We start from the raw sequence: 69,862 nt of genomic DNA, 5'->3' as shown, positions 1-69,862 counted from the left end.
AGGCAGCCTCAGCAATTTACCAAGGCCCTCAGCAACACAGGGAGACCAAATCTTAAAAAACTGGAAATGTGGCTCAGTGGTTAAGTGCCCCTGGGGTTCAATCCCTGGTAACAAAACAAAACAAAACAAAAAAGTTGTCAAGGATATTGAGAAACAGGCCCTCATATATATTGTTGGTGGATGTGTACATTAATACAACTTCTTTTTATTTGGTACTAGGGATTGAACCCAGGGGTGCCTAACCACTGAGCCACATTTCCAGTGCTTTTTTAAAAAAATATTTTATTTAGAGATAGGCCCTAAGCAACTTAGCAAGACCCTAAGTTGCTGGAGCTGGCTTTGAACTCATGACCCTTCTGCCTCAGCCTCCTAAGCTTCTGGGATTACAGGTGTATACCACTATGCCTTCTCTAGAGGGTAATCTGGGGGCTGAGGTTGTGGCACAGTGGTGGAATGCTTGCCTTGCAAGCACTGGGTTTGATTCTCAGCACTACATGCAGATAAATGAATAAAATAAAGGTCCATAACAACTAAAAAAAAATTAAAAGATGGTAATTTGGTAATGTTAAAAATAGCTGGGCATGGTGGTGCATACCTGTAATTCTAGAAACTTAGGAGGCTGAAGCAGTGGGATCACAAGTTTGAAGCCAGTCTTAGCAACTTAGTGAAGTCCTAAGCAATTCAGCAAGACCTTGTGTCAAAAAATAAAAATAAAGGGCAGGGGATGTGGTTCATTGGTAAAGTGTTCCTGGGTTAAATCCCTGGTACCAACAAATTAAGAAAAAGTTGCAGCTGTTTTGTTGACATTCTGAATGCTTCTAAGTAAATACAATTTTTAAAATTTTTTTAAGAATTTTAATATTTATTTATTTTTTGTTTTTCGGCAGACACAACATCTTTGTTTGTATGTGGTGCTGAGGATCGAACCCGGGCCGCACGCACACCAGTTGAGCGCGCTACCACTTGAGCCACATCCCCAGCCCACAATTTTTTTTATTAAAAAAAAAAGAAAAATAATGATGAGGTCTGGTAATGAAGTTCAGTGGTAGGGCACCTAACTAGCATGCTGGAGACCCTGAGTTCTATCCCAAGCACTACCAAAAATACAGACAAATAAGAGCAGTTAGCTAAAATGGTGTCAATATAGCAATAAGACATAAATAATTGTTTTTCCCCAGCACAGAAAAAAATGTCAAAAATGATAGTGCTGGGCTGGGGATGTGGCTCAAGCGGTAGTACTCTCGCCTGGCATGCGCGGGGTGCTGGGTTCAATCCTCAGCACCACATACAAATAAAGATGTTGTGTCCACCGAAAACTAAAAAATTAAATATTAAAAATTCTCTCTCTCTCTCTCTTTAAAAAAATGATAGTGCTGGGGATATAGCTCAGTGTCAGAACTAGTATGTGTGCAACCCTGGGTTTAATCCTCAACACGAAAAATAAGAAAAACAATGTACATAACCTTTGCCTTAGCACTTACACAACTAGGACTTTACCCTAATGGCATTTACACATATTGGCAAAGATGTAACAACAAACACATGTACTAAAGTAGTGTTTCTGCTAAGAAGTCTGGAAAAAACCTTATTAATCAAGAATTGGGGGCTCAGGCTGTAGCTCAGTGGTAGAATGCTTGCCTAGCATATGTGATGCACTGGGTTCGATACTTAGCACCACATAAAAATGAATAAAATAAAGGCATTCTATCCATCTACAATTAACAAAAAAATAGTTTTAAAAGAATCAATTAAATAGCAGGTTTGGAGGCTGAGGCAAGAGGATCACAAATTTGAGGTCAGCCTCAGCAACCTGGAAGGGCTCTGAGCACTTAGTAAAACCCTGTCTCAAAATAAAAAATAAAGGGCTTGGGGATGTGGCTCGGTGGTTAAGTGCCCTTGGGTTCAATCCCTGGTACCAAAAAACACAACAAAACCACTTACCTAAATCATAGTGTGTACACACACACACACACACACACACACTGAAGTTAATTTAGAATACATACTACGTATAAATTTATATAAAATTCAAATATAGGCAACAAACCTGACAGAGGTATGAGAATGCAGTTAATTGTGGGAACAGATTATACCTGAGAAGGGAATACAAGGAGCCAACTTTTTGTGATGCTATAAATGTTAGGTATTTTGATTTGGGGGAGAGATTTATATAGGTGTATACATGCATAAAAATGTAAAAAATGAGCTGGGCACACTGGAACACCCCTGTAATCCCAGCAGCTCAGGAGGCTGAGGCAGAAAGATCTCAAGTTCAAAGCCAGCCTCAGCAAAAGCAAGGCACTAAGCAACTCAGTGAGACCCTGTCTCTAAATGAAATACAAAACAGGACTGGGAATGTGACTCAGTGGTCAAGTGCCCCTAAGTTCAATCCCCAGTACCAACAACAACAAAAACATAAAAATGTATGTTTAAAACTTGTGTATTTTTACCAGCAGCTCGGGAGGCTGTGACAGGAGGATCAAGAATTCAAAGCCAGCCTCAGCAACAGCCAGGCACTAAGCAACTCAGTGAGACCCTGTTTCTAAATAAAATACAAATAGGGCTGGGGATGTGGCTCAGTGGTTGAGTGCCCCTAAGTCCCATCCTCAGTACCAAAAAAATAAATACATAGATAGATAAATAAACAAACTTGTGGGCTGGGGATGTGGCTCAAGCGGTAGAGCGCTTGCCTGGCATGCGTGTGGCCCGGGTTCGATCCTCAGCACCACATACAAACAAAGATGTTGTGTCTACCGATAACTGAAAAATAAATATTAAAAAAAAATTCTCTCTTAAAAAAAATAAAATAAACAAATTTGTGTTCTTTACCATGTTACATTATACCTCAATAAATAAAAAAAAAGAGGGCTTATTATGGTAACACGCCTGTAATCTCAATGACTTGTGGGAGGCTGAGGCAGGAGGATCACACAAATTCACGGCCAGCCTGACCCCGTTTCAAAATAAAACATCTCTGGGTTCAATCCTCAGTAAAAAAAAAAAAAAAAAAGAAAAGAAAAAAAAGATTGAAGTAGACTATATAGTAATATGGAATGAATTTCATTGATATATATATATGTGTGTGTGTACATAATATATAAATATATAAATTTGGGCATACTGGGGGTTGAGCCCAGGGGTACTAAACCACTAAGCCACATCCCCAGCCCTTTTTGATTTTCTAACAGGGTCTGCTTAATTGCTGAGAGGTTGATAAACTGTTTAGGTTGGCCTTCAATCTGGGTCCTCCTACCTAAGGCCCAGAGACACTGGGATTATGGCAAGCACCACCACACCCAGCTCAAGATATATTTTTTCTAATTTTTTTTGGTAGTTTTAGATGGATAGAATGCCTTGATTTATTTTTATATGGTGCTTAGAATCGAACCCAGTGTCTCATGCATGTTAGGCAAGCGCTCTTCCTGAGCTACAACCCCAGACCTCAAGATATAGTTTTACAGTGTGTATATAATATCTCCAGACATAGAAAAACATACCTATACGGAGCACTGGCAATAAAGTATAGGAAAGAGGAAATAACAAAAAAAACACTACTCCACTAGAGTAAATGCTGTAGCAGACCTTTGCTTTGAGGTTATCTGGTTCCTGGTGACCTACAACCTGTCTTAAAACCCCATGCTCACAGGTGATGTCCAATTAAAGTTCAGATGACCAGGAATCCCAAGAGGGGGGAAAGAATACAAAGAAATCCTAACCCAGACATTATAGTAAAACTTTAAAATGTCAGAGAAGATTCTAAAAGGAATGAGACTTTGTATTTACTTATAGAAATACACTACATTACATATGAAATATTCTTGGCAAGAAGAAGAAAGCACAATTTGAATCAACATTTAATCAAGCATCTATATTTTATCAATATTTAACACCTCCACAGGTGTTGAATATTGATAAAATATATACAACCCCTAAAATCTATCCCATAGGAAGCTCCCTTGGAAAGTAACCCAGTTTCTTCAACAAGTAAATTCCACAGTAAAAAACAAAGGAGGTGAGGAGAGACAGAAGGGATACCTATAGATTATAGATTGAGATTTAAGAAACATCAAATAATTAATTGCAGCATACAGTATTCTGTGGATCCTGATTCAAACAAATCTAAAAAACACATTTGAGACAAGAGGAAAAACCTGTTCATTCATCATACTTTTGATATTATTATTCATTTTCTGCTGGACATGGTGGCCCATGTCAATCCTAGCTACTCAGGAGGCTTGAGGCAAGAAAATCTCAAATTCGAGGCCACTGTGGACTAGTGAGACCTATCTCAAATTTTAAAAAAGAGGAGAGGGCTGGGAATTTGATTCAATGATAGAATGCCCCTGGGTTCAATACCCAATACTGTACACATATACATGCAAAGAAATTATCTTTTTAGAAGGCTAGGTGTATTTACTATAATGTTTGAGAAGTATCTAATTTGGGAATGGTGGCACACACATACTGTCCCAATTACTTGTAAAGGTGTGCCAGGAGATCACTTGAGTTCAGGAGTCTGGAGTTAGCCTAGGCAACATAGCAAGGCCTTGTCTATTTAATAAAAGAGAGAACTAGCTGGGTGCAGCGGTGCATGCCTGTAATCCCAGTAGCTTGGGAGGCTGAGGCTGAGACAGGAGAATCATGAGTTCAAAGCTAGCCTCAGCAAAAAAAAAAAAAAAAAAAAAAAAAAAAAAGGTTTGGTACTAAGCAACTCAGAGACCCTGTCACTAAATAAAATACAAAATAGGGATGTGGCTCAGTGGTAAAGTATCCCTGAGTTCACTTCCCAGTACCACAAAAATAAATAAATAAATAAGAACAAACTACCTCATTACTTAAATATTTATGGATGAAATGAGTTGATATCTGATATCTGTATGGGTGGGGGAGTGGGTATTAGGGAAATATAGATGAAACAATAGTGGCCTTGAGGGGCTGGGGATGTGGCTCAAGCGGTAGCACGCTCGCCTGGAATGCGTGCGGCCTGGGTTTGATCCTCAGCACCACATACCAACAAAGATGTTGTGTCCGCCGAGAACTAAAAAATAAAATATTAAAATTCTCTCTCTCTCTCTCTAAAAAGAAAGATCTCTCTCTCTCTCTCTCTCTCTCTCATAAAAATTCTCTCTTTAAAAAAAAAAAAACAATAGTGGCCTTGAGGCTAGATGTGGTGGCACATGTCTGCAATCCCAAAAAACATGGGAGGTTGAGGCAGGAGGATTGTAAATCCAAGGCTAGGCTTAACAACTTAATGAGAACCTGTCTCAAAATAAAAAGAGGACTGGGAATTAGCAGAGTGGTAAAAGCATTCCTGGGTTCAATCCTAAGTACAAAAAAAGAAAAGAAAAAAAAAAGAAAGAAAGAAAGATTGGCAGTGAGTTAAGAACCACTGAAGCTGGTGGGTGATAGATAGGTCCATGAAAACTCAGTATAGTATTCTCTTAATTTTGACTTTTGTTTTCAAAACTTTCCATAATAAAAATATCAGTGTAAAAAGCCAAAGGGGACAGACAGATCACCTACAAAGAAATGACTGACAGCCTGACTTATTGATAAGAGCATCAAATTGGAAAATATGAAGAAAATATTCCATTTACAATACAGGGTAATAAACCTAATAACACATGTATAAAATATTGATGAGGAAACCTAGAAATTTTTATTCTAAGTATGAAAAGCTGATAAACGGACAGAAGTAATGATATTACTGAATGAGATATTGCATAATTTAAAACTATCAAATAACTATAAATTCAATAATGACCCCATTGGAATTTTGGGTGGTAGGTTGGGAGTATTAAACAAACTGGTTCTGAAGAATATATAAAAATGAACTTTTTTTTCTTTTTAATTATTGACGGACCTTTATTTTATTCATTTATTTGTATGTGGTGCTGAGAATCTAACCCAGTGCCTCATGCATGTGAGGCAACCACTCTACTACTGAGCCACAACCCAAGCCCTGAACTTTTTTTTTTAATGGTGCGGGGGAATCAAACCCAGGGTCTTGTGCATGTGAGGCAAGCACTCAACCATATCCCCAGCCCCAAAAATGAACTTTTAAAAGAGAAAAATAAGGGAAAACTTGCTTACTAAATATTAAATTATTACATAAAGTTGTGATATACTTCAAGAATAAACAAATAGCCAGACGTGGTGGTGCACACCTGTAATCACAGTGACTCAGGAGGTTTGGACAGGAGGATTGCAAGTCTGAGTCCAGCCTCAGCAGCTTAACAAGGCCCTTAGCAACTTAGAGAGATCCTATCTCAAAATAAAAAATGAGGCTAGGCATGGTGGCCCAAGCCTGTAACCCAAGTGGCTTGGTGGGGTGAAGGCAAGAGGGAGGATTGAGAGCATGCTACAGGGATGCTGCCACATCGATGTTCATAGCAGCACAATTCACAATAGCTAGACTGTGGAACCAACCCAGATGCCCTTCAATAGATGAATGGATAAAAAAAATGTGGCATCTATACACAATGGAGTACTATGCAGCAGTAAAAAATGACAAAAATCATAGAATTTGCAGGGAAATGGATGGCACTAGAGCAGATTATGCTTAGTGAAGCTAGTCAATCCCTAAAAAACAAATACCAAATGTCGTCTTTGATATAATGAGAGCAACTATGAACAGAGAGGGAGGAAGAGCAGGAAGAAAAGATTAACATTAAACAGAGACATGAGATGGGAGGGAAAGGGAGAGAAAAGGGAAATTGCATGGAAATGAAGGGAGACCCTCATTGCTATACAAAATTACATATAAGAGGTTGTGAGGGGAATGAGAAAATAAACAAGGAGAGAAATGAATTACAGTAGATGGGGTAGAGAGACTGATGAGAGGGGAGGGGAGGGGGGATAGTAGGGGATAGGAAAGGTAGCAGAATACAACAATTACTAATTGGGCATTATGTAAAATTGTGGATGTGTAACCGACGTGATTCTGCAATCTGCATTTGGGGTAAAATTGGGAGTTCATAACCCACTTCAATCTAATGTATGAAATATGATATGTCAAGAGCTTTGTAATGTTGTTCACAACCAATAAAATTAAAAAAAGAAAAAAAAATCTAACCTAAAAAAAAAAAAAAAAAAAGAGGGAGGATTGATAGTTCAAAGCCAGCCTCAGCAAATTAGCAAGACCCTGTCTCTAAATAAAATTCAAAACTGGGCTGGGAATATGAGGATATGGCTCAGTGGCCACATGCCCCTGAGTTCAATTCTTAATACCAAAAAAAAAAAAAAAAAAAAAAAAGAAAAGAAAAGGAAAAAAAAAAAGAAATTAAGGAAGAAAAGGTCTGGGAATACAGCTCAGTGGTTTAGTGCCTATGGGTTCAATTCCTGATACCAACATTAATTAATTGACCAACAGAATTTAGTAGTGAAACAGTTACATGTAGGGATTTAGTATGACAAAGCACATTTCACATCCTTTGTGAGATACAACTAAAAGCATACTGAAATAATATATAAGAATGTACAACTATCGAAGGACAAAAGTTGGCATGATTTTCTAGTGATAAGAAATCAATTTGAGAAATATTAGCAGAAATAGTAATTGGGACAAATTTTGCACAAGTAGAGAAAAGGATACAAATGAGACAGGCCATTTTATCAGTGAAAATAAGAAAACACTCCAGAATTCAATGAGGTTGAACAACCAATAAAAAAAAAAAAAAGAATTCAATGAGGTATTGCAGGGTATAGCATGACATTTGGGGCTGAAAAAACAATTTAACTAAAAATATGTACATGAATAATTCATTTAAAAATATCTATACTGAGGAGCTGAGGCTGTGGCTCAGTGGTAGCACACTTGCCTGGCATGTGTGAGGCACTGGGTTCGATTCTTAGCACCACATATGAATAAACAGGGCTGGAGATGTGGCTCAGCGGTAGCGCGCTCGCCTGGCTTGCGTGCGGCCCGGGTTCGATCCCCAGCACCACATACCAACAAAGATGTTGTGTCCGCCGAGAACTAAAAAATAAATATTAAAAAAAAATTCTCTCTCTCTCTCCTCTCTCACTCTCTCTAAAAAAAAAAAAAATGAATAAATAAAGGTCTACCAACAACTAAAAAGGTATTTAAAAAAAATATCTAGGGGCTGGGAATATAGCTCAGTTGGTAGAGTGCTTGCTTTGCATGCACAAGGCCCTGGGTTCAATTCCCAGCACCACAAAAAAATATATACATACCTATACTGGGGATGGGGATGTGGCTCAGCGGTAGAACACTTGCCTAGCACATGTGCGGCTCTGCATTCGATCCTCAGCAGCACATAAAAATAAATAAAATAAAGGCATTGTGTCCAATTACAATTAAAAATAAAATATTTTTTAAAAATATCTATACTGGCTAGGGAAATAGCCCCAATGGCAGAGCACATACTTAGAATGAGCCAGGCCCCGGATTTGATCCCCAGCACATGGGGAAAAAAATCCCACATTTCTGCCATTAGAGGGAATGCAAAATATATGAGATGCCATCATTTCCTCATCTGGTTGACAAATTTTAATTGATATTCACAAGTACTGATGAGAGTATTGGGAAACTGGTATCTCACACACCATCAGGTAACCCTGTACATTGAATAGTCTTTCTGGTAAGAAATTAAGGAGTAATTATTAACATTTTAAATGGGGAAGGATCTGTATGCCTTCTTTCCTGGCAACTGCATTTCTAGCATTCTATACTCAACAAGTATTAGCACAACTCCCAGCACTAGGGAGGCTGGGGCTGGAACCCCCGAGTCCAGATCATCCCGGGCAACATAGCAAGACCCTGTCTGAAAAGAAAAAAAAAATTAGCACAGCCAGGTTGGGTGGCCTATACCTATAATCCCAGCTATGTGGGAGGCTGAGGCAGGAGTATTGCAGCCTGGGAACTTATAGTTTGTTCTCTTAACAATTACGTTCTGTTGTTTCTCATGTAAGGAAACTTTAATTGGTAAGAGTTCTGCAGAAAATCAAACAGGTAATGTAGCCAGTCAAGAATGTTGGTTTCTATAAAATGTATTGTGCCCAGTGCTTTTAAAGTTTTTCTTCATCAGAAAAAAAACAGGTAATGTAATTTTGACAGGGCCACTAGGTGGTAATTTATGGAGGATTGTCAATAAAGGCCTCTATAACAATTGATCTTTTTAAATTAAAACATCCATAGGAAACCATAGATATCAAATGGCTTGCTGAATAAGGTAAATACTACTTAGGTCAAGAAGAATTTCTTTCTACCCATGCCTGCAGCCCTTCCATGTGTTTTATTTTAATCACAACTCTCCCCCTAATAAATTGTCTCTTCTTTTATACTAATCACTTACTTGCAGGTCTTTCTTTCGTGTTTGTTACTGTGGATAGAATCCAGGGCCTCATGCATGCTAGGCAAGTAATATACCATTGAGTTACAATACATCCCCAGATGATTTAGAAAATTTGAGACAGTGTCTCACTAAATTGCCCAGAGTAACCTCAAACTTCCAACTCTCCTGTCTTAGCCTCTGAAATTGCTGGGATTACAGGTGTGTGTCAGTACACCCAAACTAAAAAGTTTTGATCTACACATATACCTTATATCCTTTTCTTTTTCTTACAGTGTTATCTGTGGAAGAGCTTGAACTTTGTGACCTATGGTGTTTCTCAGTCTGGATTTACTAATTGCACACATATCGTGTGGCCCCATTCCTCTGTATTTCCTCCAAACTGGCAGATGGATCCAAAGATTGAATAAAACTCAACTTCCATCCCTTTGATATGACTACAGGATGAATATAATGTCTGATGTCTCCTTGTGCTGCTGGAAGTTGTTGATCTATTTATTTGCTGAGGAGTGAAAATGGCAATATTCTTTTTTCTTTGAGATGGAGGCTCACTGTGTTCTTCAGGGTGGAATCAAAGTCACCATTCTCCTTGCTGGAGCCTCTTAACCAGCTGCGACTTCAAGATGTATCTGACTTTAAAATGCTAACCCTGGCAAAGTGGTGGGGCATCCCTATAGTCCCAGCTTCCCTGAAAGCTGCAGCAGGAGGATCACAAGTTCAAGGCCAGCCTGAGCAACGTAGCAAGACTCAAAATAAAATTAAAAAAATTATAGCCCATCAGGGCTGCAGTGGTGGCTCAGTGGTAGAGTGCTTACCTAGGATGTGTGAGGCACTGGGTTCGATTCACAGCACCACATATAAATAAAAATAAATAAATAAAGGTCCCTTGACAACTAAAAAATATTTTTTAAAAATTGTAGCCCATCAATTGCCTAGCATGTACAAGGCCTGGGGTGTAATACCCAGTACCACAAAAAAGGAAGGAAAAAAAGGTAATTTTATAACTCTAGCACTTATGGAGACAGCTATTCAAAGATCTGGAGGAGGGCTGGGGATATGGCTCAAGCGGTAGCACGCTCGCCTGGCATGCGTGCGGCCTGGGTTCGATCCTCAGCACCACATACAAACAAAGATGTTGTGGCCGCCGAAAACTAAAAAATAAATATTAAAATTATCTCTCTCCCTCCCCCCCTCTCTCTCTTAAAAAAAAAAAAAAGAAAGAAAGATCTGGAGGAAAGACGATTATAGGAAGGAGTATCAAGAGAGTACAAAAGCACTGAGAAAGGAGTGAGCTGCCTATGTTCAAGATACAGAAAAGCAACATGTCCACATTACTGACTCCCACTTATGGAACTCTCTTAAATTCATTGCCCTCCTTTTCATGCTTATGATCATACCCACTTAGTGTGGGGTGTCATCTTTTTTCCTTGAACCATTGCAATTACCTTCAACTGGTTTCACGGCCTCCTTTTTCTACCCTACTTAATTAATCCCTTAAGCAGGGCACATTTGTTTTGTCTGTAATTCCTGCTATTTTGGAGGCTGAGGCAGGCAAATAACTTAAAGCACAGGAGTTCAATTCTGGAAAACGTAGTGAGAATATCTCCTTAAAAAAAAAAGTAATTAACTCCAAGCTGGGTATGGTGATGCATGCCTGTAATCCCAGCAGCTGGGAGGCTGAAACAGGAGGATCATGAGTTCAAAGCCAGCCCCAGCAACTTACCAAGGCCCTAAGCGACTTAGTGAGACCTTATCTCAAAATAAAAAGTAAAATGGGCTGGGGATGTGACTTAGTAGTTAAGCGCCCCTGGGATTAATCCCTGGTACCACACCCAAAAAAGAAATCAGTTAACCCCTTTCAACCCTACAATTTTTTTTGAGAATGCATTGATAATTTTATGACAGATGTCACTGGAAAAATAAGATTCATTTAATGGAGGGGAGTGTTTAGTGAAAAAGTATTACTGAACACCAAGAATAGAGGATTCATAGTCAAACCTGGATTTGAGCTAGGCATAGTAGTGCATACCTGTAATCCCATTGACTCAGGAGGCTAAGGCAAGAGGATCACAAGAGGATCATCAACTTAGTGAGGCCTTAAACAACTTAGCAAAACCCTGCCTCAAATAAATATATACATAGGGCTGGGGATGTAACTCAGTAGTAAAGCACTCCAGGGTTAAAACCCCAGTACCCAAAACAAACACATGAAAAGCAATTTTAAGTTTCAATTCTTGACACGTTTCCTCAGGGAAATTATATAACCTCCCCAAACTTCAGTTTCCTCATCTATTAAAAATTATAGTGATAATGATTTTGGTTTTGTCTTTTTTCCAGGGCTCACAATCAAACTTAGAGTACTGTCCTATCACTGTGTTATACCCATCCCTAGTAATAATTCTTTTGAAATAGATTTTTGTAAAAATTAAATGAGAAACATACGAACATATACATACACAGCATATACAGAATGTATTATGCATATGTTTTTATTATAGTGCCTGGATCATAGCAAAGTCTCAATAAATAGTAGTTTCTTTAATTTTTTTAAACTACTTCCACTATGGCTCTAAACACACTCTCAGTTTCAGTACAAACTCCATCTCCCTAAAACCTCTGTCATTCCTAAGAGCTCTCCTAGAATAATTTCAGAACATCCAAAACATAAGGCTCAACAGGGATATTAGGAGAGTAGTTAACATCACACTCCTCTAGCCTAGCAGGGTTCCTCTGACAAACTTAATTGGGAAACAGGGAAGCCCATGGCTGATCATTGATATATTAATGTAAGGCTTTTCCAAACCACATTTACATCTCTGATCACTTGATATCTAGCCTCAGAGTGGGAACCCTAGCCACTCTATCTCATTTCTTTCAGATCAAGACATTGTTTCCCAGTTGTTCTAGATTTGTGTCCCCACCTCACACTCCTGGTAGCTACTTCAGTGATACTATCCCTGAGAGTCTTGCCCACACTCTCCTCTTTCTCTCTTTCTCCCTATCTGCTCCCAAAGGCCCAGAACACTGCTATGAGGAGAACCACACAGATAAATATAAATTCATGCTGTCCAGTTTCAACTTGGCCCTTGCAGCTGCTCAGCAATCCTTTTATTTGTCTCATACATTCCCTGGCACTCTCCCACAGAGGCTGTTCCAGACCTTGCTCCTTCTCCTCAAACTACAAATTCCAGTCTTCCTCCTACTTCAAAAACTTTATGTGATACTTTAATCAGATTAACTGTCCCTCCTGCAATAAATAAAAACATCTTTGTCCTTTCTAGCCTTGTATTTCAGCCATATACTTTCCTTCCTGGGAAAGCCATCAATGTTGTTTGTCCTTTCAGAGATACTTTCTCTAAGCAAAATATGGAAATGAGGGAACTTGCATTAGGTATTAAAGATAAGTAGGATCTGGATAGGTAGAGAGAAAGGAGATATTCCAACCAGAGAAAACATCCCAGGCAAAGGAACAGAGATAGGAATGAAGAAGATATATTTAGAAAACAGGGTATAGTGAGTAGAGTAATCCCCTGAGAAATCATCCCAGCTGCTGCTCCCTCAACTGCTACTTCTCCTTTTCCAGTTCTGACTTCAGCCCTCATTGCTTCTGTCCTGCCTAATACCAGCTGAGTGGAAATCTGATACTACATGGCCCCTCACCCATCCTATCTTGCCTGGACCTTCGTTACTATTTATTGAGCTTTGACCCCAACCATCTGTTTCAGTCCTACTAAAGAGTCTCTGCTCCTTCCTGAGTCACTCTCCAAACTGGACATCTTCCATTTCCTTGGCCACACGAGCCATTTCTCCACATCACTTAAAACAGAATACTTAATACAAAAGATGCATTGTAAAGATGTATTTTTATCAAGATAAAACACATAGAGGCCAAAGGAACATGTTAAACTATTCAATAGATGCAATTAGCAAAACCCAGACTATGAAACTACTGAAAAACAATCCAATCTCTTCAACAACAATAAAAAAGTGGCAAGGGAAAACAAAAGATGAACAGAATCCTTTAATTTAAAAATGCCGTAACTGGGAACGGTGGCACATTCCTATAACCCCAGCTACTTGGGAGGCTGAGGTAGGAGGATTACAAGTTCAAGGGCAGCCTGAGCAATTTAACAAAACCTATCTTAAAATAAAGAAAGGACTGGGTGTATAGCTCAGTGGTATTACTGCTTGCCCAGCACATGCAAGACTCTGGGTTCAATCCTTAGTACCACAAAACAAACAAACAAACAAACAAACAAAAAACATATCCCCCAATCAAATGGACTTTATTTGGATACTGATACATACAAAAAAAAAAGCTATTAAACTTTTGGACTACTGTCTGCTTTTGTCCATGTTATGAATTCTTTATTTAAAAAGTTGTAAAACAATGTTGCTGAATTTTTAAGCATCTGATCAAAGTGTACATATTAGTCTGAAGAAGTAAAACACCAGAAGCTGGAATTTAACATGAGGAAGGTCTGGAACAGTCTCTGTGGGAGAGTGCCAGGGAATGTATGAGATAAATAAAAGGGTTGCTGAGCAGCTGCAAGGGCCAAGTTGAAACTGGACAGCATGAATTTATATTTATCTGTGTGGTTCTCCCCATAGCAGTGTTCTGGGCCTTTGGGAGCAGATAGGGAGAAAGAGAGAAAGAGGAGAGTGTGGGCAAGACTCTTAGGAACAGTATCACTGAAGTAGCTGCCAGAAGTATGAGGTGGGGACACAAATCTAGAACAACTGGGAGACAATGTCTTAAGATGAAAGAAGTGAAATAGAGTGGCTAAGGTTTCCATTAAGGCTAGATATCAAGTGATCAGAGATGTAAATGTGGTTTGGAAAAGCCTTACATTAATATATCAATGATCAGCCATGGGCTTCCCTGTTTCCCAATTAAGTTTGTCAGAGGAACCCTGCTAGGCTAGAGGAGTGTGATGTCAACTACTCTCCTAATATCCCTGTTGAGTCTATGTTTTGGATGATCTTTGAAGATCTTTGGAGATGTGTCCCCAACATCTCAGGGGAAAAAAACAATTCAATTTTCCTAACAGGCTCAAATAAAAACTTTTTTTTTTTTTTTTTGGATACTGGGGATTGACCACTGAGCTACATCCCTAGCCCTGTTTTGTATTTTATTTAGAGACAGGGTCTCATTGAGTTGCTTAGCAGTCTTGCTAAGTTGCTGAGGCTGGCTCTGAACTTGTGATCCTCCTGTCTCTGCCTCCCCAGCAGCTGGGATTACAGGTGTGTGCCACCTCCCCGCTTCTAGTAAAAGCTTTTGATAAAAAGGAGTTAAGTATAACAGAGCAAGACTAGGACTGTCTTAAAGAACTTCACCACTGATTGGCCAGAAAGAAAAATAGCAGCTTGCAAAGGAGACTAAAGGAAATGGCCAGAGAAGTTATGACAATAAAGAGGAATGATGGAACACAGAAATCAATGTATGAAAGTATTTCAAGGAGAAAATAATCATGTGTATCAATACTTTGCTAACAGGCTACTAAAAGTAGCTATTAGTGACTTTGGAGGTAAATGGTAATCTTACCATCACAGATTGAAGTGGTTGGATGTGAGATAAGAGTAATTTGTAAAAGGAGTAGGAAGAGGGGAATGGAGGGCTAAAGGCATTGCTCAGTGGTAGTGAGCAAGCTTATTGGCATGAGTGAGGAGGTCCTGGGTTCAATCCCCAACACTGGGGGAAAATGAAAATGGAAGAAAAAGTTATTTAAAGAAATCTGGCTATAAAGGAGAAAAAAAAAAGTGAAGTGGGATCTAGAGAGGGATATTAACTCTAGAGAGGATTTTTGATAATACTGAAGAGATCATGAATGTTTAAATGTCAAAATACTCAGTGAAAGGGAAATGTTAAACAGAAGGGAAAACATGTTAGGTATGCAGAAATTCATGAAGGGATCAGTTACAAAGTACAATGAGAAGTGTAAAAGGAGGTGGGGAGAGAACTGGCATTAAGGTGAGCAAATGTGTAGATTTGCTGGATGTATGGGCACACACCTATAATCCAAGTGATTCAGGAAATTGAGGCATGATAATCCCGAAGTTCAAATCCAGCCTCAGCAATTTAGCAAGGATACCTAAGCAACTTAGCAAAACACTGTCTCAAAATAAAAAAACAAAAGGGTTGGGAATGTGCATCAGAGTTTAAGCACCTCTGGGTTCAATTCCCAGCACCAAAAAAAAAAAAAAAAAAAAAAAAGGAAAGAAAAAGGAAGAAGATGCAAATTTTATTTTCGGAAGTGAACAAACATAACACCTGCAAGGCACTTAGCATATTGCCTGGAATGTTAGTTTGTATCAGAAATGGTTTCTCTAACCTGGCACAGTGGCACATGCCTATAATCCCAGTGACTCAGGAGGCTGAGGCAGGAGGATCCAAAATTCAAAGCCAGCCTCAGCAAATCAGTGAAGCCTTAAGCAACTTAACAAGTCCCTGTCTCTAAATAAAACACACAAAGAGCTGTGATGTGGCTTAGTGGTTAAGCACCCCTGGTTTTCAATCCCTGGTACGAAGAAAGAAAAGAAATGGTAATTGTGAGTCAAGTACAATGGCACACACTAATCCCAGCTACCTGGGAAACTGAGGCAGGAGGCTCACAAGTTAAGAGGCCAATGTGGGCAATTTAGCAAGTTCAGTGATTAGAGTGCACCTGGGATCAATCCCCAGTATGGAAGGAAGGGTAGATAACTATGGCTATTGGTTGCAATTCATGTTGTACACCTCCTTGATAATTTCTTACAATTTAGGCTTTTTAAAAATACCTTTATTTTATTTTTATGTGGAGCTGAGAATTGAACCCAGTGCCTCAAGCATGCTAGGCAAGCGCTTGTGGGTGAGCCACAACCCCAGCCCCACATTTTAGGCTTTGGCTATATAAAATGAACTAGTACACTACTTATTAAAGCTGTACATTTTAAAGTTTATAAAGAGTTACTTGAACTTTTTGATTCTGCACCTCTGCTCACTTCAAGATTTCTGTATACTTGCTAGTCCCCTTATTTCAATAATAAGATAAAAACTATACATTATGTACAAATACTGCACATTATGTACCTTTTTATAATCATTTGACCTCTGATTTCTAAAAAGAATCCACCAAATCCAACAAAATCACAAAATCTTTTTTGCCAATTCCAATATGTCAACTCACCCTCAGAAAAATGACACTAAGAATAAACTGGGCTGGGGGTGCTGGGGATGTGGCTCAAGCAGTAGCGCGCTCAGCTGGCATGCATGCGGCCCGGGTTCGATCCTCAGCACCACATACAAACAAAGATGTTGTATCTGCCAAAAACTAAAATAAATATTAAAAATTCTCTCTCTCTCTCTCTCTCTCTCTCTCTCTCTCTCTCTTAAAAAAAAAAGAATAAACTGGGCTGGGGTTCAGTGGTAGTACACTTGCCTGGCATGTGAGAGGCACTGAGTTCAATTCTCAGCACCACATATAAATCAATAATAAACAAAGGTCTATCAACAACTTAAAAAAATTAAAAAAAAAAAAAAGAAACTGCTGCTGGGGTTACAAAGGACTTTGTAGGGTTCAGTTCAAAAGGAAAACCATATTTGTACTTCAAATGTATAGAAGAGATCCAAGAAGCCTCTTTACCTCTGATCAAATTTCTCTGTAATGTCATATCCATGCCCTTATATTCCTTAATCTTGCATCAGCCTCCAAATTCTCATCCATGCTACGCTGTAGTTCCTCACTTTTGTTGCACATATCCATTCTCATGTGCTCCTACCCTTATCCCAATGAGATCCTTGTTCCTTGAATTTGAACAGACAGAAAAAGATGCTATGAAAAGAACTTGAGATCATCTAAGATTTGGTGAGCTTTCCTGTTCAATATTTCTTGGACTCTGAATGTCCCAAATTCTTGACCACTCTATTAAGGAAATAAATCTGACTCAAGGGAGATTCAAAACACAGTTTGCATCTCTAAATAAGATCTCTATATGTTTTTTGTGGTATGGGGATTGAACCCAGGGATACTCTCTAACTGAGTTGTAGCCCCAGACTACCTCCTTTTTTTAAAGATAATCTTGTTAAACTGCCAATGGCCTTGAACTTGCAAAACTTCTGCACTGGCCTCCTAGGCTCAGAGTCACATGCTATAATTCTAGTGACTCAGGAGGACAAGGCAGAAGGATTGCAAGATTAGGAGCAACTTGAGCAACTTAACAAGATCCTGTCTCTCAAATTTTTTTTTTAAATTGTAGCTTACTGGTAAAGCATTTGTCTAGCACACACAAGGCCCCTAGTTTCAATGCCTAGTATAGGAAAAAAAAAAAAAAAAAGGAAAAGAAAAGAAAGGAAGAAAAACCCTACATTTAAAAAGAAAATGCTAGCTAGAGTTGTGGCTCAGCGGTAGAGCACTCACCTAGTGATGTGAGGCCCTGGGTTCGATCCTCAGCACCACATAAAAATAAAAAATAAAGGTACTGTGTCCAACTACAACTAAATAAACAAAATTTTTAAAAAAAAGAAAAAGAAAAGGCCAACTTCTGTGTGTGCTTATTTGAATTCTTCTTTGAAAAGGTTTTAACATCTTACTGGTTCCCTCCTTAACAAATGGGTTAAATAAAATAATAAAATCTTTGACATGTTAAAAAAAAAAAGACATACACAGTCTCCTCTCTTGGTATCAGCAGGGGATTAGGGGGATCCAGTTTAGTATACCTGCCCTTGTGTCCCTACATATATTAAAATCAGTGTATGCTCAAATACCTCATATAAAATATTCCTTTATCTTATATGGCATGGTATTTACATATAATAATTTTACATGGCATAGTATTTACATATAATCTATGCACGTCCTCCTATATACTTTTGTTGATCAGAGGTTGGTTGACTCCATGGGTGTAGAACCTGCAGATACAGATGGTTGACCATAATGCTTTTTCTTTCCCCTTCTTGGTACTAGGGATTTGATCCAGGGGTCCTTAACCACTGAGCTACATCCCCAGCCATTTTTATTGAGACAGGGTCTCAGTAAATTGCTTATGGTCTCACTAAATTACTGAGGCTGGCCTTGAACTTGTAATCCTCCTGCCTCCAATTCCTGAGTAATGGTGTTACTGGCCATTATGCCCCCTCCCTTTTATTGGTACCAGGGATTGAACCCAGGGGCACACAATCATTTGAGGTACATTCCCAGTCCTTTTTTATTTTTAGACAGGTTCTTACTAAGTTGCTTAGAACCTCACATTGAACTTGAGATTCTTTGGCCTCAGCCTCCAGAGTCATTGGGATTTCAGGTGTGCTCCACTATCTTGGCATCAAAATGCCTTTTTTTTTTGGGGGGGGGGGGTTACTGGGTATTGAACTCAGGGACGCTCAACCACTGACCCACATCCCAGCCCTATTTTGTATTTTATTTAGAGACAGGGTCTCACTGAGTTGCTTAGTGCCTTGCTTTTGCTGAAGCTGGCTTTGAACTCAAAATCCTCCTGCTTCAGCCTCCCAAGCCTCTGGGATTACAGGCGTGCGCCCAGCCCCTTTCTTTTTTTTTTTTTTTTTTTTAAAGAGAGAGAGAGAGAGAGAGAGAGAGAGAGAGAGAGAGAGAGAGAGAGAGAGAGAGAGAATTTTAATATTTATTTTTTAGTTTTCGGCGGACACAACATCTTTGTTTGTATGTGGTGCTGAGGATCGAACCTGGGCCGCACGCACGCCAGGCGAGCGCGCTACCGCTTGAGCCACATCCCCAGCCCCCTTTCTTTTAAATCATGTTAAATAAAACTTTGACCTGGGGGCTGGGGTTGTAGCTCAGTGGTAGAGTGTTTGCCTAGCATGTGTGAGGCACTGGGTTTGATTTTCAGCACTGCATATAAGTAAATTAAATAAAGGTCCATCAACAAAAACAAAAACAAAACAAAACAAAAGGTCCATCAACAAAAACAAAACAAAAAAAGAAACTTTGACCTGGCTGCATGTGGTGGCACAAGCCTATAATTCCAGCAGCTTGGGAGCCTGAGGCAGGAGGATTAAGGCCAAGTTTAAGGCCAACCTTAACAACTAAGGAAGGCTCTATGCAATTTTTATTTTGAGACCCGTCTCAAAATAAAAATTGTTGTGGCTCAGTGGTTAAGCTCTCTGGGTTCAATCCTTAGTATTAAGGGGGGTGGGGAACTTGATCTATAATTTTAGTATCTTCTCAATCTAGCCACATTGTACTTTTTCTTCCTCTCCCTCAAATATATTTTTCTAATATATATTTGTAGGGCAAAAAACAGCCAAAAAACTATATTTGGTGAAAATCTTAAGGGAAATATTTACTTTTTACCCTACACATTTCTAGATTGGGGTTTTTTTTTTCTGTTTTAAGTAACAATGTATTATTTTTGGAAATTACAATAAAACACACAAACACCTGTCCCAGTCTGCCTTTCCCTACTCTCACATACCCTTACCAATTTCTCATTCTCCAAATATCCATTCAAAATATATCTCTGAAACCTCACATTTATGATCAATGAATTCTGAAGTAGGGTGCCAAGATAATTAAATGAGGAAATAACTATAGTCTTCCTAATTGTTAACGGTGCTAGAACAACTGGACATCCACTACAAAAGGTTAATGTTGAATCCTTACCTCACACCAAATAAAATAGATCAAACAATTAAATGTAAAAATTAAAACTATAAAATTCTTAGAAGGAAATATGGGGGCAAATCTTCATGATCTTGTATTGGGTAATTGTTTCTTCGATATGACATCAAAAGCAAAAGCAATCTAAGAAAAATATGTAACTTTGGATTTCAAAAAACTGAACTTACATGTATCAATGGATAGCATAAATAAAGTAGAAAGACAACCCACAAAATGGGAGAGGATATTTATGAATCATTCCAGACAAGGGACTTGTCTCTAGAATAAAGAACACTTGCAACTCACAATAAAGACAATCCAATTAACAAATTGGTAAAGGATTTGAACAGTTATTTCTCCAAATAAGATATACAAATGGCCAATAAACACATGTAAAACTACTCAACATCATCATTAAGGTAATGTGAACCAAAATCATAGATACCACTTCAGACCCACTAGTATGTTTATAGTAAAAAAGATAATAACAAGCGTTGGTGAGCATGTGGAACCCTCTTATGCTGCTGGTAGAAATGTGAAGTGGTACAACCTATTTAGAAACAGTATGGCTGTTCCTCAACATTTTAACTATTTTTGTGGTGCTGGGGCAGGGTCTAACACATGCTAGATAAACACTATCACTGAGCTACATCCATAGCACTAGGGATTGAACCCAAAGTTGCTTAAGTACTTAGCCACATTCCCAGTCCTTTTTATTTTTTCAGGGTCTTGCTAAATTCCTGAGGCTGGCCTCAAAATTACAATTCTCCTTCCTCAGCCTCCATCATCACTGGGATTAGAGGTGTGAGCCACTGAGCCTGGTTTCAATTTTATTTTTGAGACTCAAAAGTTGCCTGGGCTGGCCTCAAATTTGTGGTCCTCTATGCCTCCCAGTAACTGGGAATGTAGGCATGCACCGAGATGCCTGGCTCTTGTGTTAAAATTTGGCTCAGATATACTCCAAGAGAAATGAAAACATGTTTACAGAATAACTTGTACACCAACGTTTACACTAGCATTACTTATAATATTCTAAAAGTGGGAACTACCTAAACATCCTTCAGCTGATGAACAGATAAATAAAATGTGATAAATCCACACAATGGAATACTTTTTGGACATAAAAAGAAATAAAATGCTGATATATGCCAATACATGGACAAACTTCAAAAGCATCATGCTAAGTTAAAGAACCAGTCACAAAAGACCAAATACTGTATGTGACATGTCCAGAATAAGTAAATCACACCAGAAAGTAAATTATTTGTTGCCTATTATTCTGCATTTGGGGAGAAATTGAGAATTACTATTTCTTTGAGGAGTAATACTAATGTCCTAAAATTGTGGTTGTACATCTCTGTGAGTATACTAAAACTAACACTAAAATTTAGATTTTACACACATTTATTGTGTCGTCTATGAACTGTATCTCAATAAAACTGTAAGGATGGGGATGTAGCTCAGTGGTAGTACCTTTGCCTAGCATGTCTTGATCCCCAGCACTACAAAACTGTACAAAATGTACTTCTGCCATGCAACCTACCCATTTTATTACAATCCACATTAACAATTCCATTCTTTCAATTCCTGTAAGCTCTTGAAAATAACTACAAAAAAAATGGAAAAAAAAGAAAAACACATACTACATTACACAATTTAGCACTGTTACACTACCTGATAATGTTTATTATTATTTCCTATAGATCAGCCTTCATTTGTCAGCCAGATTGTAAATTTTCTTTGCTTATTTTGATGAGTACTAGCAACTGAAACCAGGGCCTTGCACATGCTAGGCAAGCACTTTTAACCCTGAGCTACAGTTCCAGCACCAAACTATAATTTTCTGAATGTGTAAGTCTTCTGTTTCTCAGATATCTCTGAACTACCCAATACATAACTGAGCATACAGGAAGTACTAAGTAAATATCTGATGGTTGTGAAAAATAGAATGAATGTGCACGTGCTTGTTTTTACACACATGTATCGAACGCACAGAGAAGCTGTGGGAATGAATATGATCTTACATAGTGAGGTGAGAGAATGACACTATGTGAAACTGCAGAATACAAGATTTATTTAAGGGAAAAAACAGCATGTTTTGGACAGTTTTGTTCTCCCCATCTTCAGCCTCCTGCTGCTCAATGACAAATGTCAACCATATTCTGGTCTCAGATTCTAAGGGAGTCACTGAGGTCCTAACTAGATACTCAACTTCTTGTGTCACTATTCCCCCATCGCTTCCTCTTCCTCCTCCTCTGTCCAGCTCAGATCATCATCTGAATCCTCAGATTCTTCCTCATCCATCTCTAATACAACCCCTGCCCTAGCCTTCTCAGCTAGTGCATCAGGGTGCTCCAGCTGGGCCCAGGATCCTGGGTCAGCCTTGACCAGGGAGATTTCAACCCGAGATGGCATCAAGGAGACAGAGCTCTGCTCCACGTTTATGACCTAAGAAGGAGGGAAAGATACAGAGGAACATAGAAAAAAGAGAGAATGAGGAAACCAAAAGGATTGGGGTAGAGTGGTGATTAATGAAAGAAAAATGAAAAAGGGTGAGAGAGAGGAGAGAAACAGAAGAAGGGAAAAGGAAGGAGAGGGCAAGGAAAAAGAGAGGGAAAAGGAAATGGAGGGAAAAGAGAAGGAATGTGAAAGCAAATGAAGAGAAAATCTCCACTTTCCCACTACAACTCCTTCCCTCAGGATACCCTTTTTTCATTCCATCTGGTCCTTCTTTTACCCCATCTGCTTCCTCAACCTTTATCCCCTTCTCTTGACTTACCCCCCAGAGCTTCATCTGTGCTTGGAACACACGGTTACCATCAAAGACAATGTGGATATGAAGCTGAGAGAAAAGAATTACAAGGGTAGTAACAATCAAAGAAGGGCAGAATAAGTCATTATCGCAGAGAATCAGGCCAGAGGTATGTATGATATGACTCTGACCTAAAAGTTCTCTCTTCCTCTCAGGGAACTATGGAGCCTGTAAGTTAACTGCATATAGAATCTCTGCCTATAATAGTATAATATCACCCAATTCACCAGCCTCCCATCCTCCACCAGACCATTCCTCACCTCAGTTTGGCTGGCCTTCACCCAGTTGAATGCAGGAAGTGGAATCTGGCCATACACAGTCACCACTACTAAAGAATCTGTCTGGTGCCAATCATGACGGCAAGATGCTGGCAGCTAAAGAGAAGATGTGAATAGTAGATGGTAAAAATAAACTCTTAACCCAAAGGCCCAAGTGACGTTCTCGTGGGGTATGTGCAGCAGAGTCTCAGAAAGACTAACAATGCTTAATGAAGCAATGCATCTGAGTTATAGAGGGATAAGGATGTTTTTTTCAATACTGGGGATCGAACCCAGGGCCTCTTAACATTCTAGACAAGCACTCTACCATGGAGTCACATCCTCAGCCCAGGAGCAGCATCTTATTTGGTCTGAATTAAAGGAAGAGAGTTTGGCCCTGAGGTACAAAAAGAGAGCTTATTTTGGTATTGGGTCTTATCTTTTTTAGTGTTTATGTGTTGCTGGGGGTTGAACCCAGGGCCTTATGCATGCAAGACAAGCACTCTACGAACTGCACTATATCCCCAGCCCTGGTATTGGGCTTTAATCAAGAGTTTAGGAAATCTGGGACTTGCTTACCTGCTTCCCCCAGTCATGTCTACCAACTCTGCATCCTGGCTGTGCCAAGAATGCCCCAAAATCCAGAGTCTGGATGCCACAACAGCTCCAAGACTTCATCCTGAGATAGAAAGATAATTCAACTAAATTTCCACACCAAGCTCCCAATGTTACCATCAATATTGGGAGAAACCCGTCTTATAGACCACCTAGGACCCTCCCTCACCCCTCATGGAATCGAGGTGCTCCTGGGTGGTAGGTACATGGAGTAGCATCACTCTCAGGGCCTTGGTAAACCTAACAAAGATAAAGGAGAATCAGGAACAGAATCAGGTCATTCTAAGGTTTACCCCACTCTGTCTCATGTTTATTCCCACCTATGCCTCTGGTATAGCATCTCTCATCCACATGCTTGCGCCCCCCAAAACTCTCACTCACAGCATCACATCCTGGGTTCTGGCAGCTGGAACCAGTCCGGATCAGACTACTATCAAGTCCTGGGCAAGAGAAACAGTCAGGAACCCGTTAATTTCCCCAACCTTTGTGCTATTTCTGACAAATTCTACTTGGTGAAGTTTGACCTACTAAGATTCAACCTACCTGCCCCAGGTTCTTGGTCTAGTTCCTTTTGTTCCAATGCCATTTCCAAGGCTTGAGATACATTTAGTGGCAGTAACTTTGGAGGTAACTCTGACCTAGTGGTTATAGGCAGGTTATTTAGTTCTGAGCCATGAATCATGACTGCCAGCTCCAATACTCCCACACATGGAAATAGTCAAAGTCTACTGAAAAGCAGGCTTGGAGAAGTTGGGTAGCACCTCATTTCCAATGTGCACACCCAAATCCCCAAACCCAGAGAAATCCTTAGGGCTGCTCTCATCCATCTACTTAGTTGCTCTAATTACATTTCTCTACAGAACTACACCAGTTCATCTTCCTCTTTATCTAATTCAGAACCTGATGACTTTCTTCTGTTGCTATTTTCTGCAGCCTCCTGGCTACCGATACTACTTCCTTTTCTTGATGGTTTATCTTATAGCTATTTTCTAGAAAGAAAAAGAAATCAAGCCATTCTCAACAGTCTTCCTTGTGTTAAACTAAGTATATATTTGTGTGTAAGAGGAAGATATCTATCCCTCATCCTTAGAGCAAAAGGACAACACAACAGAAATTTCCTCCAAGGCACAGAATATATACCATCCAACCCTGACACCTGACCCTTCTTATCTCTTTGATCCTTAGTTACCAAACCCAAATGACCCAGTAATTACTCGTAGAAAGCTACATGAATATAGGAAAAACCCAGGAGCCTTCTCTTTACTTGGGCCTCTCTCTGAGCAAGGTCTCTTCTGACTTTGGAATTGTATTCAGAGGTCTTTGTTCCTGAAGTGAACTTGTAGCAGGGCCCTCAGGCTGAGGGGCCTCAGGAAGCTTCTCAGCACAATGCGGTCCCATAGTACAGCCCTAGTATAGATAAAGAGATAAAGATTAGAAATAGAGGGCTGGGGTTTTAGTTTAGTGGTACAGTGCTTGCCTTGCACACGAGGCACTGGGTTCAATCCTTAGCACCACATAAAAATAAATAAAATATTGTGTCTGTCTATAGGAAATAAGGGATTTACCTTGATGTTTAAAAACTCTGAGAAATCTACAGTTCGCTTTCGGCAACAGGACCATCCCTGGTAACGAGAGACCCAGATCAGCTTTGATTCCTGGGTATACTTCCTTTGGGAAATGTTCTTGTTACCCCACCTCACCTACTGCTCACCTTTAGTGCATCATGGAAGATTGGGACCCCAGGATGATAGCGACAGGAATCTACGGATACCAGTAGAAAGATCAAGATAGGAAAGATAACTATACCAAATATCACTTGACCCTTTCCTCTGGGTTTTCTTTTCTTGTAAAAGAATAAATCAGCAAAGGTTTAAGATCACTCAGCCCAATTAAATAGCCAGAAGTACATGAAGTACATTATCCCACCATGCTCAACAGTCTTAAGTAAACCATTCCCCTAATACCCATAGCCCCCAGCCAGGTCAGGATTTACTCACCAGAGAGGTTGGTATTGGGGTCAAACTGTTGCCCACAGCCTTTGTTATGGCAGAGCAGAGACATGGAGGCGTTGGCAGAATAACTGAAAGGGTATTTCAAGGAGTCTGGCTGTCGTGTGGGGAACACCTCTTAGTCCGGAGGCTTTTAGCTGCCTGAAAGGGCCAGCTGTTTCTATCTTTAGTTCAGGAGGCGGACACCTCCTAACATGGGCAAGGGAACTTCAATTGGTCTCCGTAGCCAATAGGAAAGAGCACAGGAGCATTTTAGCCCTGAGGCTCAGGAAAAAAGGATCAGGCAAAGTAGTACTTGGAACTTGGGTGAGGTCAGCTAAGCACTGCTAAGACAGTTTTAGATGTTGCCAATTCCAAGCCTCTTACATACTAGCAGCTGCTCAGAAATATATACCAACTGAGACCCCACCCCAACTCAATGAGGGTTTCTTCCAGCCCATTTTCTTCCTCTTTTAAAGAAGCTACCCTGGCAACCACATTACTTATGTGTAGTGTTAACAGCTCTGATCATTTCTAACCACAATAGTATGCTTCTCACCCCATCTCCTCCCCATGTTTGTCTAGAATGATGATTATTAGTTCAATCAAAAGGGCCATAAAGGATTATCCTTACAGTCTACTGCTGAACTCCTGAGGGGAAATTCCCACCACCCATCCCTCCCCTTCAAAAATAGCACAGAAAATTAAAAGGCTTAAAATGTATTTTAATAAGTTGATGCTGCATTACTGCTCCATTTCTCAGAAAACTCCAAATTTAAGGTATCAGGAACAAATCAAACATGGTACACCAATAAAAAATGCACAGCATAACTACCTAAGATAGGCAAGGCTAAGAGCTACTGTCAGACCATCAGCATACAGCAACCCTGTTCCCAAGATTGTACTAGGCCTATCAAGAAAAGCTGTGAATAGCAACATCATAGACACAGAAGGGTCAATTCTTGGGTTGTCTTTACCCATGAAAAAGATGGAGGCAAGTTAACACAAGAATTTTTTTTTAAAGATATACTAAAATGAAAAGTTCTAAGAGACAATGTCTTCCTTAGGACATGAAAGGGTAATATATGGGATATAACAGAACTGTTATGTATGTTGTCTGTGACCTCTGTGGACATTTGCCTGAATTCTCACCTGGGAGTGAATGGAGCAATGGGGCTAAGGTCATTGGGGGATGTTTTGTCTTTGGGGTATATGTGGCAGTGTCTCTAGGATTGAGGGGTATAAGGACAAGAAAGCAAATAAAACATGATGAAAAAAAATACAACGGAATGATCAAGATTAATAGGGCTCTAACTGGATCCATTTGGCTATGGTTCACCAGCCCTCAACAATCACATTTGAGATTTCAGGAATGCACCACACAGAATCAATTAAACAATATGCCACACAGAACTGATTTGTTAAATACCACCCCTCCCTTGCCCTCTGCCTCCAGCATACTCCCTAGAGTAGTACAGGCAGGGAAGACCTAACTATTGGGAAGAATCCCTAACACTTTTCCAGGGTAGAATTCTGGCTAGTCCAAAAAGGGTCCCTTCTTTTAAGGGTTTTGGGAAACTAGACAATGCAACTTTATTAGTATCGGCGACGTTTGTTTGGAGCAAATTCAGCTCCAGGAGCGGCACGGTTGAATGCAGGAGGGGTTCCACCAATTGCCCCAATTCCTTCCATTGTGGCAGCTTGGCCAAAGCGTTCAGTTGTTGGTGGGGTCTTCAAAGAGAAAAAGAAAGCACATTACAATATAACCATTGTCCTGGGGTTCCCACCCATCTATAACCTTTGTACTGTAGGCCATTTCCGCTCAATTATTCAAGGCTCCTAATGCTGGTTATGGGTGACCAAGGCTATCTAGAATTATAGTGGACAACCCTGAGAAGATGTCTGAATTAGAGAGCCACCCCAAAATGATACCTTTATAATTTATCCATATTCCTCATTACTGAACAAGCAATAGTACATACTAACTTCCTAAGCTAGGTAAGTTCTAGCCAAGTCTTTTTTCCTGAGGTATGTATGTAGATAAGGGCCATATCCAGCAACCTTGAGGCTATCCAGTTTGGGCACTATTATGGCAACAGACCCAAAACAAGCTCTGAACTCTATAAGCCATGAAACCTTTAGATTCATTTTTTAAATTTTTGTGGTACAGGGGATTAAACCCAGGATTTACCACTGATCCACATCCCCAGCCCTTTTAATTTTTTGAGATAGGCTCCTGTCACTAAGTTGCCCAGATTGGTCTGGAACTTCCAATCCTCTTGCCTCAGTATGAGTAGCTGGGAAGATTCACATCTATTTCATATTATAATGTACACCCTTTATTTGACTTGCTCCCAAAATCTACCTGTTCACCCAAGACAGCAACTAAACAGCCTGACCAATCAGACAGAGGTCAGCTGTCTTAACTCTGACATAAAAATACAGTTTGATAACTGAGTTTTTTCAAGATTAAAAAATAAAGACATTAGGGCTGGCAATGTAGCTCAGTGATAGAGTGCTTGCCTAGCATGGAAGACACTGGGTTCCATCCCCAGCATCACAAAAAAGAAAAAAGAAAACCTTTAAAATGGGGGCTGGGGTTGTAGCTCAGTGGTAGAACATTTGCCTACCACATGTGAGGCACTGGGTTTGATCCTCAGCACCACATATAAATGAATGAATGAATAAATAAATAAACAAACAAATAAATAAATGGTATTGTGTCCATCTATAAGTAAAAAAAATTCTCAGTTGACAGAGTGTCTGCCTTGCATGCACAAGGACCTGGGTTCAATCCCCAGCACTACAAAAAAAAAAAAAAAAATTAAAGTTACATTTCAAGTTTATCAGTAGTCTTAGTCTGATGGATACCTATACCAAAACTCAGATAGGTCCCAAGGCAATGAAGGTAAAGCCCTTTTTCCTCTTCCTCCTACCATTTGGAAACTACTACTAAAACCCTATAGTTTATTACCAGGCCCAAAGTTCCATCCGGCATCATAGTGGCAGGTCCTGGAGGAGCTGGGGTACCAGCTGGCACAGGAGCAGGGGGCATGGCGCCTCTGTTATTTATGCCCATAGCACCTAAAGCAGAGTTGTGTGATCAGTACAGGGAATAGAGATTGACAGTTTCTTTCTATACCAAAGGAAATAATTTAACAAGACCTCTGGATTAGATGTCAACCCCCAAGAACATGTTGTTTCTATAAATGTCAGGCTTTTAAATCTGCAGTAGGAAAAGCTACATACTTCATCAGATACCAAACAAAAATGGAAAAGGAAATCAGATCCATTGATTAACCCCTTAATTCCTTACCTCCCATAGCCATCTGGCCCATCCTTATCTCTTGCTCTCTCTGAAAAAAAAAAAAAATCTTGAGTTCAAGGCAGCAATGCATTTTACCACCATCCACTGAGGATCACTCACTAAGGGAAGTGATAACACATCAATGAGACCAGAGGAGGAACAGAAAGCGGGGAGAAAAAAAGGGGGGGTGCTGGGGATATAGCTCAGTTGGTTTAGTGCTTGCCTTGCATGCACAAGGCCCTGGGTTCAATCTCAGCACCACAAAAAAAGGGGGGGAAGGGTTGGGGTTGAGGCTCAGCAGTAGAGCACTCGCCTAGCACTAAGAGGCCCTGGATTCGATCCTCAGCACGACATAAAAAATAAACAAAGATATTTAAAAAAATTTAAAAAGGGGGGATATTTAATTTCTTCTGGCACTCCAACTTGTACAACTATAAGGATAGCAATGTCTCATCTTACAGTCACTAAGTCTAAACAGCTTTCCATCCCAAATTGCCCATGAGAAAAAGATAAGCTCCACTTCAAACCTTAACTCTCTTTCCTAAATTCTTTTTCTAGAATAAGTTTCATAGCATAGAAAAACTGGTCATAACTTGGAGTCATAGTGAACAGTTCATGGTGGATTTATGATATCACAACTGGCCTGGTGTATCACGGGTACATGGGACATATACCGCATCAGGGAAGGTCCCCTTGAATCCTTCCTGCTGTCGCCGCATCATCTCTTCTTGTTGCCGCCGCATTTCTTCCTCGCGGCGCCTACGCTCCTCTTCCTGCCTATAGAGTCACCAAAGTTTTTAAGATACAAGCATTCCAGGACTTTAGCAAATTGGAGACTGAGCCAAGCAGATCAGTCTGCTGAAACTATCATAGCCCATCAGGAACTAAGGCAACATCCACAGAATTACCTAGAGAACAGTACTTAGCTGCTCTCTCTTTATCACGGCCCCAGGAAATTCCTAGAACCACAGACAGCTAAACATCTCCCATATCTGGAGAACCAGAGAAGCACCCAGGAGATATTTGCTAATAAATTTACAAAGGTATGATATAACACACTGGTAAGGAAGCAATGAGTTAACTCATTTAAAAAAAGGAGGGCTGGGGTTTTAGCTAAGTGGTAGAGCATTTGCCTAGCTTGTGTGAGGCTCGGCATTCGATTCTCAGCATCACATACAAATAAATAAAATAAAGTCCATTGACAACTAAGAAACTATTAAAAAAAAAAAAAGCGTGCAGGGGTGGAAGGGTGGTAGGGATGTTTGAGAAAAGCAGTTACCTGAGCTCCAGTTGCTTTCTTTTTTGCACCTCTTGGTTGTGCAGCTCTTCCATTCTTCGAAGTTCTTCTTGGCGCCTCATCAAATCTAGAAACAAATTGATAGTATTTGTCATTCTCTTCATATATGCCCAATAATTTTCCATAAATAAAGATCCAGAAAGCTCAGGGCATGTATACACTGGTAATCCCAGCTATATAAAAGGTTGAGGCAAGAGGATCAAAAATTTTGAAGCTGGCTTGGGAAACTCGGCAAGACCCCATCTCAAAATAAAACAAAAAGGGGGCTGGGGATGTGGCTCAAGCTGTAGCGCGCTCGTCTGGCATGTGTGCGGCCCGGGTTCGATCCTCAGCACCACATGCAAACAACGATGTTGTGTCCGCCGATAACTAAAAAATAAATATTAAAAATTCTCTCTCTCCCTCTAAAAAAACTCTCTCTTTAAAAAAAAAAATTTAAAAAAAATAAATAAATAAAATAAAACAAAAAGGGCTGGAGATGCAGCTTAGTAGTAGAGCACTTTCTTGGCCCTATGTTCAATCTTCAGTACTAGAAAAAAAAGATGTAGAAATTAAAGAGGAACTTAATCTCAGCTGTCACTTGACAAGTCCAGATTCCAAAATGAAGTCAAACCTAGCATGTCCTTGCCCACAGAATCTATAATCCTGTCACATCTCCAAGAGCATTTGCCTACCAAGATCAACATTTCAGGGAATAAAAGTGAAGATTTAGCATACTGGTGGCACATGTCTGTAATACCAGCTACTCAGGAGGCCAAGGCAGGAATACAAGTTTGAGGCCAGCCTGGGAAACACAGTGAGATCTATCTCAAAAAATAAACAGGGATGGAGATGTAGCTCAGTGGTAGAGTGACCCTAAGTTCAACACACCCCCCCCCCAAAAAAAATTTTGGTCTTTCTCAACTGAATGACACAAAGAAACTCCTGGAAAAAGCATTTTGTTCTTTTAGTTTTAAGAATTACAGACTTGGGCTGGGGTTGTGGCTCAGTGATAGAGAACTTGCTTGCCTAGCATGCAAGGCACTGGGTTCAATCCTCAGCACCACATAAAAATAAATAAGTGAAAAAAGAAAAAAGAAAGACTTTTACTCACCCTGCCTCATTAGCATGACCTGGTGCTCATGACGAGCAGCCTCCATCTCCATTTCCAGCTTCTCACGAGCCTCCTTGATGTTGCGATCCACCTGGTCCTGCTGCTGTTTCTCCATCTCAATGAGTGCCTTCCAACGCATGGCATACTCATACTCAAAGGAACCAGGCTGTGCAAATCTGGGTGGCTGCTCTCGCTCCCTGAAGACAAGCTTCCAAGATTACTAACTTTTTTCAAGATTCCACCATCTAAAGCATCACATTCCTATTGAGTGCCAGTGAAACCATAGAGCAAAGAAAGACCTGACTCTTTTAAGCATCCTTTTAAAAGCTTCCTCAAGAGGCCTGGGGTTGTGGCTCAGTGGTAAAATGCTTGCCTAGCATGTACAGGCCCTGGGTTCGATCCTCAGCACCACATAAAAATAAATAAATAGAATAAAGGTATTTGTGTCCAGCTACAACTAAAAAATAAATATTAAAAAAAAAGCTTCCTCAAGAGTCAGGAGTGGGCTGGGGTTGTGGCTCACTGGTAGAGTGCTTACCTAGCATGTGTGAGGCACTGGGTTCGATTTTTAGCACCACATGGAAATAAATATTTATAAAGGTCCACCAACAACTAATAAAAAAATTTTTTAAAAAATCAGGAGTGGTGGCACAAGCCTATAATCCCAGTGAATTAGCACGCTGAGGCAAGAGGATCACAAGTTTAAGACCAGCATAAGCAACTTACTAAGACCTGTCTCAAAAAGGTATTGTGTCCATCTACTACTAAAAATATTTTTTTAAAAAGTCAGTGCTAGGATTATGGCTCAATGATAGAACTTGCCTAGCACGTGTAAGGTACTGGGCTTGATTCTCAGCTCAGCATATAAATAAAATAAAGTACCATTGATAACTAAAAAAACAAAGAATAGTCAAATATAGCTGGGCACAGTGGCACACACCTGTAAATAATCCCAGTGACTTCAGAGACTGAGTCAGGAGGGTGGCACATTTAAAGACAGCCTCAGCAACTTAGCGAGACCCTGTCTCTAAATAAAAAAGGGCTGGGGATGTAGCCCAGTGGTGATGCATTCCTGGGTTCAATCCCTAATACCAAAATGATAAACAAACAAATAAACAAACAAACAAACAAAAAAACAGCATGGACAAATACCTAATAGGTAATCTATCAGGGTCACGTACTTGTGAAATTGCTGGTTCTTTATAACCAGCTTCTCTGGAAGCCCTTCTTCATCATCTAACTGGTCCATTGGCTCCACAGTCACAGGGCGAGGAAATCTGGGTAAAAGGAAGGTCAGTGTTACTAAAACTATAATACACAAGGCATCTGCCCAGCCTTTCCACTGGCACAATGAATTAGGAGTTCTGAAGGAGTTTTTACATATAATCTAGGTAATTAAGTTCTTTTATTGGCATCATGGAAAATTTGGGGCTAATAGGATGGAGTTAGGTGTCAGACTTATGAACATACCCACAAAATATATTGCAAGTACATCAAGATGCAGGACTTACCTACAACCTGAATACCCAATATCTACAAAACCCAAGAAAATTAACTGGGGTAAATTCTAAGAAATACTGCATGTACAAAACAACTTTTCAGAGTTCTAAAACTTCACAGTAGAAGATGACTTAATAAGGATTAAATGGCAACCTAAATAAAAGACTAGAAACTCTCCTAGAATGCTGAAATAGTCTTTAAATGGGGCCTGGAATTTTAGCTCGGTAGCAGAGCGCTTGCCTCACACATGCTAGGCAAGTGCTCTGAGGTATTGGGTTCAATCCTCAGCACCACATCAAACACAAATTAAAGCATTCTGTCCATCTACAACTACCAAAAAAAAAAAAAAAAAGTTTTAAACATGCCTATAATCCCAACTAATCAGGAGGCTGAGGAAGGAGGATCAAAACTTTCAGGCCAGTCTGGGAAACTTAGCCAAAACCTGTCTCAAAATAAATTTTCTTAAAAAAATGGGGAGGGGGGGGATGGGGTTATGGCTCAGTGGTAGAAGCAGCACTGGGTTTGATCCTCAGCATCACATAAATACAAACAAAGTAAAGGTACTCTGTCCATCCACAACTAAACCAAATTTTAAAAAGTGGGGAGTGGGGACTGGGTCACTTAGTTCAGCACTGAAGCACCTGTCTATTACATGCAGGGCCCTGGGTTCGATTCCCCAGTGTTACCAAAAAAAAAAAAAGTCTTTAAATGAACATTGGGCCATGGTTACTAGAGGTTAATTCTGTAGTCCAGAAACAATTAGGAACCCAAGGTCTATTTCTGAAAACCCTTCACTTACGTGGTTAGCAGGAAAGACCCTTCACTGCATCTGTCCAGAGCTTTCCGAGCAGCTGGCTTCCCTGAGAACTCAACAATGCCTTTTCCTGAGGGTCTTCCTCGATCATCCACAATGACTACGGCCCTCTCCACCTGGCCAAACACAGAAAAAGCTTCTTCCAGCAGTTCGTTAGACACGTACTGAGGAAGGTTTCGAACCGTAAGGGATGCACTATGGCAAGCAAAGCGCACACGCAGCTGTTTTCCACGGAGTGGCATATTGTCCAGCTCTACTTTGGCAATTTCCGCCAGAGTTCGTGTTTCCTAAAAAGAAAAGAATTAGAGTAACTCAGTTTAACAAAGACTGAGCAGCTACTGATAACCTAATGAAAATCTCAGTAACAAAATTATTAGCCCCAAAACCTTGGCAGTAAGCACATAAATAAACATAGGTATACTGGATGTTGTGGCACACACCAGTAATCCCAGTGACACAGGAACTTGAGGCAGGAGAACCTCAAGTTTGAGGCCATCCTCAGCAACTTTGTGAGACCCTATCTCAGAACAAAGGGTAGTTCAGTGCTAGAGCTTGTCTGTGGATTCAATCCCTACTACTTGGGGAAAAAAAAACATGGAGAGGACTAGAATTACTGTCTTTCAGGTTAACTCCTTAGTTACCCTAATTGATTGGAATTGGAAATTCTACAAGTTCATACAAGCAGTAACAGGTCAGATCATTCATAATCAAAGACCATCCTAAAATCTAAGCTATTTATAAATATTTTAATTTTCTGTAGCAACATAAATAATTATGTCCTCCAACAGGCATCATTTAGAACCACAGACCTTGAGACACCCACATCTCCTTGTATCACTAAAGAGTGATTTTGATACTCAGAGAAAATGACTCGCCTGTACAGTCTTTAGTGGCAGATAGGAATGAAAACTAGTTCTGACCACCCTATCCGGTGATCTTGAAGTTATATTATATTCCTAATTTATAAAGGTGCATATCTTGAAATATTTTTCCTGCATACAATTTTCTCAAATCAAAAAGAATTTTTAAAATAAGGTATACATCTAAAAATGGGTGGCATTAGCCAGACGTGGTGCTGCATGCCTGTAATCCCAGCAACTTGGGAGGCTGAGGCAGGAGGATCCCAAGTTCAAAGCCAGCCTCAGCCATTTAGTGAGGTCCTAAACAACTCAGCGAGACCCAATCTCAAAATTAAAAATAAAAGGGTAGAGTACCCCTGATTCAATTCCCAGTACCAACAACAAAAATGTAGAACTGGCCAGGCATGGTGACAAACAAGAGTAATCCCAGCTATTCGGGATGGCTGATGCAGAAGGAATTGAAGTTTGAAGCCAGCTATGCAATTTAGGGAGAAGCTGCCTCAAAATAAAAAAATAAAAAGTACTGAATATGAAGCTCAGTGTAGAGCACCCCAGGTTCAATCCCCAGGACCAAGGCGGGGGAAAAAACACCCCACAGAATGTCTAGTTGAACACAAAATCTTATATAAAAAATATAGTTCGGTGGTAGAGCACTTGCCTACCATGTGTGAGGCACTGGGTTTGATTCTCAGCACCACATATAAATAAATAAAGGTGCATTAACAACTAAAAAAATATTTTTTAAAAAAATCAACATACTAAACTATACTCAGTGGACAGCAAATGGGGGAAGGCATAGATAAAACAAAATTAACATGAGGTGATAATTACTGAAGTTTGGCAGTGCATGTTCATTATACTATTCTGTTTACTAGGGTTTTTTTTTTGGGGGGGGGGGGGGAGGGGGTACCAGGGCTTGAATTTAGGGACACCAAGTCAGATCCCCAGCCCTTTTTTTGTATTTTATTTAGAGAAAGGGTCTCATTGAGTTGCTGAGTCTGACTCTGAACTCACCATCCTCCTGCCTCAGCCTCCTGAGGCACTGGGTGTGTACCACTGAGCCTAGCTATTCTGTTTATTTCAATGTTTGAAATTTCCCAATTAAATTATAAAAAGTTCCAAAGGACATAAATTAATCTGTTTCCTAGGAAAGTGAGCCAATATCGTCCTTATAATCTACATAAAAAATTTATAAGCATCTAACAGTCTGAAAATCATTTCCACTACATACTTATGGTTCCATATCCATCATTCCCAAGCACCCCTACCTCTTTAAAGCACATAAAACCCACAGTTGCTCACCAAGCGGATAAAGCCAAAGCCTTTATCCTTATGAATGAAAACTTCGCCTGCCTTCCCGTATTTTTCAAATAGTTTCCTCATTTCCTCCTCAGTGATGTCAGGAGGGAGATTACCCACAAAGAGACGGCTACGTTGGGTGAAGGTCTTCTCTCCTGGTTTCCTAAAATTCTTCAGGTCAATAGTCAAACCTTCATCTGTAAGAAGACACACAGTGACTCAAAAGATTGGGGAGAAAGATTTACAGTCACATTATCAAAGAGCTGTCTGTAACTTCTGCTAGATTAGGAAAACAATTGATGTAGAGAAAGCAAATATCATTTCCCAAAGCAACCTATCTACTCTCTAGTTAATAGTAAATTGTACCTTAGAATGTGAAAATGATATGCAGAGATCTGAGAGGGAATTCTCAATAGTTCTACTGTAGGCCAGAAATGGAAGTTTCACTGATACATACACACACACTCACATAAGAGGTTCGGGCCCAAGAATAAATTAAGCAGTTTAAGGAATCCTATGTCACAACTAAATTTTGTTGTTGTTGTTGTTGTTTTGTACTAGGGATTTAACCCAGGGGCACTCAAGCACCAAGCCACATCCCCAACCCTATTTTGTATTTTATTTAGAGACAGGCTCACTGAGTTGCTCAGCACCTTGCCATTGCTGAGGCTGGCTTTGAACTCATGATCTCCTGAGCAGCTGGGATTACAGGTGTGCACCACCACTGCATACAGCTAAATTTTTAAATTTATAAAATTGCTCAGGGCTGGGACTGTAGCTTGGAGATAGGACTATATCTTGTGCCCCAGTGTTAAATTGCAGTAACAATTATAAAAAATAATTGTTCTATTTTCTTAAACTCTTAAAATTTAAACTATAGTTGTCATTTTCCTAACCTCTTTCTAATCTTCATTACCTTAATAGTTCCTATTCTTTTAGGTTAGGGCAATGGAAAAAAATAAATTAGTTGTGTCTGCCTCACATGCACAAAGCCCTGGGTTCAATCCCAGCACTACCAAAAAAAAAAAAAAAAGTATATTCTTTGTAGGAATTTTTGGAAATAAAAAGAGTTAAGACTGGTTATAATCTTAATCAGAGGGATATAATAGGTACTCACATGTTTACTGAGTGAATGGAAACATACAAAGAGTTTTCCATGTTTAAAATGGCCTGGAGTAGGCCCTGGGCAAAAAGAATTATACTCAGTACCAGATTTCTCCAATAAGCTTTAAAGACTTGCCCTATATTCTCTTGAACTATCAGTCATCTGATGACCATCCCTAAGAACCACGCTGAGGTACAATATACAAACATCTGTTGGAAAAAAGTATGACACAAAGCCTTATTCCCTTATAATAATCTCTGGAGACTAATCTAAAACCAAGAACCCAGTCCCAAGAGGAAATCTATTTCTACAACATCACCTAGCATTTACTCACTTTGGCTGCTGGCCTGTTGCCCATTTGCAGGTATTGGTGGTGGTGGTGGCTGCTGCTGTTGCTGCTGGTGGTGCTGCTGGTGGTGATGCTGATGATGTTTCCTTGGAGTATGGTTCTGTTTCTCCAAATTAAAGGTTTTATTGCTCTGCATTTTTGCACCCTAAAAAGAAAAAAAAGTAGACTTATCAAATACATTCAGTGATGAAAATGCAACCCATCCCATCCTGATGACCTTCATGTCTTAATTACCTTTGATATTCTAGCTTTTGCTGAATCCAAACAATTAGGTATGTGGAACACTATGGCAAAAAAGTACAATTTGAAAATCTAAAAACACACTGTGAGGCCCTAAATTAAATCTAATCCCCAGCACTTGGAGAGAGAGAGAGAGAGAGAGATGAAAAGCAGCCAAACAGAACTAAATGAAAACAATTGGCACTAAAATAACTTAAGGGACCTCCCAATTCTATTCTATACATTAATAGGAAACCAACCACCTCCCCCAAATAATCTACTTAAAACTTGCCCTCATCATATGCATGTATAATTTTGGGGTTTTTTTGGGGGGGCAGTACTGGGTATTGACCACCAGGCCTCACATATTCTAGACAAGTACTCTACTACTGAGGCTACATCCCTACCCTTCTTCAATTTTATTTTGAGACAGAGTCTTGCTAAGTTGCCCAGAGTGGTCTTGAACTTGCCATCCTCCTGCCTCAGACTCCCAAGCACTTGGAATTACAGGAGTGTGCCACCATGTCTGGTTCCTTATCATGTATTAAAGCACATTTAAAAAACAATGATTGGGGTTGGGGCTCAATGGTAGAGCATTTGCCTGGCATGTATGAAGCATTGGGTCAGCACCACATACAAATAAATAAGTAAAGGTTAATTGACAACTAAATATTTTTTTTAAAAAATAAACACGGGCTGAGATTGTGGCTCAGTGGTAGAGCGCTCGCCTAGCAAGGGCAGGACCTGGGTTTGATCTTCAGCACCACATAAAAATAAAGGCATTGTGTTGTGCCCATCTATACCTAAAAAAACTTAAAAAAAAAAACATCACAATGATTATGACTAGGGATGTAACTCTGTGGTAGAGTGCTTGCCCAGCAACAAACACAAACATACACACACACTCAGAGACAATTACAATGACTGAAACAGATTCTAGTTATCACAAAAGACAAAGTCTAGTTCTTCCCTGGCACCTAGCATGGTCCTAAACCCATAGGATACTGCAGAATCAGTAGTGGGTAAGTATGGGTTGTGGGGTTAAACATACTTAGGTTTGGATCATGGTCCTAATGTGTACCACCTATGTACTACTTAGTAAATTACTTCTGAATCTGTTTCTTCTGATATTATAAGACCACCTCAAGGTGGCTAACAAATATTTGAAACACTCATCTGGCATACAGTAAGCATTCAAGGAAAGCTAATGGAAAGATAAGTTAACTACCAAAGCAATAAAAGCAAATATAAAAAGATGACTACTATTATTTTGCCGTTTAAAAATCACAGGTTAAAAATAAAACAAAATACAAATTCTTGGTATAACCCAGACTGAATCCAGTTGGTACTCTTTAAAATTTTTCTAATTGGGCTGGGGATGTGGCTCAAGCGGTAGCACGCTCACCTGGCATGCATGCGGCCCGGGTTCGATCCTCAGCACCACATGCAAACAAAGATGTTGTGTCCGCCGAGAACTAAAAAATGAATATTAAAATTCTCTCTCTCTCTCCTCTCTCTTTAAAAAAAAAAGAGGGCAAAGACTTTAAATTCTCACTTTCTGTTTAAAAAAAAAAAATTCTAATTGACCAGGTCAAAAATACTGAGGATAGCCCTCCTCATCCAAGGACACTTCTCCAGAATATGAATTAAGACAAGTTCTCCCAATCAGAATTTAGCTGAAGATGCAGGAAAGGACCTTTTCATGAATATTATACTGTTAACGTTTATCTATCTATAAAATTATTATTATTATTCGGATAAAGGAAATGTGACAAAGCCTCGATAACTGTTGGTTTTAAATGATAGCTATATACAAAAATTTTCCTAAACCGGGTGAGGTAGTGCATGCCTGTAATCCAAGTGACTCAGGGGGCTGAAGCAGGAGGATCATGAGTACAAAGTCAGCCTCAGCAATTTATCAAGGTCTTAAGCAATTTGGCGAGACTCTGTCTCTAAAAAATATAAAAAGGGCTTTGGGTGTGGCTCAGTGATCAACTGCCCCTGGATTCAATCCCTGGTACCAGAAAAAATTTTTTCCTAATATATTTTATATCACATCCAAAAGTAAGAACATGGCAGGCATGCAAAAACATAAATAAACTAATTAATTTTTAAAAGTTGGACCAAGTCCTGTAATCCCAACACCTTGGGAGGCTGAGATGGCAGGATCCCAAATTCAAAGTCAGCCTCAGCAACTTAGTAAGGCCCTAAGAAACTTGCAAGACCCCATCACAAAATTAAAAATGAAAAAATCTGGGGATGTGGCTCAGTGGTTAAACACTCCTAGGTTTAATCCCTAGTATAAAAATAAAACAAAAAAACCCATGAGAACCTCAAATCAAATTATCATATTGTATCCAAAAATTATTTCATAAGACAATAGATGAAACAAAAGCTATCAAGATGTCCAATACTCATTTTGATACAGGAGTTAAACCCTGGGTTGCTTTACCACTCAGCCACACCCCAGCCCTTTTTAGTTTGTTTTGATTGGTAACTGGGGAATGAGCCCAGGGTCATTTTACCACTGAGCTACTGACCTACATCCCCAGAACTTTATTTTGAGACAGGGTCTTGCTAACTTATTTACTGCCTTGCTAAGTTGCTGAGGCTTACAGGCATGTGCCACCAAGACTGGCCCTTGAGTAACTGAGGCTGACCTTGAACCGGCCATCCTCTTGCCTCAGCCTCCAGAGTTGCTAGGATTACAGGCCATGCCACCATGGCAGAACGACACTTTTGTATTTTGATAGAGCACACATAGATGGAATATAACTTTCCATTTTTGTGATTATACACGCTGTGGAGTTACACTGGTCATATATTCAGATATGAACATAGGAAAATTATGTCCAATTCATTCTACTGTCTTTCCCATTTCCATGTCCCCTCCCTTCCTCCCATTCCCCCTATCCAATTCAGTGAACCTCCTCCACTCCTCCCTCTCCACCTGCCTATTTTGACTTAGCATCCGCATATCAGGGAGAACATTTGGCCTTTGGTTTTGGGGGATTGGCTTGTTTCACTTAGCATGATAGTCTCCAGTTCCATCCATTTACCTGCAAATGTCATAATTTAATTCTTCTTTATGGCTGAGTAATATTCCAGTGCCACTCATTACAAGTCAGGAATACTACTCTTAGAAATTCAGCCTAAGAAGATTTTAATGATCTTCATGGTAACAAAATAAAAATAATTTAAATACCAAAATTAGAGGAATGGGCTGGGGTTTTGGTGCAGTGATAGAGCACTTGCCTGCCATCGGTGAGGCACTGGGTTCAATTCTCAGCACCACGTATGAATAAAACAAAGGTCCATCAACAACTAAATAAAAAATTTTAAAAAGGTTTTTTATATTGTTATGGTATATCTACACAATGGATGTTTCAAAACAGTAAAAAAATTATGAAGATGCAGAACTGGGCATGGAGCTCAATGGTACAATGCTTGATTGGAGGGCACATAAACCCCAGGTTCAATCCCCAGCATGGAAAAAAAATAAATCACAAAAACATCATAAACATGAAAAATGTTTGCTCTTAAGAGCAAATTTTAATTTCATGTATGAATGCAGGAAAGGAACAGAAGGTAAACAAAAATAAAAACGAGTGCCTTACTTTCAGGTACTTGAAAATTTTTCATTTTACTAATTCACTTAATAAATGTTCACTGAATGCTTACTATTTGGTAGGTGCTAATCTAGATGCTTGGGATGGATCAGTTAACACATTTGTGACTTCCAAACTTACTTTCAAGGGAGAAATAAAATGGTATAAATAAGGAAATCACACAGTATTTAACAGGTAGGTACTATGGGAAAATTAAAAAAAAAAAAAGGGAGCCAGTAAAGCAGGAAGTGAAAAGAGGCAGACTTCAGTTTTAAATAGAGCAGTTCACACTTAAAGACAGACTTGAATTTTCTCATCATTGATTAATATTGTGATTCTCAATCCTACAAAGCATCAGAAATTACAATAAGGTACTTATATCGTGAATATAGAAAACTAGCAGGAAGCAGTGGTGCATGTGTAAAAATCATGGCGACTAGAGATATTGGCACAAGGAGATCTCAAGTTTGAGATCAACCTGTCTCAAAACATAATAGAAGAAGGCAGGCACAGTGGTGCACACCTATAATCCCAGCAGCTCAGAAGACTAAGGCAGAAGGATCATGAGTTCAAAACCAGCCTCAGAAAAAAAATAAAAAAGCAAGGCACTAGCAACTCAGTGAGACCCTGACTCTAAATAAAATTCAAAATAGGGCTGGAGGTGTGGCTCAGTGGTTCAATCCCTGGTACCCGAAAGGGCTGGGGTCATGGCTCAACAGTAGAGCAATCACCTTGCACGTGTGAGACCTGGGTTCGATCCTCAGCATCACATAAAAATAAATAAGTGAAATAAAGGTATTGTGTCCAACTATAACTAAAAAAATAAATATTTAAAAAAAATGAAAAATAATAAAATAAAATAAAAGAGAAGAAGGGCTGGGGGTATGGCTCAGTGGTAGAATACTTGCCTAGCATGCTTAAAGCCCTTGGTTCAATCCCAAGTACCAAATAATAAATATTTTTCATGGTACTATAACAATCAAAATAACTTAAATATCCAAAATTAGAAGAAAGGTTTATGTTAAATTATGATACATCAAGTGTGGTGGCACATGCCTGTAATTCCACAACTCAGGATGTTGAAGCAGGAGGATCTAGTCCAAGGCCAGCCTCAGCAGGTTAGTAAGATCCTATCTCAAAATAAAAAGGGCTGTTGGGTGGTTCAGTGGTAGAGTCCCTCTGGGTTCAATTTCTAGTATTCCTCACCCGCACACAAAATTACATCTATACAATAAAATGTTTCACAGCATTAAAAAGTTTGAAGACAAGGACTGGAGTGTAATGGTTTTATGAAGAAATAGAACTTACAAATAAACATAAAACTAAAATCCACAGACCTACCACCATAGTCATTGTTAACAGTTTAGAATACTCTCCTAATATTTTAAACTGTGTATTATAAAGAAAACTATAATTACTTTTTCTTCATGATGCATCATGAATAGCTTTTCTGTCATAAATCTTTTTTCCCTCAGTACTAGAGACTGAATTCAGGAGCACTTTACCACTAAACTACACAAATTCTTTTGAGACAGGTGAGACATGTCTAAGTTGCCCAGGCTGGCTTTTTTTGCAATCCTCCTGCCTCAGTCTCCCAATCACTGAGATTACAGATGTGTCTCAACCCAAGTCATTAAGTCTTTTACATTAATTTGTTAATGGAAACAGTATTCAGCTATCAACCAAACCCCCACTATACTCAACACTTAGGTTGTTCATTATTTACATCATTATAATCAATATTCATAGATCTATTTTGAGGCACATCCAGAACTAAATATTCCTCCTGCAATTTCCATTTTTTAAAATTCACCTTCCAAGTCATACATCATTATTTCAATAACTGAAATCATAATGCAACATTATATGTTCAGCTTTTCCTTATTTCTGAAATGTCAACATAATTTCAAACAGCTAAAAAGTCCATCTGAACAGATACTAACTTACTAAACTATTCCCTACTACTACCCTGGCCAGGGCTTTGCCTTGTAGCACTTTGGATTAAACCAAGGGGCCCTTTACCAGTGAGCACATCCTCATTTTTTTTATTTGAGGCAGTGTCTAAGTCACCAAGACTGCCTCAAACTTTTTATTTATTTTTTTAGTTATAGATGGACACAATATCTTTATTTTATGTGGTGCTGAGGATCGAACCCAGTGCCTCATGCATGCTAGGCAGACACTCCACCTCTGAGCCACAACCCCAGCCCCTCAAACTTTTGATCCTCATGTCTCAACCTCCCAAGAAGCTTAGATTACAGGTGTGTGCCACCAGGCCTGGCAGCTTTTTCTTATTACAAAAGCTGCAGCAAACGTTACTGTTTCTAGCTTTCTGTTTAATTATTTTCTTAGGATAACTTTACTTATTTATTTACTTTTTGATACTGGGAAGTAAACCCAGAGGCACTCTACTACTGACCTATATCTCCAGTCTTTTTAATTTTTTGAGAAAGGTTCTCACTAAATTTCACAGGTAAATTCAAACTTGTGATCTTCCTGCCTCAGCCTCCCAAGCAGATGGGGAATAGGTAGGTTCGCAGGCAAGTGCCACCATGCTTGGCTTTTTAGGTTAAATTCTTAAAAATAAATATTTGTGACTCTTGTCAGTAGTACAGCATAATGCAGCCCTGTTTTTCAAAAAGGTTAATTTTAAACACCATGAACAAGTGTAGTAGCTTCACAGTAAATGGGGCACCTTTTTTAAAATAAGGAAAGCAAAACTTGAAATGTAGCTTAGTGGTGGAACACTTGCCTAGTACATGAAAGGCTCTGGGAAATTCAAAATTCAATTCCTAGCTTCACAAAGGGGGAAAAAAGAGAAAATCCTGTTTTTAAAAATAAGATGGGCTGAGTGCGTTGATGTACATCTGAGACTTGGGAGGCTGAGGCAGGAGGATGGCAAGTTCAAAGCCAGCCGTAGCAAAAACCCTGTCTCTAAATAAAATACAAAATAGGGCTGGAGATGTGGCTCAGTGGTTGAGTGCCCCTGAGTTCAATCCCTGGTAATCCCCCCACAAAAAGACAGAAACTGGAAGTGGTGGTGCATGCCTGTAATCCCAGCAGCTGGGCAGGCTGAGGCAGGAGGGTTTCAAGTTTGAGGCCAGCCTCAACAACTTTGTGAGGCCCTAAGCAACTTAGTGAGATGTTGTCTCAAATTTTTAAAAAGGACTGGGGATGTAAGTCAGTGGTAAAGCACCCCTAGATGCAATTCCTAGAACAACAACAAAAAAGATCATCTATCTGTATCTGCAGGGGGATCCCAAGTTCAAAGCAATTTAGCGAGGCCCTGGGCAACTTAGCAAGATGCTGTCTTTTTTTTTTTTTTTAATATTTATTTTTTTAGTTCTCGGCGGACACAACATCCCTGTTGGTATGTGGTGCTGAGGATCGAACCCGGGCCGCACGCATGCCAGGCGAGCGCGCTACCGCTTGAGCCACATCCCCAGCCCAAGATGCTGTCTTAAAAAGTAAAAATGGCTGGGGATGTGGCTTAGTGGTTAAGTGTTCCTGGGTTCAATCCCCAATACCCCACCCCCACAAAAAAAAGGTAGGAAATTAAAACTTAGAAACTAAAGTTCATACCAGAAACATTTGGGAATAAGTTAAAGTGGCATTAGAATCAAATCTTTTCCTATTTGAGCCCCAGATATTAAATACCTCCCCCCTTCCCCTAGCCCAAAAGTGACCAAGGGCAGAAACTTGAGTTAATTTTACAGTCATTTCTCCCACTAGTTCTTCTTACCTTCTTACCTCAGGTTAGAATCCAAGGAACCTTTTTTCCCCCCTCCAGCCTTTAATTTAGGAGTCAATGGCCCATGTCTCAGTAGCTTATATCATATTCGTGAATCCACAATACATATTTACATGTTAACAGAAATCTTTATGTAGAGATCCCTGCAAATTTTAAACATTCATAACCCTATATGTACAACATTTTATCACAACCTAATAGAAATTATCTACCTCCCAGAGGATAAATCACTAGGTGCCAAATGTCAAGATGTTCTAAATTATTTAAGACTAATCCAAGTGAGGTTGTTATTATTATTGTGGTGGTGGTTGTTATTTTGGTTTTAGAAAATATAACCTGGAAGTTAAGAGAATAACCCCAGATATTTGATCATTAAAAGTCAGGTACTGTGCTAAGACTACATTATTTCATTTAATGCTTACAGCTATTATTCCTCTGATAAGGAAATCCATCCAACTTCACAAGAATATGATGGAGCAAAATCTTGAACTGTTGAACTCATATTCATCACTATGTTACACATATAACTTGATTTCAGTTTACACTCCAAACTCACTGGCTCTGCCACCTTTACTTTCAGCCTGTTTCCCCACCTGGTATGATGGGAAAGTTATCTACCTCACAGGCCCAAATGAGATAGGTACACAGAGCACCACCTCTCATAGAAGGAACAAAGCTAGCAATAGTTCCTGAAAACAGCAACCATCCTATTTTTGTGTTTCTGAATAAATGTTCCCACAACTCTAGTCTTTACCCAAAAAAAAAACCTTTCCCTTCATGTATTCTTCCCCAAAGCAGGCATTCACTCCCTAAGATTAATACTGTGTGAAACATCTTAAATACTATTTTATGCAGTACCCACAAAGTAACAAGTAATAAACTCACTACCTTCTAACTACTGGGATTCCAAATAAAGAACAAAGTATAAAGATCAGCAGCAAGGGTTTCTGTCTCTTATCCGTCCCTAAGTCTAAGCCTGATGAAGGACTTTAAGAGAAAATATGTACTGATGGTTGAGAAAAACTTTAGCTACTGAGCATGACAGAAATATACAAGAATTTAGGTACAAGACCAAACATTAATCACACATCTGAAATCCAAATAAATGTTCCCTCAATTTTTAGGAACAGGGCCAAATAATTAAGAGGAAAATGCTGGTAATATATCTGGTGCAAATCTACCAGAATGAGATGACACCCCGGATAGTCAGCCTGAAAGGTGTAAAATGCATGCAGGGTAAGGTCCTTTTATCCTAAGAGTGTCTTAGGACCTTTCATTTAGTAACAATGAAGTTGGACATGCATAAAATATTAACTTATTTACTGTCCCCCTACTAGAGTTGCCAGATTTACCAAATAAAATACACAACTCGAATTAAATTTTACTTCCAGGTTAAAAAGGATTAGTGTAAATACCATGCAACATGTATAGAAAAATAATTGGTTGTATATGGTAAATTCTTAGTTGAGATCTCGAAACTGTATCTAATAACCCTACACCTACCTCAACTTCGATTGAAGACAGCAAAGTGCCTCCCAGTCCTAACCTCGACTTCTGTTAAAAACAAAGCAAGGTGTCAGCTTACGATTAGACTTTCTCAATGTGAAAAATAATCGACAGGAAAGCTATAAATTAAAGTTTCACTTAGAAAAGCGATGCTATAAATGGCATGACGAACTAAGCAGCAAGACCGAAAAATAGGCACACAAAAACCTAAGTACGAAAGCCATGAAGTCTCCATTAGGAAAGGAACTTCCCAGGTAAGAGTTTTCACAAAGAAACATGGCTCGAGGGGCCCCACTTGCCCTTTACGATTTAATGGCCTCGCGGGGAGGAGGAGCGTCCGACAAAGCGCCTCCTCCTCCAACCGCGACTTCAGGGCTCTCGCATAATAGACCCCACACCCTCGGGCCCAGGGCGGCTCAGAGGCCGAGAACTTACCAACACGACTAAAGATTGGGCAATGAGTCGCATAAAGAAACGGGGCGGGAAAGAAGGGCTACAGTTAAAACCTCCAGCGAGCAGAGCTGAGAGCGCTGGGCCCCGCGGGTGGTCTGAAACCGTGTGGCGGCGGGGACAAGGCCTCAAGGGGCCTTTGAACCTCCACCCTCTCTCTAAACCTAACATCGCCCTCACCTCTTCCTTCACGGATTGTTGCAAGAAACCTCACTTCCCTCCCGAACAACAACCAAGCCGTCCCAAAACTCACCCTCTACACACAGTCCTCTCCTCAGAGTAACGGCGACGCTACACGGCCTCTACCGTCCCGAGAAAAGAGCGCGCGACCGCCGGAAACGAGACGACGGAGCTCGGTGCCTCCCAAGGGGTACGAAGTGGCTTTCCCTATTGGTTATCTGACCTGCCAATCAAGGTTTATCTCCAGAGGCGGAATCGTTTTTCCGCCATTTCTTAGATTCTATTGGCTACCGAATGCCAAAGACTTGAGTTCGTGCGAACGACAGATGGGGACAAAGAGCGAGGCTTTGTACCTAATGCGCATGCACAAGCGATGGTGCGCGTGAGACGGAAAAGGAAGGGGGGAGGGGGAAAAAGGGGTGGGGGGTCGGAAGGAGAGACCTAAACGGACTAACCGAAAGACTGAAAGACCAAGTGGTGGGAGGGGGAAAGGAGAGGAGAAAAAGAGAGAGCGAGGAAAGTGGAAAGAGAGAGAAACAGAGGAGAAAATGCGCGCGTAGGCGTGCTCTGAGAATTCTTGCACTGCGCCTGTGCAAGAAGCAAGAGTAACAATGTCATTGTATTCAATGTAATAGATCTAGCTTTTTCCTACAGAAAAGATGCCCCGCCATGTTTCTTTCCTCATACTTCCTCATTAGGGCTTGCACCCTGACACCCCGTACTTATTCAGATTTCTAGTTGCTGCTTCTGCTGCCAGGTTTATTCGGGAATCATAACTGAACTGGTTATGGCTATAGAAAGGGGCTTTAAGGGGAGGGAGCTTGACACCTTAATCTGTGGTTACACAGAATTGTAACTAGCACCCTGATTTCCATGGTAACCGGGGAACCTAGCAGTTCACACATCGCTATTGATCCCATGACTTACAGAGATATTCAACAGGTGTCATCATTGCATGGATATGGTGGAGGCCTTCAGATCAAACTGATTTTATATCCTATACAAGGCCTCTCAGGTTTCATTGTTTCAGTAACGCCTAACTCACCTATGGTTAGCCAAGGGTTTAAAGACTTAACTATTGGTAGGTAATTCCCACTAATCAATTAAATCACACTCAGGGTTGCAGAGTATCACAACTGATACTACTTTATGTAGGAACACTGATCTAGATTTGTGCTGTCCAGTAATGTTCCATGTAATGGTGGAAAGGTTCTGTAACTGTCTGTTCAATATAGTGACTACCAGGCACATGTGGCCATCCAGAACTTGAAATGTGACTAATGAAACTGAGGAACTGAATGTTTAATTTTATTTTATTTTAATTAGCTTAATTTTATTTACTTTTTTTTTTTTTGGTGCCTCACACATGCTAGGCAAGCACTCTACCATTGAGCCGCATCCCTACCCCTAATTATCTTAAATTTAAATAGCCACATATTAGCTACCACATTGGACACCCACAATATTGGACATATCAAGACCAATGGTTCCCAAACTCTTTGAGAAAAATAAAGCTGGGTGCGGTGGCACTTGCCTGTAATCCCAGTGACTGGAGAGATTGAAGCAGGAAGATTGAGAGTTTGAGACAAGCCTCAGCAAATGAGCAAGGTCCTAAGCAACTTAGTAAGACCCTGTCTCAAAATTTAAAAAAAAAAAAAATTAAAGTGCTTAGGATGTGGCTTAGTGGATGAGCACCCCTGGGTTCAATTCCCAGTACCAAATACATATATATATATATATATATATATATTTTTTTTTTTTTTTAATTTTAAATTAAAAGAAGGGCTGGGTTTGTGGCTCAATAGTAGCGCTCTCGCTTAGTATGGGCGGGACCGCGTTCGATCCTCAGCACCACATAAAAATAAAGGCATTGTGTTGTGTCCATCTACACCTAAAAAATAAATATTAAAAAAATTAAAAGAAAAACCTAATTCCTGCTCATAAAAAAAAGATACCTAATCATATAAAGAGAAAAGTCTCCCCCTCTATTCATTCCCTATACTCACTATACCCACTACACAGAGGTAGCAATTGTGACAGATTTCTTGCATTTTTTTCTATGTATATATTGTCTCAAACAAACATTTATACTTTCTTTACTATATATAGGATTAAAACACACATACTTTTCTTTCTTTATTTCTTTCTTTCTTTTTTTTTTTTTTTTTTTTTTTGTACCAAGGGTTGAACTCAGGGACACTGGACCATATCCCCAGCCCTATTTTGTATTTTATTTAGAGACAGGGTCTCACTGAGGTGCTCAGTGCCTCACTTTTGCTGAGGCTGGCTTTGAACTCAAAATCCTCCTGCTTCAGCCTCCAGAGCTGCTGGGATTACAGGTGTGTGTCACCATGCCTGGCTAAAATGCACATACTTTTCTAAGCTATGACTTTCTCACTTTAAAAAAAAATACCTTAGCTTTATTTTATTTTATTTATTTTGAGAAAGGGTAACTTTGTGTTCCCTAGGCTGGACCCAAATTCTTGGGTTCAAGTGATCCTCTTTCCTCACCTCCTGAGTAGCTGGGACTTCAGGCCTTAGCTGAAGATGCCAGATATGGTGAAATATGCCTATAAGCCCAACTACTCAGAAGACTAAAGCAGGAGGATCACAATTTCAAGGCCAGTCTGGTCAACTTAGTGAGAACTTATCTCAAGATAGGGGCTCAATGATAAGACACTTTCCTGGTATACACTAAGGCCCTGGGTTCAATCCCTGATACTACAAGAAAAAATGCATAAAGTTCCATGAGAACCCCCTTTTTATTTTTATCTTTTAGTTGTAGATGGACACAGTACCTTTATTTTATTTATCTATTTTTATGTGATGCTGAGGATTGAACCCAATGCCTCACACATGCTAGGCAAGTGCTCTACCACTGAGCTACAACCCTAGCATAAGAACCATCTTTTTAATTATTTATCTTTTATAGTACTGTGGGGATTGAACCCAGGAGTGCTGTACATCCCCAGCCCTTTTCTTATTCATTTTGAGACACTGCCTTTCATAAAAGTACTAGCATTTCTTGCTTTGTGGACACATGACTCCAATCTCTGCCTCCATGGCTTTCTTTTTGATGTGTGTTACATCTCCCTCTCTTATAAGGACACTTGTCATTGCATTTAGGACTCATCTGAACAATCTCCCATCTCAGAATCCTTAAGTTTACTGAATCTATGAAGTTCTTCTTTTCTGCCATAGAAGGTAACATTTACAGGATCCAAGGATTAGGACATGGGTATCTTTGGGGGGGAGGCTATTATTAAGCTTAACATAATGGGCATACCAGTTAAGATACAATAATAATAATTCAGATTAGAGATGAGGAAGCCTGAACTTAGGTAGTGATTATAGGGAATAAAAAAAGGTAAAACGAGCTCAGATATTTAGAAGGTAGGATCCAGGGTACTTAATAAGCAATTAAATATAAAGAGTAAGGAATTTGAAGAATACTAGAATGATTCCCAGGTTTGTTTTATTTTATTTTATTGTGGTACTAGGAATTGAACCTGGAGCATTCTACCACTGAGCTACATCCCCAGTCCTCTTTTTTTTTTTTTTTTTTTGAGAGAGAGAGAGAGAATTTTTTTTAATATTTATTTTTTAGTTTTCGGCAGACACAACATCTTTGTTTGTATGTGGTGCTGAGGATCGAACCCAGGCCGCACGCATGCCAGGCGAGTGCGCTACTGCTTGAGCCACATCCCCAGCCCCCCAGTCCTCTTTTTTAAAAAAATTATTTTGGGACAGCTTCTCACTAAATTGCCAAGGCTGGCCTCAAAATTGTGATCCTCCAGCCTCGACCTCCTGAGTAGCTGGGATTACAGGTGTGTACCACAGTGCCTTACTGATTCCCAGGTTTCTGATTTGAGAGCTTGAGGTTTGGTTGTGCCATTGATGAGCATAGAAGTACAGGAGGAAAAGAAAGATTTGGCTCAAAGTCAATCAGTACAGTTTTGATCATGTTGAGTTTAGATGTATGCAGAATGACCATATGGAGAGAACATGTAATTTGTTCATTAACCAACTGGACATGCCCATCTAAAGCTTAAAAGAGAGGTCTGGATTGAAGATATAGATAATGTGTGAGTTGTCAACCTAAAGCTGGTAGTGGAAGGTGAAGGCAGAGGGGAATGAGAAAATCAAAGAGAAAAGATGACCTAGTACAGAAGTCTGCAAAACATCTATATTTAAGAGGGAGGTGAAGGAGAGAAACCAACCAAAGCAACAAAGAAAGAGGGTCCAAGGCAGGCTCTGAGAGCCCATTTATTCAAATTATTATTATTAATCACATAATACTTGAATACTTTCTTTTTAAAATATTTTTCTTAGTTGTTGATGGACCTTTACTTTATTTATTTATTTATATGCAGTGCTGAGAATCAAACCCAGTGCCTCACATATGCCAGGCAAGTGCTCTACCACTGAGGCACAACCCCAGCCAAATATTTGAATGCTTTCAAAGTACTGAACAAATTGTGTGGTTTGCCAGTATTCAGCATTCCCATCCTTAAGAAATTAATGAGTCAGACATGGTGGTGCATACTTGTACTCCCAGCAATTTGGGAGATGAGTCAGGAAGATCACAAGTTCCAGTTTATCTTCAGCAACTTAATGAGACCATGTCTCAATTTAGAAAGGGCTGGGAATGTAGATCAATGGATCAGTGGTAGAGCTCCATGCAATATTTTCAATCCAGAAAGAAAGAAAGAGGGCTGGAGATGTGGCTCAGCGGTAGCTCGCTCGCCTGGCATGCGTGCGGCCCGGGTTCGATCCTCAGCACCACATACCAACAAAGATGTTGTGTCCGCCGAGAACTAAAAAATAAATATTAAAAATTCTCTCTCTCTCTCTCTCTCTCTCTCTCTCTCTCTCTCCCCCCTCTCTCACCCTCTCTTTAAAAAAAAAAAAAAAAAAAAAAAAAAAAAAAAAAAAAAAAAAAAGAAAGAAAGAAAGAGAGAGAGACAGAGAGAGAGAGAGAGACAGAGAGAGAGAGAGAGAGAGAGAGAGAGAAGGAAGAAAAAGAAAAGAAAAGAAAGGAAGGAAGGAAGGAAGGAAGGAAGGAAGGAAGGAGGGAGGGAGGGAGGGAGGGAGGGAAATTATTGAGTAACTTGATACACAGGAAACATTAATCAAGAAAAAATGGATTTGGGGACAGTGGTACATACCTACAATCCCAGCTACTCAGGAGACTGAAGCAAGAGGATCACAAGTTTGAGGCCCACCTGGACAGCTTAAACCCTGTCTCAAAATAACAATAAAAAGGTCTGGGAATATGGCTTAGCATTGAAGTGCCCCTGGGTTCAATTCCAAGACAACAACAACCAAAAAAAAAAAAAAGAAAGAAAAAGAAAAAGAAAGAAAGAAAAGAAAAACAGGAAGCAAAGGTAGATGACATTTGTATTCAACATTGTACTAGGGGTTCTAATCAGGGCAGTTGGCTGGCTGTTGGCAAGAAAAAGAAACTTAAAAAAGATTCAGAATGTAATGTAAAGGAAAAAGTCAAACTATATTTGCTGAAGACATGATCTTTTGTGTGGGTGTAGGGTAGTAGAGATGAAACCCAGGACCATGTGCATACTAGGCAAGTACGCTACCATTCAGCTATATCCCCAGACCTAGACAACATAATATTGTGTATAGAAAATGCTGAGGAATAAGATATATATATATATATATATATATATATATATATATATATATTATATATTATGACTAGTAAATCAGTTCAATAGGTTGCAGATTACAAAAGTCAATTATATTTCTATACATTTGAAATGAATTATTTGAAAATGAAATTAAGGAAACAATTCCATTTGTAATAGTGTCACAAAGAAAAAAAAATGCTTGGGAATAAATTTAACAACAGAAGTGGAAAACTTATACTCTGAAAACAATAAACTATTGTTTAAAGAAACTACAGATTTAAATAAATGGAGAAATATCCTATGCTCATGGATCAGAAGACAACATTAAAATGGCATTACTCAGCTGGGTGTAGTAGCACACTCCTGTAGCCCTAGGTACTAGAGTAGGAGAGCAAAGCAGGAGGATCACTTGATTTCAGTGGTTTGAGGCTAGCCTGGGTGACATGGAGAGACCCTGTCTCAAAAGTAGAGGAGGCAGGATACTCCCTGAATTAATCTACAGATTTAATATAATCTCTATCCAACTCTTTTTTGTGGCACTAGAGGTCATACCCAAGGCCTCTTGCATGCTAGGTAAGGACTCTAGCGCTGAGCTATATCCCCAGATTTTTTTTTTAAGTTAGGAGAGAGGAAAGTCTTTTTGATTAATATTTTTTAAATTTTTTTGGTTGTTAATGGACCTTTAATTAATTAATTAATATGCGGTGCTGAGAATTGAATCCAGTGCCTCATACATTTGAGACAAGTACTCTACCACTGAGCTACAAACCCAGTCCTGATTATTATTATTTTGAGACAGGATCAGCTTAAATTGCCTAAGCTGACCTCAAAGTCAGGATCCTTCTGCCTCAGCCTCCCTGGTTACTGGGATTACAAGCATATACCACACCTGGCTCCCAGCCCTTTAAAAACATTTTTTCCTGGTGCTAGGAGATGAATCCAGGGGCACTCTATCACTGAGCTACATCCCCAGTCCCTGTTTTATTTATTTATTTATTTGTTTGTTTGTTTGTTTGTTTGTTTATTTATTTATTTGCCTACTTGCACTCTTGGGAATGGAATCTCAGTGGCACTCTACCACAGAGCTACAACCCCAGCCCTTTTTTGATTTTTAAAAATTTATGTATATATTTATTTTGCAGTGCTGTGGGTTGAGGCTAGGGGTGCTCTACCTCTGAGATACATCTGCAACCTTATTTTATTTATTTTTACCTGGGATTGATCCAGGGGCACTTTATCACTGAGCCACATCCCCATCCTGTGTTATTTTTGTTTTGAAACAGGGTCTTGCTAAGTTGATTAGGGCCTCACTTAGTTGCTGAGGCTGGCCTCAACCTTGTGATCCTCTTGCCTCAGCCTCCCCAGCCACTGGGATTGCAGACATCCACCAACACACTCAGCCCTTTTTTTTTTTTTTTTTTTTTGGTGTGTGTGTGTGTGGTGCTGGGGAATAAACCCAGGGCCTTGTGAACATGAGACAAGCACTCTACCAACTGAGCTATATCCCCAGCCCCTCTTTTTTATTTATTTATTTATTTTTAATCTTTGAGACAGTGTCTCACTTAGTTGTCCATACTGGTCTTGAATTTGAGATCCTTCTGCCTCAGCCTCCTGAGTATCTGGGATTATAAGTGTGCATCAGTTTGCCCCACTATATAGAATCTTAACTGAATTTTTTGTAGAAATTGACAAGCTGGGAGCTGGAGTTGTGGCTTAGTGCTAGAGCGCTTGCCTAGCATGTGTGAGGCATTGGGTTTGATTCTCAGCACTGCATATAAATAAATTAATAAAGTAAAAGTCCATCAACATCTAAAACAAAAAGAGGGCTGGGATGTGGCTCAAGTGGTAGCACGCTCACCTAGCATGCATGAGGCACTGGGTTCAATTCTCAGCACCACATAAAAATAAAATAAAGATATTGTGTACACTTAAAACTAAAAATTAAATATTTAAAAAAGAAAGAAAGAGGGGCTGGGGATGTGGCTCAAGCGGTAGCAACCTCGCCTGGCATGCGTGCGGCCCAGGTTCGATCCTCAGCACCACATACCAACAAAGATGTTGTGTCCGCCGAGAACTAAAACATAATAAATATTAAAAAAAAAATTCTCTCTCCTCTCTCACTCTCTCTTTAAAAAAAAAAAAGAAAGAAAGAAAGAAAGAAAGAAAAGAAATTGAGGGCTGGGGATGTGGCTCAAGCGGTAGCGCACTCGCCTGGCATGCGTGCGGCCCGGGTTGGATCCTCAGCACCACATACAAACAAAGATGTTGTGTCCACTGAAAACTAAAAAATAAATATTAAATCTCTCTCTCTCTCTCTCTCTCTCTCTCTCTCTCTCTCTCTCTCTGTCTCTCAAAAAAAAAATTGGCTTGATTCTTGTCTCCCTTAAAAAAAAAAAAAAGAAATTGACAAGGATTCTAAAATTCATATGGAGTTCCGAGGGACACCAAAACAATCTTGAGCAAACAAGAAGAAAGTTGGAGGACTCACAGTTTCTAACTTCAAAACTTACTACAATACAATAATAATTAAGACAGTGTGATACTGACATAGATATAGACATATAGATCAACATAATATAATTTAGAGTCTAGAAACAACATATATGTCAAGAATTATTTATTGAGGGCTGGGGATGTGGCTCAAGCGGTAGCGCGCTGGGTTCAATCCTCAACACCACATAAAAATAAAATAAAGATATTGTGTCAAAGAAAACAGACCCCAAAATTTAAAAAAAAAGAATTATTTATTGAAAACCAAATTGTGCTGATAGTCACATGCCAAAAAAGGGAGCTGGACCCCTACCTATTGCCATATATGAAAATTAACTCAAAATTAATCAAAGATCTCAGTGTAAGAGCTAAAATTCTATACAACTCTTAGAGGAAAATATAGGAATAAATCTTCAAGACCTTATATTTGGCAGTGGATTCTTAGATATTACACCAAAAACAGAGGCAAAAAAAAAGAAAAAATAGATAAGTTGAACTCCATCAAAATTAAAACTTTTGTGCTTCACAGAATATTGCTAGGAAAATAAAAGAAAAAATACCACACTGAATGGGAAAAATTATCTGCAAATTGTGTATCTGATAAGGGGCTCATATCCAGAATATACAAAGAGCTCTTACAGCTCAATAATAAAAAGACAAATAATTTTAAAAAAAGACAAAGGAGGCCTGAGGATGTAGCTTAGCAGTAGAGCACTTGCCTACCATATGATGGGTTCTGAGTTCAAATCCCAGCATGGCAAAAAAAGGAGCTGGGAGGGTGGTGCATGCATGTAATTCCAGTGGCTAGGAAGGCTGAGGCAGGAGGATCACAAGTTCAAAGCAAGACTTGGCAATTTAGTAAGGCCCTACGCAACTTAGCTAGGCCCTGTCTCAAAATTAAAAAATAATAAGGGTTGGGGATATGGCTCACTGCTTTAGTGCCCCTAGATTCAATCCCAGGTACAAAAGAAAAAAAAAAAAGACAAAGGACTTAAGTACATATTTCTCTGAAGAAGATATCCAAGAGGCTCAAAGCACATGAAGAGATGCTTGATATCTTTATCAGGGAAATGCAAATTAATTCTACACTTCACATCCACTAGGATGGCTAAAATCAAAGTCAGATAATAACAAGTGTTGATGAGGATGTGAAGAAATTGTAATCTTGCTGGTAGAAATGTAAAATGGTGCAGCTACACTCTGACAGTTAATCAAATCATTAAGCAGAATTACCAGGGCTGGGAGTGTAGCTCAGTAGTAGATCTTCCACCTACCATACACAGGGACCTCAGTTCAATCGCCAGCACTAGACAGACTCTAGAACAGGAGTCCCCAGTGTTTCTCCTTTGGGATTGCAGGCATAGCCCACATTTGGATCACAGCCCTTTAGAAACATTTTTTTTTTCTTTTCAAAAAAACAAAGCAATAAAACTTCTTTTTCCTTTTTCTCAAAAAAAAAAAAAATCCCAGCACCAAAATAAAGATGAATAAACAGTTACCATGTGACCCAGAATTTCTTTTTTTTCCTTCTTCTTAGTGTGTGTGTGTGTGTTTGTGTGTAGAGGTGTTGGAGATTGAACCCAGAGCCATATGTATGCTAGGCAAGCATTCTACTACTGAGCAAAATTCTTAGCCCTGATTCAGCATTCATACTTCTAGTTATCTGCCCAAGATGATTGAAAATGTATGTTCACACAAAAACTTGTACATGAATGTTTATAGCAGCATTATTCATAATACCCCAAAGGTGGAAACAACTCAAAATGCACAACTGATGAATGGGTAAAGAAAATAAGTAGTTAACTTCAATGTTTATAGCAGCACAATTCACAATAGCTAAACTGTGGAACCAATCTAGATGCCCTTCAGTAGATGAATGGATAAAGAAAATGTGGTATATATACACAATGGAATATTATTCAGCATTAAAAGAGAATAAAATCGTGGCATTTGCAGGTAAATGGATGGAATTAGAGAATATAATGCTAAGTGAAGTTAGCCTATCCAAAAAACCAAATGCTGAATGATGTCTCCAATTTAAGGATGCTGATTCATAATATGCTGAGGGGGGTGGGGGATAGGAGGATTAAATGAACTCTAGATAGGGCAAAGGGGAAGAGAAGAAGGGAGGGGGCATAGAGGTAGGAAAGATAGTGGAATGCGATGGTCATCATTACCCTAAGTACATGTATGAAGACACGAAGGATGTGACTCTACTTTGTGTACAACCAGAGATATGAAAAATTGTGCTCTATATGTGTAATATGAATTGTAATGCATTCTATTGTCATATATAACAAATTAAAATTAAAAAGAAAATAAGGTATATCTATACAATAAAATATTACACAGCCATAAAAGTGAATGAAGTACTGATACATTCTATAATCAGTAGACCCCTGAAAACATTATGCTAAATGAAAGAAACTGATTATATATTATATAATTCCATTTATAGGAAATATCCCAACTAGGTAATTCTATGGAGACAGAAAGTAGAATGATGATTGCTTAAGACTAGGGGAAAAGAAAGGTGTGTGTGTGTGTGTGTGTGTGTGTGTGTGTGTGTGAGAGAGAGAGAGAGAGAGAGTGTGAGAGAGAGAGAGAGAGAGAGAGAGAGAGAGAGAGAGAGAGAGAGATAACTAAATGGTTTAATGGTTTCTTTTTCTTTATCTTGGTACTGGGGATTGAACCCAGGGGTGCTCTTCCACTGAGCTATATCCACAGGGTATTTTTTAGTTTTTTATTTAGAGACAGGGTCTCAATAATTTGCCCAGACAGCTATATATAATGCTCTCAGTGCTCTCCCCCTGAGCTATAGCTCCAGTTTAAGAAACAATATTAACCTAAGTTTTCCCAAAGGATAGTGCCAAAGCAGAAAACCCTGTATAGACCCTGGGACCCACATAGTCTCTAGGGTGTGTGAAGCCATCTAGGACATATTGCCTCCAAAGTTGTAAGAGATGTTTAAACAGGACAGAGTAAATGTTAGATTGGAGTGTAGTCATAATCACATTTTTATGTTTGACCATTACGATTGGACTAACTGATGACATGGAAGAATAGCTACCTTTTAACTTGTTTCTTTTAAAGAGAAGATGCAGATTCCTTATCTTTGCCTGCCTTTGTTCCCTTCTTTTTTTTGGGGGGGGGGGAGAAGGTACTGAGTATTGAATTGGACTTTTTACCACTGGGCTACATCCCAATCCTTTTTATTCTCTATTTTGAGACAGAGTCTTTCTTGTTAAGTTGCTGAAGGTCTCTCTGATTTGCCAAGACTGGTGTGTACCGCCAGGCCCAGTGACTTGTTCCATTCCTATCTCTTTCCTTATTAAGCCTCATATTATAGAAATATTCCTACAATTTGTTGGCCATAGTGGTGCATGCCTGTAATCCCAGTGACTTGGGAGACTGAGGCAGAAGGATCATAAGTTCAAGGCCAGCTTCAGCAACTTAGCAAGGCCATAAGCAACTTAGGGAGATCCTGTCCCCCAAAATAAAAAGTGCTGGGCATAATATAGCTCAGTAGTACAGCACCTCTGGGTTCAATACCCAGTACCAAATTAAAAAAAAAGAATGAAAGAAATAGTCCTATAATTTGAGCTCATCTGGGCTTTTCTCTCCCTCCCTTATTCACTCATTCATCAGTTCACCCACTAAACATTTATTATCTACCAAGGATATTACTGGGTGCCAGAGATAGAGATAAATATGATTGGGTCTCTGTTATTGAGAAGCTCACAATCTAGAATTTTCCCAATTTCTTCCTAAACACATTTTTTCTTTTCTTCATTCTAGGATACAATAGAACACTACAAAATTTTTATTTTTATTTTACTTTATTTACTAAATAAAAATCCATGTAGTTGGGTTGAGGTTGTAGCTCAGTGGTTGAGCACTTGCCTTGCATGTGTAAGGCATTGGGTTCAATCCTCAGCACCACATAAAAATAAATAAATAAAACTTTATATATATATATATATATATATATATATATATATATATATATATATATATACACACACACACACACACAAAGAGAATTTTAAAAGAAAATCCACATAGTTCCAGAGGCAGTTCTTCAGAAGGAACCTTGCCCTACTCAGACAACAGCCCAAGTCTGCACCTTTGTGCTTCTTCCAGAAGTAACTATTCAGATATCTGTTTAGTTGTGGTTCTACAGAGTCCCTGTTGATATCCATGGAAATCTTTGAATGTAACCTTGCTTGTCATGAAAAAAAAGTTAATAAAGGTTTGTAATCCCAGTGACTTGGGAGGTCAAAGTAAGAGAACCGCAAGTTTGAGGTAAGCTTGTACAACTTGGTGAGAACCTGTTGCAAAATTTTAAGAAAAAATAAATAAATAAAAAGGGTTGGGGATGTAGCTGAGTGGTAAAGCACTTTGTTTAATCCTCAGTACTGAAATAAATAAATGCATATTTGACATCCAGTAATAATTCTCTAAATAAAGTGTGGTACATACAGCTAATCAGATAATACACACCCATTACAATTATGTTGTAGAACATATTGTACAAGATAATTCCAATTTTGTAAAAAATATGCAAGCATTGAAAAAAAAAAGGACTGGCATAATATACATCAAAAAGAACAGTAGAGGGGCAGGGGTTGTGGCTCAGTGGTAGAGCGCTCACCTAGCACATGTGAGGCCCTGGGTTCAATCCTCAGCACCACATAAAAATGAATACATAAAATAAAGGTATTGTGTCAAACTGCAACTAAAAACATACATACATACATACATACAATAAATGGCAGAAGAACCAGGTGCAGTGGCACATGCCTGTAATCCCAGTGGCTCAGGAGGCTGATGCAGGAGGATCACAAGTTCAAAGCCAGCCTCAGCAATGGTGAGGTGCTAAGCATCTCAGTGAGACCCTCTCTCTAAATAAAATACAAAATAGGGCTGGGGATGTGGCTCAGTGGTTGAGTAGCCCTGAGTTCAATCCTCAGTACCCCCTCCCCCAAAAAAAGCAGTAGAATTTGGAGTGTAGTTCAGTGGAAGACTGAGTACTTAGCATGTGCAAAGCCCTGGATCAGACAGTCCCCAGCACAAAAAATAAAACAAATCAAAACAGAGCAGCAGTTATCTCTAGATAGTAGGGTATAAGTAATTATTGCTTTCTTCAGACTTGCTGTGCTTTCCAAAATGTTTATATTGAATATTTATATTTTTGTAATCCAAAAAAATGTGTAATTAAAATGGAAGAGTCCTTGCCAGGTGCATGCCTGTAATCTCAGCAACTCAGGAGACTGAGGCAGAAGGATCACAAGTTCGAGGCTAGTCTCAGCAACTCTGCAAGACTCTCAGCAATTTAGCAAGATCCCATCTCAAAAAAAAAAAAAAAAAAGACACACACAGTTAATAAATATTTAAATGAAAGGGTCCACATGAACACAAGGACTGTGTTTTTACGTATCTTATATTGCTTATAGAACTTTAGGAGTGATTTATAAATGGTGAATAACAAGTATTATTAACAAGGCTGAAAGTGAGCATAGAATTGCAGGGCCACACTCTTCCCCCCAAGTATCAGTCCATTCTATGTTAGAATTTTTCATCTGTGTATATACTCAAACTTATCAACTGTGGGCAACCTTAGCTTAGTCAAAAAAAAAAAAATATTAATGATTTGAAGGCTCCAGGTTGAAAAGTTCTAGATCATGAATGTGAAACAGATGTATTTCTCTTACAGTGATAATAGTAACCAGGATCTATTGAGTACCTGGTATGTCAGGCAGGTGTGGCAGGTGTATATCTCATTATCACATTTAATCATTTAATTTTTTTCTTCTTCCTTCCTTCCTTCCTTCCTTCCTTCCTTCCTTCCTTCCTTCTTCTCCTTCTCCTTCTTCTTCTTTGTGTGTGTATGTATGTGTGTGTTGCTGGAGATCAAACTCAGGGCCTCACAAATGCTAGACAAGTGCTCTACCACTGAGCTATGCCCACAGCCCCCTCATTGAATTTTTTTTTTCAGTACTGGGGATTGAACCCAGGGGCACTTACCACTGAGCTACATCCCCAGTCCTTGTTATTTTCTATTTTGAGACTGAGACAGTGTCTCCCTAAATTGCTGAGGGTCTTGTTCAACTACTGAGGCTGGCCTTGAACTTGAGATCCTTCTGCCTCAGCCTTCTGAGTTATGGGATTACAGGCAAGTGCCACCTGAGCCAAGCTTCATTTAATCTTAGTAACATCCTTGTGAGGTATTATCTCAATTTTACATTTTGGATGCTGAGGTTCAGAGTTGTCCTACATCCAAATCATGGCAAAATCATGATTTGAATCCATCCTTATCTTTTTTTTTTTTTTTTCAGTACTGGGGATTGAACCCAGCTGCACTCTACAATGAGCTACATCCTCAATCCTTTTTATTTTTGAGATAGATGCTCTTCTAAATTGCCCAGGCTGGCTTTGAATTTGAATCTTCCTGTCTTAACCTCCCAGTTAGCTGGGATTACAGGCTTGCACCACCACATCTGGCAGATCCTTGTCTGACTGAAAAAGCCAAGCTTTTTCTAAGTGTGCCAGTATTTCTGGGCCTCTTGGCACAAGTCTGTAATCCTAGCTACTTGGGAGGCTGAGGCTGAAGAATCACAAGTAAAAGGCCAGCCAGGGCAATTTATTGAGATTCTGCCTCAAAATAAAACTCCCAAAGGACAGAGGGTTGGGAGTCTAGCTCAGTGGTAGTATACCTGGCATACTCAAGGCCCTGGGTTCAATCCCCAACACCAAAAAAGAAAAGTGTTTATCTTGGTTTGGAGATGTGGCTAAGTTGTAAAGCACTTGCTTGGCATGCATGAACCCCTGAATCTATCCCTAGTACACACACAGACACATACAAAGGCTGAAGATATAGCTAAATGGTAGAATATTTACTATGTGCTAGGTCTGGGGTTCAATCCTGACTATCACACACAAAATTTTTAGTTGTAGAGGGACACAATATCTTTATTTATTTATTTGTATGTGGTGCTGATGATTGAACCTAGTGCCTCACACATGCTAGGCAAGCGCTCTAACTCTGAGCTAACCCCAGCCCCTTTAACTCCTTTTTTTTTTTTAGTATTTATTTTTTAGTTGTAGTTGGACACAATATATTTATTTTGTTTATTTATTTTTATGTGGTGCTGAGGATCAAACCCAGGACCTCACATGTGCTAGGTGAGCACTCTACCGCTGAGCCACAACCCCAGTCCCCCTTTAACTCCTTTTTTTTTTTTTTAATCTCTCATATTAGAGCTGGTGCCATGGCACATGCCTCTAATCCCAGCAGCTGGGGAGGCCGAGATAGGAGAATTGCCAGTTCAAAGCCAGCCTCAGCAAAGGGGAAGTGCTAAGCAACTCAGTGAGATCCTGTCTCTAAATACAATACAAAATAGGGCTGGGGATGTGGTTCAGTGATTGAGTGCCCCTGAGTTCAATCCCCAGTACCCTCCCCCCAAAAAATCTATTATTTTGGAGCATTTTGTTTTCTTCTTCTTCTTCTTCTTCTTCTTCTTCTTATTATTATTATTGTTATTATTATTATTGGTACCTAGGATTGAACCCAAAGTCATTTTACCACTGAGCTACAAAGTGACAGGGTTTTGCTGCATCACTAGGGCTAATTTTGAGCTTGAAATCCTTCTGCCTCAGCCTCCTGAGTAGCTGGGATTACAGGCATTACCCATCACTCCCAATTCTTAATTTTTATTTTAATAGACATTTATTTATTTACTTATTGGTGCTCTGGATCAAATCCAGGGCCTTATACATGCTAAGCAGGTGCTCTACCACTGAGCTAGGCCCCTAGCACAATAGACTTTATTTTTATTTATTTTAGAGTACTTTTAGATTCATTGCTAAATTGGGTAGAAAGTTCACAAAGTTGCCATATATGCCCTTATCTACACTCAGGCACCTCCCTCCCTGCACAAGAGTGGAACATTTGTTACAATCTGTGAATTATTATTGATACATCATTGCTAACATCTGTGATTAACCTTAGGGTTTGCTCCTGGTATTGTATATTACATGTGTTTGATAATGTGTACAAATATGTATCCACTATTCTAGTATCCTGGGAAGTAGTTTCACTACTCTAAAACCCTGCATTCCTTGTTATTCATTTTCTTAATGTGATTGTTAGTGACTACATTCATTGTATGGACATAACCAAAATTGATTTAACCAATCCCCTATTATTAGATATTTAGATTATTTCCTTATCTGTTTTATTTTTATTTTGGGGGTGCTACTATTGAACTCAGGGCATTAAGCATACTAGGCAAGCACTCTACCACTGAGCTATTCCTCAGTCCTTATTTATTTCATATTTTGAGACAGGGACTCCCTAAATTGCTCAGGCTAGCCTCTCAATGCTCCCACCTTGGCCTCTGGAATAGCTGAGATTGCAGACATGCATTATGCCCCCCCCCCTTTTCTCTTTTAAAGATGTGAAAACTAAGACCCTGTAACTAGAAGAGTGACTTGTCCAAAGTCATCTGGCTGAAAAGTAGGCAGAGTTGAGATTAGAAATCTGGTCTTAAGCTACCATACTGCCTCTAGCATTAATAATATACCATTTCCCACCTTCACTTAGGTTGTCTCCCACCTTGAAAGCTAATGACCAGGCATTCAACAACCAGAGTGACCAATTGTCCAAGCATGTGTTGAGGAGGGCAGGCAATACAGTAGAACTCCGTGGCCCAACTGAGATGTAACAAGCAGAAAATGCAAAGGGGCAGTACAAGGATAGAAATAAGCAGAAGGTGGGAGGTGGGTACACAGGATACCAGTTAAGATACAGAGAAAGCTGAATTTAGGAAACCTAAACCCAGGGTGGGGAGAAGAACTCTTGCATTTATCTCTACATAGGAGAAAGCAAGATAACCTCAAGGCCATGGGGGAGGTAGGGAAGGATAAGGCTACTGGGAAAGCGACTGAGAAAGGGAGGGTAAACTCCCAAGGATTACAAGGCCAGAAAAGGCTTAGCCTGAAAAGGAAGAAATGCTAAAGGCACAAAAGCCTAGAATGGACACTGTATTCCAAAGGAACTCCTTTCCCACCTGAGCCTCTAGTATCCCAGCTACTAAATGCTGTGCAGCCCTTAGGGCAGGCGTGATAACGTGAGGAGGTGGGTTGTAAAGTATTCTAACTACAATAAAGACTGAGAATGGATTCCCGCACATATTTTTTTTTTAAGCCAGTAGGCCTAATGCTAGTGGTCCCTACCCTTTCCCCACTTCTCTAGCCTTCACCTCAGCCACACCCACACGCTAAGGACTATCCAGGCGGGGGAGCTTGAGTATGTTTGCGCGCGTGCGTGCTCGTGCGTCTGAGAGGCAGAGACAGAGACCGAGACAAAAAGAGACAGGGTGAGAGAGGGAAAGAAGGAAAGCAAGAGAGAGCGACTGAGAGAACGAGAAGAGAGACAGACAGACAAGGACGGGAGAGAGGGAGAGAGAGAGGAAAGAAGGAAGGAAGGGAGAGAGCGAGAGCGAGCAGAGCTATCTGCCCTGGTGAGGAAAACTACTCTAGAGATAATGCAGGGAGCTCCTGCAGGAAGACTCAGGGAGGAGATCCCAGAACTTACCCCAAGACCATTGAGGGAGTGGGGGATGGCTTTACACGACCTGGTTTGGGGGTCGTCAGACAGTAACGGTTACTGCATAGGCGTTGTCACAGAGCCAGACTCATTAACCAGCCCTGGGTGGCTGGAGAGCAAGCTTAAGACACCCCATAACTATGACTCTCAGACTGGTTAGGGGGGCCCTAGGCTGCAGACAAGGGGAGGAGGGGCACGTGAGGGCTGGGTCCCTGCCCCCCCATCCTCTGCTGTCACTCATTACCCCAACAGTGGCCCAGGGGGCGGGCCCCGGAGAGGTGGGGATGGGGGGAGGGTAATCTTGGCAGGCGCCTGCTGCATGGCGTAGGTAGGGACTGCTGAGGGGGGCGGACGCCGGGGGGTTGAACACGAGTGGGAAGCGAAGAGAGACACGGGGAGGGGGAGGGGACCGGGAACCATTTGAATGAGAGGAGGGGATCACGGGTAGAGTGGGCTCCAGGAGGTAGGGCGGGCACGGGTGTGACGGGGGCCAGACTCTTGAGCCAGGTAAGGGAAGCAGGTGCGTAGATCGGTGTTTTTTGTGGTTTTAGTGTACTAGGCCCCATGGTGGAAAGGGGGCACCGCCTTCCCCGGGGGCGGGCTTCAGAGCTCCAGAGGCTATCTTTTCCTCCTCAACTAACGGGGCCCCGGGCGGGGGCTCAAGCTCCATCTCCGGTGACTATACTCCACTCCGTAATTTCCAGGCGGCCACTGGGCTGGGAGTCTCGCGCCGGGGGCCGGCGCTGTCTCGCGAGCCCCCTCCTCGAGCCAGCCAATGGGGTTGGCTGTTGGCGCCGCCCGCCCGCCTGGTGCAGAGCGCTGGGCGCTGCGAGCGGCGCTGCCATTTAAAGGGGCCGCGACCCCTGTCCCGGCTGCTAGGGAGGGAGGTGGAGAAGGAGCGCGGGGCCGTCGCTGTCTGCAGTTCTAGGCTTGTAGCCGTTACACTAACCCTGCCGCAGGTAGGGGTCGGGCCTGATCAAGCCGAACCGAATCTGCAGGCGGGATCTCGCAATAGCCGGGAAGGGGGTCTGAGGAGAGATCGTAGCTCCAAAATGTCTTCCTGTAAATGCCTGAGGTGGGGGGGTGGGCAACAGGAGAAGGGAGAACTGGGGGAGCTGTGGGAAAGGGGGACGGGGCTGAAGAAGTGGGCTACCCTGAAAGGTAACTAAGGGGGAAATGATTAGGAAGGGCAGTTTGTGGGGGCGGGGGAAGGGCTGAGGGAGGACTGGGCTACGCGGGGAGGGGGGGGTGGGGCCAGACAGGATGGGTAACGACTGAACTGGGGGGCACTGAGAGAGTGAGGAGGGAATAGAAACTGAGACCGTGGGGGCGGGAAAGGCTTCTTGGTGGTGGGGCTATGGGAGACTCTGAGGGGGCGTTCAGCTCGACTTGGGGGGGGGTGAAAGGTAAGGGGGGAGGGGAACTGGGAGTTGCAGGGTGGGGGTCGGGCGGGTAACGACCAACTGCCTGGCGAGTGTGGGCTCAGGGCCAGGGCGGGGAGTGCCACTCCCCACAGAGGGCGCTGTATGTGGTAGGGGGGGAGTGGTCATTAGGACTAAAGCCTGTAGAAATGCTAGTTGGTTGGGGGGGGGGGGACTGTTCGTGAGAAATCCAAGTGGATGATGGGGTGTGTCCCAGAGCCTATAGGAGAAGGAATTCTGGCTAAGACCATCTCTACTGCCCTCTTCTACTCCTAATCTGCAGCCCATATCCAGCCATCCTCATGGACCCCAGTGATTTCCCCAGTCCATTTGACCCATTGACCCTGCCAGAGAAGCCCCTGGCTGGAGACCTTCCAGTAGACATGGAATTTGGAGAGGATCTGCTGGAATCCCAGACTGCCCCAACTCGAGGATGGGCACCCCCTGGCCCTTCTCCATCCTCGGGAGCCCTGGACCTGCTTGATACCCCTGCTGGCCTGGAAAAAGACCCTGGAGTAGTCTTGGATGGAGCCACTGAGCTGCTGGGGCTTGGAGGGCTGCTCTATAAAGCTCCCTCCCCCCCAGAGGTGGACCATGGTCCTGAGGGGACCCTTGCTTGGGATTCAGGGGATCAGACCCTAGAGCCTGGACCAGGGGGCCAAACCCCTGAGGTGGTGCCACCTGATCCAGGGGCTGGGGCAAATCCCTCTTCACCAGAGGGGCTGCTAGAGCCTTTGGCTCCAGATTCTCCAATAACCCTGCAACCCCCCCATATTGAAGAGGAAGAGACAACCTCCGTAGCTACCAGGAGAAGGGGCTCCCCTGGGCAAGAGGAGGAGCTTCCCCAAGGGCAACCACAGAGCCCAAATGCCCCCCCTAGCCCTTCAGTGGGAGAGACTCTGGGGGATGGAATCAACAGTTCTCAGACCAAACCTGGGGGCTCTAGCCCCCCTGCACATCCTTCCTTGCCAGGTAGGTTGCCTAATCATCTGGAGAATCAGGGCTGGGAGGGGCAAGGAGGGTGGCTAGGTACTTTGGGAAGTAGGGGGGAGGAGGAGGAGGAGGAGGAGAGTGAAGAGATAAGTCTAGGGATATGTGTGGGTAAGGAGTTGGGATTTGGGAGGGAGGGGGTTTCTGGTGAAGAAGATTATAGAAAATAGGGGTTGGGGGAGGCATAGGGGCTGTGTCAGAGAAATGGGGTGGTTTCATAGAGTGGGATGCAAGGAATGGGTTTTGTAGGAGAGATTCCCTTTTTCTTATCCCAGTAGGTTTTTGGTGCCTGGTTCTTCCTTCAGGATTTGGGGGAGGACAACAGCTTCTGGAGCCCCCAACAGCATAGGATTTGAGGGGAATGGTAGAAATGTAAGGTCTAGGATCGCATCTCTAATAGGGGAAGGATAGCCTAGACCTGAAAGGCTCTAGTTTCTCCTTTGCTTTACCTAATGGTGTCCTCTCTCCAAGCTGTGACCAGGGTCTTAGGACTTATATAACTACCCAAGTCTAGGGGAACCTGCCCATATGTTGATGTTTTATTTTCCTCTTGTTCCCTTTGGGTAGTTTTGGGTTTGGTTTTGTTGGTAAAATATAAATTCTCTATGAAAGGTATGTTACCTATATTGCCTCCCCATGATTGAGACAGAGAGCTGATGGGAAGGGGTAGGTTATATTTTTAATGGAGAATAGCTGCACACCCCCCCCCTTTTAGTACAGAGCCTGAGGTAACCCTGAGAGGGGCCCCAAGAAGCCACAGGCACTCTTGAGTTTTCCCTTTCAGTTTTGAATAAGTTCTTCCCCAGGAATGGAGGTGGGGGTTGGGCCAGGGAGGGGGTGGTGAGGGCAGGCTCAAGATTTAGGCTGCTTTCTGCTTCCTTTGCAGGAGATGGCCTGACTGGGAAGGCGAGTGAGAAGCCGCCTGAGAGGGTGAGGGGGGAGGGGATTGGAAGGAGTCTGGTTCCCCCTATAGCTCTGGGAAGGACAGACCCTTCATTTTCCCTCCCAGATGTTGTTCAGTGGAGAGTGTGTATAAGGAGAGTTAGGAGGAGGGAGGGAGCTCTTGTGTCTACTGCTTCTTAAGAAGAAAGTCCTGCCTCCTTTTCTCCCCTCCTCTTAAAGGGATGGGCCAAGGGTCCCTACTCTCCCTTCCCCCTCCCTTCTATTGCCCCCCCCACTAAACCCTGTACTCCTATTAGCCTGGCTCTGGTGTCAGTTTTCCTCCCTCCCATGTTTCCAAGGTACAGAAGAGAAGCGAGCGCGTTAGGAGAGCAGAGCCTCCAAAACCTGAGGTTGTGGATTCCACTGAGAGCAGTGAGTAGGATTTGAGGAAGCGTGACCTGGGGATTCTGGGTGTGAAGAGTGGAAGGTGGGATATGGCAGGGCATCGATCTTCTAGCTCCTGTAGTCCCTCACCATGCAGAGTGTGAAGTGCCTGTCTCCGCTATGGGTTGGCATGGGAACCAGGGGCAGTGGGGGAGATTGAAAACAAGAGCAGTGAGAATGGAGTTTCTTGTTTCAGCTATGCCATCCCTGTCCCCAGTCTTCTCTCCTGGAGCCCCTCCCTTCCCCTCTCTGGAAGATTACCAAATAACCGAGAATGACAGACACCAGGAGCTTAAGCTACCAAAGGAATGGGAAATAGGGTGTAATGGCCAAAACCGCTGGGGTCCTGGGATCAGGATTGAACTAACTTGGTCTCGTCAGATGGCTAAAGACCTGGTCTGGTAGCCTTTTCTCACTGCTCCCTTCCCTTCCCACTTCCTCAGTTCCAGTGTCAGATGAGGATTCTGATGCCATGGTTGATGACCCCAATGATGAGGACTTTGTGCCATTCCGGCCCCGGCGCTCTCCTCGCATGTCCCTACGCTCAAGTGTGTCACAGAGGGCTGGGCGCTCTTCTGTGGGCACCAAGATGACTTGTGCACATTGCCGGACACCACTGCAGAAGGGGCAGACAGCCTATCAGCGCAAAGGGCTGCCTCAGCTCTTCTGCTCTTCATCTTGTCTCACCACTTTCTCTAAGAAACCCTCGGGCAAAAAGACCTGTACCTTCTGCAAGAAGTGCGTGAGGGTCCTAAGGTGTGGTGGGGGGAGGGATGAGGCAGAAGTAGTGGGATCAGACAGAGATTGGCAAGAACCAAGCAGGATGGCCCTGGAAGACAGCAATTTTAGGGAGAGGGTCAGACAACATTTTGCCCTGGTCATCAATCCCAGATGAGTAGAAAGCTGCTAAAATGAGGGTGGTCCTGAGTGAATTTTCAAACCTGTTCCCACCTCTAGGGAGATCTGGAACACCAGGGATTCGGTCGTGGCGCAGACTGGTTCAGGAGGTTCTTTCCATGAGTTCTGCACTTCTGTCTGTCTCTCCCTGTATGAGGCCCAGCAGCAGCGCCCAATTCCCCAATCTGGGGATCCTGCAGATGCCACTCGCTGCAGCATATGCCAAAAGACTGGAGAGGTGAGGATACTCAGTGGGGGCTGATTTGCAGAGTCTGGCCATCCCTGACCTGCCCCTTCAATTCTGGGGCTTTGGGGGCCAGACCCTGTGGAAAAGGGGAGTGGGGAGGAAAGGCAGCCATCATGAGGGAGCATATTCAAGGATAGAGCTATTCCAGGATGTATGCAGCTGGCCGGCCTTGCTTCCCAGGACCTCACCATCAAGTCGGCAGCCTGATGCACAGGTTGGGGGGTCTCTGGGCCCACTGTCTGCTGTGAAGGTCTAGGGTGAGGTGGGAGGCTATCCTTATATTGGGGTGGGCGGTAGTAGCC

General features: G+C 40.9%; 3 protein-coding genes across 6 annotated transcripts in view; 1 reads left to right on the top strand and 2 right to left on the bottom strand.

Annotated features, from left to right (window-relative positions):
- Positions 1-21,972: 21,972 nt before the first annotated feature.
- Positions 21,973-25,762, bottom strand: Itgb1bp2 (integrin subunit beta 1 binding protein 2). The gene is made up of 11 exons (XM_026412605.2): positions 25,603-25,762; positions 25,317-25,366; positions 25,171-25,227; positions 24,870-25,012; positions 24,149-24,243; positions 23,987-24,045; positions 23,775-23,845; positions 23,570-23,669; positions 22,994-23,107; positions 22,701-22,763; positions 21,973-22,369 (listed from the first exon to the last, which is right to left on the bottom strand). The coding sequence occupies exons 1-11, from the start codon at positions 25,664-25,666 to the stop codon at positions 22,145-22,147; spliced, it is 1,041 nt and encodes a 346-aa protein (XP_026268390.1). The 5' UTR covers positions 25,667-25,762; the 3' UTR covers positions 21,973-22,144.
- A 547-nt stretch (positions 25,763-26,309) lies between these two features.
- Positions 26,310-47,102, bottom strand: Nono (non-POU domain containing octamer binding). Of its 2 annotated transcripts, XM_026412604.2 has the most exons (12): positions 47,005-47,102; positions 46,299-46,349; positions 37,203-37,362; positions 35,767-35,960; positions 33,590-33,891; positions 32,472-32,567; positions 31,291-31,487; positions 30,180-30,264; positions 29,575-29,677; positions 28,910-28,949; positions 28,568-28,677; positions 26,310-27,324 (listed from the first exon to the last, which is right to left on the bottom strand). In XM_026412604.2, the coding sequence occupies exons 3-12, from the start codon at positions 37,351-37,353 to the stop codon at positions 27,190-27,192; spliced, it is 1,413 nt and encodes a 470-aa protein (XP_026268389.2). In that variant the 5' UTR covers positions 37,354-37,362; positions 46,299-46,349; positions 47,005-47,102; the 3' UTR covers positions 26,310-27,189. The 2 variants fall into 2 exon arrangements, with proteins under 2 accessions (XP_026268389.2, XP_077649867.1); XM_077793741.1 differs by lacking the exon at positions 46,299-46,349.
- Positions 47,103-64,510: 17,408 nt separating this feature from the next.
- Zmym3 (zinc finger MYM-type containing 3) overlaps positions 64,511-69,862 on the top strand; it is a 16,404-nt gene continuing 11,052 nt past the window's right edge. The window contains exons 1-6 of one of the 3 annotated variants that reach the window (XM_077793586.1): positions 64,511-64,593; positions 66,384-67,072; positions 67,977-68,020; positions 68,332-68,404; positions 68,860-69,154; positions 69,374-69,551. In XM_077793586.1, coding sequence (XP_077649712.1) covers positions 66,403-67,072; positions 67,977-68,020; positions 68,332-68,404; positions 68,860-69,154; positions 69,374-69,551 — 1,260 coding nt within the window. In that variant the 5' untranslated portion in view covers positions 64,511-64,593; positions 66,384-66,402. Of the gene's footprint in view, positions 64,594-65,542; positions 65,639-66,383; positions 67,073-67,976; positions 68,021-68,331; positions 68,405-68,859; positions 69,155-69,373; positions 69,552-69,862 lie in introns of those variants that run through there. The other 2 variants (XM_026412620.2, XM_026412619.2) reach the window with 2 other exon arrangements.

This window comes from Urocitellus parryii, chromosome X (assembly GCF_045843805.1).
Source record: "Urocitellus parryii isolate mUroPar1 chromosome X, mUroPar1.hap1, whole genome shotgun sequence".
Lineage (NCBI taxonomy): Eukaryota > Metazoa > Chordata > Mammalia > Rodentia > Sciuridae > Urocitellus > Urocitellus parryii.
This window is presented reverse-complemented; position numbering and strand designations above follow the sequence as displayed.

What these genes read in the sequence shown, in the direction of transcription:
- Itgb1bp2 (XM_026412605.2), bottom strand. Translation starts at nt 25,666, where the DNA reads ATGTCTCTGCTCTGCCATAACAAAGGCTGTGGGCAACAGTTTGACCCC. An exon ending in TCTTCCATGATGCACTAAAG is followed by an intron (nt 25,228 to 25,316) that starts GTGAGCAGTAGG and finishes TCTCGTTACCAG; the next exon opens with GGATGGTCCTGTTGCCGAAA. An exon ending in TTGCTCAGAGAGAGGCCCAA is followed by an intron (nt 24,244 to 24,869) that starts GTAAAGAGAAGG and finishes TATAACCACTAG; the next exon opens with GTCAGAGTTACCTCCAAAGT.
- Nono (XM_026412604.2), bottom strand. Translation starts at nt 37,353, where the DNA reads ATGCAGAGCAATAAAACCTTTAATTTGGAGAAACAGAACCATACTCCA. An exon ending in GGGTCTTTCCTGCTAACCAC is followed by an intron (nt 32,568 to 33,589) that starts GTAAGTGAAGGG and finishes CCTTTTACCCAG; the next exon opens with ATTTCCTCGCCCTGTGACTG. An exon ending in AAGAACCAGCAATTTCACAA is followed by an intron (nt 31,488 to 32,471) that starts GTACGTGACCCT and finishes GCTTGTCTTCAG; the next exon opens with GGAGCGAGAGCAGCCACCCA.